This window comes from Chenopodium quinoa, unplaced genomic scaffold (assembly GCF_001683475.1).
Source record: "Chenopodium quinoa cultivar QQ74 unplaced genomic scaffold, ASM168347v1, whole genome shotgun sequence".
Taxonomy (NCBI): domain Eukaryota; kingdom Viridiplantae; phylum Streptophyta; class Magnoliopsida; order Caryophyllales; family Amaranthaceae; genus Chenopodium; species Chenopodium quinoa.
In genome coordinates, this window is record NW_018745684.1 from 7,699,979 (window position 1) to 7,768,119 (window position 68,141).

The 68,141-nt window shown below is 34.7% G+C and overlaps 4 protein-coding genes and 1 pseudogene across 12 annotated transcripts; 1 reads left to right on the forward strand and 4 right to left on the reverse strand.

Moving 5' to 3' along the window:
• The first annotated feature begins 3,998 nt into the window (after positions 1 to 3,998).
• LOC110717331 (guanosine nucleotide diphosphate dissociation inhibitor 2) lies at positions 3,999 to 11,583 on the forward strand. The gene is made up of 13 exons (XM_021895989.1): positions 3,999 to 4,289; positions 6,020 to 6,082; positions 6,204 to 6,287; positions 6,381 to 6,488; positions 6,594 to 6,766; positions 7,315 to 7,426; positions 7,533 to 7,613; positions 7,824 to 7,886; positions 7,992 to 8,093; positions 8,440 to 8,564; positions 9,652 to 9,862; positions 9,959 to 10,033; positions 11,170 to 11,583. The coding sequence occupies exons 1-13, from the start codon at positions 4,203 to 4,205 to the stop codon at positions 11,218 to 11,220; spliced, it is 1,335 nt and encodes a 444-aa protein (XP_021751681.1). The 5' UTR covers positions 3,999 to 4,202; the 3' UTR covers positions 11,221 to 11,583.
• A 2,880-nt stretch (positions 11,584 to 14,463) lies between these two features.
• On the reverse strand, positions 14,464 to 21,384 carry LOC110718127 (MLO-like protein 1). Its single transcript, XM_021896926.1, has 14 exons — positions 21,219 to 21,384; positions 20,854 to 20,911; positions 20,396 to 20,589; positions 19,276 to 19,392; positions 18,545 to 18,608; positions 18,208 to 18,296; positions 18,025 to 18,099; positions 17,728 to 17,816; positions 17,106 to 17,155; positions 16,947 to 16,987; positions 16,217 to 16,432; positions 15,850 to 15,917; positions 15,646 to 15,706; positions 14,464 to 15,499 (listed from the first exon to the last, which is right to left on the reverse strand). The coding sequence occupies exons 1-14, from the start codon at positions 21,342 to 21,344 to the stop codon at positions 15,260 to 15,262; spliced, it is 1,488 nt and encodes a 495-aa protein (XP_021752618.1). The 5' UTR covers positions 21,345 to 21,384; the 3' UTR covers positions 14,464 to 15,259.
• Positions 21,385 to 23,386: 2,002 nt separating this feature from the next.
• Positions 23,387 to 26,864, reverse strand: LOC110718155 (annotated as a pseudogene).
• Positions 26,865 to 29,912: 3,048 nt separating this feature from the next.
• Positions 29,913 to 31,932, reverse strand: LOC110717658 (40S ribosomal protein S30). Its single transcript, XM_021896412.1, has 3 exons — positions 31,793 to 31,932; positions 31,535 to 31,672; positions 29,913 to 30,231 (listed from the first exon to the last, which is right to left on the reverse strand). The coding sequence occupies exons 1-3, from the start codon at positions 31,794 to 31,796 to the stop codon at positions 30,185 to 30,187; spliced, it is 189 nt and encodes a 62-aa protein (XP_021752104.1). The 5' UTR covers positions 31,797 to 31,932; the 3' UTR covers positions 29,913 to 30,184.
• A 1,560-nt stretch (positions 31,933 to 33,492) lies between these two features.
• On the reverse strand, positions 33,493 to 44,950 carry LOC110717467. 9 transcript variants are annotated; one of them, XM_021896179.1, is made up of 11 exons: positions 44,258 to 44,935; positions 44,021 to 44,104; positions 43,778 to 43,904; positions 42,435 to 42,557; positions 41,449 to 42,253; positions 41,004 to 41,131; positions 40,504 to 40,887; positions 39,818 to 40,323; positions 39,314 to 39,436; positions 39,065 to 39,196; positions 33,493 to 34,209 (listed from the first exon to the last, which is right to left on the reverse strand). In XM_021896179.1, the coding sequence occupies exons 8-11, from the start codon at positions 40,309 to 40,311 to the stop codon at positions 33,897 to 33,899; spliced, it is 1,062 nt and encodes a 353-aa protein (XP_021751871.1). In that variant the 5' UTR covers positions 40,312 to 40,323; positions 40,504 to 40,887; positions 41,004 to 41,131; positions 41,449 to 42,253; positions 42,435 to 42,557; positions 43,778 to 43,904; positions 44,021 to 44,104; positions 44,258 to 44,935; the 3' UTR covers positions 33,493 to 33,896. The 9 variants fall into 9 exon arrangements, 6 of the variants coding, with proteins under 6 accessions (XP_021751871.1, XP_021751873.1, XP_021751869.1 ...); XM_021896181.1 differs by having other exon boundaries at positions 41,449 to 41,740; positions 41,827 to 42,253; positions 43,778 to 44,104; XM_021896177.1 differs by having other exon boundaries at positions 43,778 to 44,104.
• Positions 44,951 to 68,141: the final 23,191 nt, after the last annotated feature.

Below are 68,141 nucleotides of genomic sequence, written 5' to 3' on the forward strand. Positions count from 1 at the left end.
GGATCTTAATCAATTTTCCACCCGCCCCCGCATCCAAGTTAGCTCTAGACATAGGTTCCAACCCATCTTAGAAGAATCGCATGAGCAAGCTTTGATTGTATTCATGGTGAGGACATGCTTGTACCAACTCCTTGAACCTTTCCCAAGCTTCACTAAGACTCTCATTCGCTTCTTGTTCAAATGATGCAATCTTCCTTCTCATTTCGGCGGTCTTTTCTTTGGAAATGAACCTCTTCAAGAATGCCTTGACTATCTCTCTCCATGTTGTAAGAGAATTTAGCTTAACTTCTTTGAGCCACTTCTTTCCTCTACCCGAAAGAGATACTCGAAATAAGTGCATACGGATGTATTCTTGAGAAACTTGATTGGTTTGAATCATGGCACAAATCTCAAGGAATCTATCAAGGTGCTCAATAGGATCTTCACTTAGAGAACCCGAAAATTGTTCCGCTTGTACCATTCTAGTGTATTGAGGATGAATGGTAAAATTGGTTTCCATGATGGGTAGCAAAATCCCTCCCGTGAGCTCATAATCCTCCGGATTCCAAAACTCACGAAACAAAACATCATCTTCTTGTCCCGCCATTGCCTCACTTTGAGAATTCGAAGACCAAGAATCACTCTCACTCTCAACAATAGCACCAAGACCTCGCCCCTCTTCTTGATAAAGCCTACGGACTTGTCTCAAAGTGTGGTCGATCTCATGGTCAATGTAATGAGTAGGTGGTCCTTGAGATCTCCTTAGCATCCACCAAAGCTAAGCAAACGATTAGCAATGACTAGCAAGAGAGTAAAGGAACAAAATGAAAAGCAACAAATCCAATAACAACACAATAAGAGTGCAAAACTAGCCGTTTCCCCGGCAACGACGCCAAAAATTTAATCGGCGGACAATAGGTCGTGTTTACTATCCTAAATCAAATCAACAATTTCTATTCCTAACCTAACTCTATCAAGTTTACACTAGATAGTGGCAAGCTAGGGTCGAACCACAAGGAAACGGGGTATTGCACAATCAAAGTGGAATTAAGAATCTATTGCAAGTAACAAGGGGTATTTTGGTTTGTTTTTGTGAATATCTAAGATTAAACTATCTACCAAAAAAGGATTAAAATAAGCAAAATAAGGAGTTGAACTAGAATCACTAAAATAAAGATGAAAAAACAAGATTTTTAAGGGAAATATGATAAAAAAAAAAACACTAGGGAGAGGGGGCTCCAATCATGATCAACTAAGACAACTATGATAATCATTATGGATATATGCCAAGGAGTACAAACTCTACTCAAAATAATTCATTCTCATGCAATCACTCAAAGCAAGTCGATGAAATCAATCAAACCTAAACTAGATCATTCTCATGCATCTAATGTAGAACTCAAATATTGGGGCTAGAGGTGCACAACAATAGCTCCAAGCATTTTAAGCACAAACTCATCAACTCAAGGCAAAACCCAATCAATCATCAATATAAACTCAATCAATCATGATTTTCACCCCTTCCCTAGCTAGAAATCTAAGCTAGAGAAAAGAAGATAGTCATACCAACTATTCTAAACATGGATTCAATCCTAACAAAACTAAACATGATTCAAAACCAAAGCAAAAGTAATGAAATAAGTGAAAGCAAAGAACTTTACGGAAATAAACACTATTAAGAGCAATAAAACCAAACAAAAGATAAGGGGTAAAGAGATTACTACTATTAAGCTTGAAGGATTAAGCAAACATGGACTAGTTGCATTGAAAAGATGAAAACTTGAAGGTCTTGATTATAATATTGGAAACTTGAAGATTAAGCTATTTTCTCTCTCTAAAAGGTTGATATTCTCTCTCTACAAAATGTTCTAGATGGCAATAGAATAGTGAATGTCATGAAATTTCAATCCAAGGACTATTTATAGTCTCTTGATACAACAAGGGAACCGAGTGGAGGAGAGGCCTTTCCAGGAAGCTGTCGCGCCCTCTCCGTTGTGGGTACGTAGTTGGGAAAACCCAGCTCGCCGCACCCACGACCTTGACTGTCGCGCCCGCGGCCACTTGGGCCGCGCCCTCTCCTTAGGCATCTCCTCTTCTTTGTCCAAGCCACAATAGCAATTTCAACTCCATTGAGCAACTTAAATTCCGCCTACAAGTGCCTAGAGCTATCAAAACAAACAAACAAGAGATAAAAAGCAAAAGAAAAGATAAAAGAAAAGGAAAAACACGAGAAAGAACAAAAGTAACTAAAACAGAAGTAAAAATGGTAAGAGAAGGCACAAACAAGTGACAAATGAGGGAAATTCATTACTGAAAAAGGGTGAAATAGTGGCATAAACGCCACTCATCACCGGCCTTCAACACGCCACCAACACAACCCAATGTTGCCTCGCTCCTTCCTCACACCCACTCTTTTTCCGACCAGAACCCACCCAAAAACCACAACCCTGAACCCGACACCCCCCACTCCGAAACCTAACACCCTCCAAAACCTCCACCCTTGAAGCCAGTACACCCCGAAACCCCCACCCCTGACACCGACACTGCCCAAAACCCCCTCCCCTAACATCGACATCGCTTGAAGCCCTGACATTGGCACACACACCTTGAAACCCCCCTAACATCGGTATACCTCGAAACCCCCACCCCTAACACTGGCTGCGGCTGGGTTGACAGGGTTAAGTTTTAGGTTTGCGGGGTTCGGTGGTTGCGGCTGTGGGTAAAGGAAGGGAAGGGAGGGGTGGGCATAGTGGTAGAGGGGAAGGAGAGGGTAGAGGTGGGCAAAAAATCTGATCTGTAATCCGGTTGATCCGATCCGGAAAATTGGATATCCGATCTGGTTTTTTCGATTTCGGATATTTTGGATCGGATGACTGAAAATTTTCGAATCGGATTCGGATCACAAATCTAGAAAAATCGAATATTCGATCCGATTTTTCAATATAAAATAAAATAAAAAAAAAAATTAACTAATTTGCAACAAACTCCCACTTAGAATGTTAGCTCAAATTATAATTTAATACTGTATTTGTAATCTTGGATATTTATGAAGTATTTTTTTTTATTACAAGAAGTATTTTTTCGTTGCCTTAATGATCAAGTGAACCTTATTGCATCACTGTGCTTGAATTTGTTGCATTTATTTAATTTTTTTTATAATTATTATGAAAGTTCATAAAATATAAGACTTTAATTTAAACAACTCAAATCAGGGGCATTTTACCAAAAGAAAAACCAAAATTTCAATATTAGTATGCGGATCGGATATCCGGTTTTTTGGGATCGAATTTGGATCGTAATTTTCCTGATCTGAAATTTTAGGATATCAGAATTTTCGAATCGGATCGGATCAGATATCCAAAATGGCCAGCCCTAGGAGAGGCTGGCTAGGAGAAGGAGGAGAGAAAAAGGAGGTTTTTTAAAAAAATTATTATGGTTTTTTTTTAAAAATAATTGCCATTATTTTTTTAAAATTGAATAGAAAAAAAAAAATTACCTGGCCTAATAAAAAAGAATGAGGTATAAAACTTGGATTATTCATGAATAATCAAAAGGTTGGATTATTAAAAATAAATCGAGCACAGGTTGGATTATTTAAATCAAACTCCTACCTTTTATTATATATTTGTATTAATTTGAATAACCTATCTTTTATTATATTAAAGTTAATAAAATTGCATGAAACTATATAAGATCAAAATGTACACCGGAACACTTATTTTAGTTTTTAAAAAAGGGACTACTCCTATGCTAAAATAAAATATGTAACATTCGGTAACATAATGCGCATCATACTCGTAAAAGCATATTGAGGTGTTAAAAACCAACCTACCAGACCCAAATAGAATAAATTCATATTTCAACTTGTATAGACTCAATAATTAAACATGAGTCAAATTTAAAACAGACTCAACTTAACCAAATCCAACCCAGACTCAACCCAACTTTACCAAATCCAATCTAGACACTCGAATGGACAACACAAGCATATTAGCATAATCCAAGTCGTGTGTTATGACACTTTAATCTTTCTCAAACCTCAAACAAGGCATCTTCCCCTCTCTCTCTCCATCTGTCGTGCTCCTTTTAATCTCATTTATATATTGACTTCAGAATTCAGGAGCCCTAATTCTTCTAATCTCTCTTTTCTCCATTTCTCAGTCTTTCTTCCTCAACTTTCCACCGATCTGAGTTTTCTTCGATTTGATCTGAGTTGAATCGCCATGGATGAAGAATACGATGTCATAGTCCTTGGAACTGGTCTCAAGGAATGCATTCTCAGTGGTCTACTCTCTGTTGATGGTCTCAAGGTTTTCAGTTCCCCTTTTTTCTCTCAATTTTGGTTTGATTTCGTTCAAGTTGAACCATCGATTGAATTATTGAGATTTATGTTGATAATTGGATGATTTAGATGTTTAATTGAATTGGGTTTTTCTGTAATGGTGTGTTTGATTATGGGATCCCTTGATTTTTTTTTGAATTAATTTCTTGTTTAGGGCTTTCTAAAATTGTTGTTGTTTTGATGCGTTGGCTAGGGTAATCTGTTGAATCGGATTTTATGATTGTTATCTTTGTTGATTGAGTGATAGCTTTGAAATAATGTAGGGTGTTCTGAGAGCTCAGTATCCTATGATTATTGTTTGACTGGGTTGTGTTTTTAATTGCAGTTATGCTTAGTGGTTTAATTGGTTCACTGATAGAATATGTAATGTGTTAGACCCTATATATTGTTGTCATTATCAAGAGAATTTCGCTGATTAGTATGATAAAGGGTTTTGATCACCTCTGAGCATCGACGATTCTTGGTGAGAAGATAGAACACCGTATGTCGTATTGACCATTTTTCATTATAGATGTAGCTCAGCCTTTGTGCAAAAGATCAGATTTTTATGGTGAGCAAAGACTTAAAAGTAAATTGCCATTGATAAATGATTAAATGCAATATGCGACATTCTATAGGTTACCCTCCAGCCCCTGCTATGGTTATAGGGGGAGAGTTCGGATGGGTGGCAAGGTTTGGTATATAACTATATATGGTGTTGTACTTGAATTCACGGAATGTGCATATTGATGAAGAAATCGTTCCATTTAATATTTGCGTGAACCTCTTGATCTCTCGTCTCTTTCTTTCTGATCAACCTTTTGAAGGTTGCCATTGCAATTGGAATGTGGATGTAGATTGCATTGTAAAAAAAAATTACACATTGTTGAGTTTACTGATATGCCTACTTCATTTTCTTTTCCTCTGCTGTATCCTACTTTGACTTGCCTTTCTAAATGTCAATGACTTGATTTGGCTAATTCTTTCATTCAAGTCAAGGCTCTCATAGCTTCATGACTGAATTGGGAGTGTATGGTGCATTTCACTAGCTCTGCAACCTACTTATATCAGCATAGTAAAACAGTATCGATTGTGATTAGTCACCTCTTATGAAGGGCATAAGAGAGCAACCTGATTAGGTGATATGTGAGTGATAAACTGCAAGTATGGGAGCCTTCCATGACCAATGCATGGACAGTTGTAGGAAAAAGAAATATTCTGGCACAATACCCATGTCAACTGTAAAAGACATAACTTCATCTTAAAAGACATAACTTCATCTATACTATCTTGCGTATCTGAATTTTTCCTAGTAAAATTGTTGCCTGAAATTTTTAAATGCTTTCCTGTACAAGTGGAAGGATTGGGGAGTGTCTAGGTGCTCCTCAAATAGTGTTTAGGCGGAATGTGGGTTTAGCCACTGATTGAAAAGAAATTCAATACATGCTAGGCTAGGGGTGTTGCTCTATAAATGTGAAGTCAGACACTGTCAGTGAAGTTTTTACATTAAGACTCACTCTGCATATATCCCTTGCGCATTAAGAGAGTGTATCTTCATATTTTCGTTGCTCAGAATCCGCAATCAGCTAAGTTGATGTACAAAAGCACTCGATATTTTATGTAATCAGCTGGAATGTTCTTGCCATTTAGTCTTGCACTTTATTCCCTGTGTTAATTCTGCTTATTTAGGATTTTGATAAGCAATAATTCATGATTCAGGTCCTACACATGGATAGAAATGACTATTATGGAGGAGAATCAACTTCACTTAATCTCATTCAGGTTGGTATTATACTGTTCTGTGGAGTTTTTGGCTAAATTTATATAAATATTTTATACTAACTTAATTTTTTATTATTATTAAATTTTTTTTTTATATATATATATATATATATAAATGTAGCTTTGGAAGAAGTTTAGGGGAGATGACAAGCCTCCAGCAGAGTTAGGTCCCAGCAGAGACTATAATGTGGATATGATGCCAAAGGTGTTTAATGCTTATTATATTTCTCAATACATCTACCTGTGCTAGTCTCTTTGTAACTTCTATATTTAATTAATTTCTTTTTTTAACCTTTAGTTCATAATGGCAAATGGTGCTCTTGTCCGGGTTTTGATACACACAGATGTCACAAAATATCTCTACTTTAAAGCAGTTGATGGTAGTTTTGTGTTCAACAAAGGAAAGGTATGACTTCTCAATCAAATGCAGCAGCTGGTTTTAAGATTGGCCTGATGCAGGATTAGAAGAATGACCTTGATTTCATCATTCTATGACTCATCCATGTGATAGGTTCACAAAGTACCTGCTACTGACATGGAGGCCCTGAAATCTCCATTGATGGGATTGTTTGAGAAACGTCGTGCTCGTAAGTTTTTCATTTTTGTGCAAGATTATGTGGAGAATGATCCCAAGACACACGATGGACTGGACCTGACCAGAGTGACTACAAGAGAGCTTATAGCGTATGCTCTTTATCTATTCACTTTGAGATTATTTTTGTTTCTTTTAAACTCAATGCACACCTAATTAATACTCATGCTGATCTGAAAAACATTGCTGTTTTTTTTTTTTATCGATTCAATCATCATTTTTCTTACGATTCATGAAGAGCGTACTACTTATCTTACTTTAAAATCCTTTTCCCAGTTTTTCTACCTGTACTTCCATAGTTATTTTTCCATGGTTCCACCTGTCTTTTCATCTGTGTGCACGAACTTGCTAATTCCTTCTTAGTTTGCGTCACCATTTTTTTTATTATTATTTGTATTGCAATTTTTTTTTTTTTTTTTTTTTTTTTTTTGCGTTTGTGTATTGGTCAATGCTTAGACATCACACTTCCTTTTGCTGTAAGAATTTTAATCTAGCTTAGCTGGTTAAAGTCTTAGGGGGTGGTACCCAAGATTTTGGATCAAATTCCGTCTACATCATTTTCCTTTTTGTTCTCTATGCACCAAAAAAGAATTTATAAGTATTGTTAATGTGCTTTTGTGTCAATTTTTTTCTTTGGCAGAAAATATGGCCTTGATGACAACACCATAGATTTCATTGGTCATGCATTGGCCCTTCAAAGAGATGATCGCTACCTGAATGAACCTGCAATAGATACTGTGAAAAGAATGAAGGTGAGAATCCTGCTTGTCCATAATTCCATATCCTTCCTAGTATCTCCTTGATATTATATTTAGTGTTCATAAGCATTATGTTTTACCTTTATCTCTTTGGCTTCAGCTATATGCCGAATCTCTGGCACGCTTCCAAGGAGGATCACCGTATATCTATCCCTTGTACGGATTAGGAGAACTACCTCAGGTCAATTGACTATCTTATTATATTTTTGAAATCTGTCTACCTTTTTATCTGTATATATATGTGTGTGTGTGTGTGTTGGAAGAGGGGAGGGGGAGGGGTTTAGAACCTGATTGTGTTCTTGTTAAACTATTTTGACATGTGTGATATGTTGACTTTCTCACTCTTTATGAATTTCTTTCTTGTTTTAAATAATATGCATCTTTCCTTCAGGCATTTGCACGGCTGAGTGCTGTTTATGGTGGAACATACATGTTGAATAAGCCAGAATGCAAGGTATTTTTCCTCATTTTATGAATATTCTTTATGTGATATCATAACTAACATTGCTGCAAATTATATTTTCTAGTTGGGACATTGATGATTTTCCTTGGTTGTTAGGTTGAATTTGATGCCGAGGGAAAAGTTGTAGGTGTAACATCTGAGGGAGAAACTGCTAAGTGCAAAAAAGTTGTCTGTGATCCATCTTATCTTCCTAACAAGGTAATTACTGTGGATCATGAATTAGATTTTAAAACTTGCAAAAAAGTTGGTATTTCCTTGAAATTCGTTTCTTTTGGAGTTTTGGTAAAATAAGTATGTATTCCATTTTGTTTTCTAGTTACTTATGTAAAACTTATGAGTCAGAAAGCCTGCAGCCTGCTACCTGCATGATAATTGCAGTGAGAAATTATCGTAAACTCTTGCAATAGGAGGTGTTATTATTCTTTAAATGGATGGAAATTTTTTTGTTGTCTGAACACTACTGCTCCATTCTTTACTTTGTTTCTGGATTTTCTGTTATTCACATATATTTATTATATTTTTTTCCGTTTTTGTTTGTGTTCAGACAAGGAAGGTGGGAAAGGTTGCGAGGGCTATTGCCATTATGAGCCATCCGATTCCTAACACAAATGATTCACACTCGGTGCAAATTATTCTGCCCCAGAAGCAATTAGGTCGTAGATCTGACATGTAAGTTTCATATCTTGACAAAAAAAGGTTCGATGACTAGACACTTATATAAATGTGTTTTTGACTGTGAGAGATATAATTATGGAAAGGAATCAATAGAATAATATTGTGCAGTGAGATGTCAAATAATGGTGTTTGATGGTCAAGAAAAAAGGTTCAATGGTTCTACCTGTTTTATTAAATGTATACACATTTTGGTTTTATCTAGCCAATAAAAAGTTTGTAGTAATTGCAATTAATATAGCTCAATGTCTTCAAATTATACATAACCAAGAACTATGTACCTTGCCCACTGATATAATACGTAACACAGCCAGGCTGCTATAATTTCTTCAATTTTGCCATTACTCAATAACTGTTTAACATATTTACGAATTTGCTGTTACAATTTACCTGTAAGATCACTAATCTATCAGTTTAGTTGCTTTATTAGCCACTTCTAGCCAAGTTAATAATTTGTTTACGATGTACCAGAATTTTCTTTTATAATTGTCGGGTTCCTCATCTACTATTTATACTATCAATGTTTGATTTGGTCAACGACAAGGAGAAAAAGGTTACTACTTGACACGCATGGGATGATAAGCTGTGCAATTCATCCAATGATAGTCTGCTTGATTTAGCTGCTAGATGGGCAGACATTGGATTTGAGGCCTTCTATGGTGATTGATTCACCAATATTAATAAACTCCATTTGCAATTTTGCATATTATTTTAACACATTTAACTCAACCTCTTAAAACTTTGTGTTGGTTAGTGTTGCACTTCAGGAAAAAAAATAAAATAAAAAATGGAGTATTTGTTTGTTTGGATATTGCAGCTAAGGGTTTGAATATCCTGGTTTGACTGCTATATCAAAATTTATTTTGATAATCTTGTATTGTGCGCAACTCTGCTGTAATCACTGTTATAAACGTATATGTAGCTAGATAGATGAGTGGTGATGGATTATTTGCTATGTAGATTTTATAACTTGTATGGGAAAATATGTTTGTGAATATCTGCTGCATTACTTAATACTCTTGCTGAGGTTTTAAAGACTTTTAACATTAGGTTGCTTGCTTCTGTGCTGTTGTGTTTTTTACAGGTATGTCTTCTGCTGTTCCTATACTCATAATGTTGCGCCAAAGGGAAAGTTCATTGCTTTTGTATCAACAGAAGCTGAAACCGACAATCCTCAAACTGAATTGAAGCCTGGAATCGATCTTCTAGGCCCAGTTGATGAGATGTTTTTTGATATCTATGATAGATATGAGCCTGTCAATGAACCTTCTTTGGACAATTGTTTTATATCTACGGTAGAACTTTTCCCCTTTTTTGTGACTTCTTTCATGATGCTCATGTAGAATTTTTGGAATCATTAAAAGTTTAATTACTTGCTTTATGTGATACAGAGTTATGATGGTACAACACACTTTGAATCCACTGTCACAGATGTGCTCAACATGTATACAATGATAACTGGAAAGGTAAAATGTTGAACTGTTTGGTATTACTTTGCTTCTCCTGCTGCCCTGCAATATTTGTTACTTTTTCCGTTTCATAAAAAAATAAACACTTTGCCCAAAAAGCTCTCACATTTTTAGTAAAGTGTTGCAATTTTTTTGAAACGGTGGAAATATTTGTTTATCGGAAGCTAGATTGTTTTGCAGTAATTTAATTTTTATTTTTTTGTTTTTTTGGTTCCATAAACTTGAATGCCTTCATATTCATGGTATCAATCAAAGATTTTACTTACAGGAATGATGGAACAAAATTACAAAGAGTAGAAATCATTGTTTAATAAAGATGTTGAGTGGTGCAACAATTTTAAAACATAGTAGTAAATAGCCCTATATTATTAGAGGAAGCCCCAATTTATCTTAACGATAAACAAAAATTGTTTATCTAGTGGCATTTCTGGTTGTTGATTTATTTACGAAAATACCTCTAGATAATTTTTTTTTTTTTTTTTGTTTATCATGAAGATAAACTTGTATTCTCGTATTATTACCCACCCCTCGCCCCCTCCCCTCCAGAATAAAAATAAAAAGGACAAAGATATAGTAAAAGCCATGACTGTAGTAGGTTATTTACTGTAAAGAAAACTTCTTCCTCCGTTTCCTTAATTATGCGTTGATATTAATTCAACAACATTAACTGAAGTATTTTGAATGCTGTAAAAGTCGTGCAATCATGAGTAAACAGATGAAGTATATACTTAACTATATTCTGTAGTATTTATTGGTTTTCTAAAATTAAAAATAATAATAAAATTGGGACAAACAGAAATGGATGTAATTTGACTGCATGTGTGGGATGGTTGTTAAAATCATGACTGGATCATTTATTCAGGACTCGCTAATTTGAGTCAAGGGATTTAGGCACTATTCCATATAAATTAAACTCTTGTAAGAATTTTATCTGATTAGGAGTTGTGTATCTAGAGACTTCCTGATGAGATTTGTTTAGTGTAACATAATGCTATTTTAAATTCTAGAAACTTCTGTGTATACTTATTCCATTCATATCTGTTGTGCCTAATATATACCTTTTGCTCTCTGAAAGCTGTATTTATTTGCCTCAGTTTGAATGATTACTGATATTTAATTATTTTGAACTACAGGTTTTAGACCTTAATGTGGATCTTAATGCTGCCAGTGCAGCTGAAGAGTGAAACTCAGTTTAGCTGTGTGAACGATGTATTGCTCCTTCTGTTCCTAAACATACCAATCTATCTTCTGGGGTTTGTGGCTTGTGCCATGAAACTCGTTGGATCAACATGTAATAAGTTTGTTGCTGTGTTATGAATTTTAATGCGCAGGGAGAACTAATGTTGCTGTGCTTCTCTGTTGGGCTGTTGGTGTTGGATGACTGAAAATGTCCTGTTCAGTTTTTTTTTTTTTTTTTTTGGGTCCTTGTACAAACATGCTTTCCTGATAATTTAAATTTAGAGCACGATTCACATATTTGGTTTGGAATTCTTTTGGTAAACTTTTGTGGCAAGTAATTATCATAATCGCGATTAGGTATTTTATTAGTAGTGTGTGATCAAGGATCTTTAATTCGTATCTGAAATGTGTACTGGAAATTAGTTAGTTTTTGTTATAAAATTGTAAGGGTCAAAGTGGAAATGAATTTAAACAAAGTAGAGATATATACTCCCTCTGCCCACGGTTATCTGCACCAAACGTCCTTTTTGCGGACTCCTAGGCAAAATTTTTAGTGGAGTTTAATTAAGTTTGGGTGGGTTTAATTAAGTGGGAAAAAGGAGGGAAAGTAATGGTCTCTTATTTTTTTTTGTTTTTGGGTGGGTTAAAGTGAGTGGGAAAAAAGTAAAAAATTGAGGGCCTCCTTTTATAAGTGGGGAAAAGGTGGAAAATTGAGTGTAATTAAAAGATGTTAAATAAAGGATGTTAATAAAGTTAAAAAATAAAAGTAAGGGTAAGGTGGTATTTTTACTCTTTAAAATTTACTAAAAGAGGAAAGAAAAAAATTTGTTACACATAATAGAGAGCACTCATTTATAGCAAATGTTGCAGATAATTGTGGACAGAGGGAGTAGATAAAATGTAATGGTTATAAACTTATAATATAAGTAGGATAGTTGGAGGGTTTATATGTTGACGAGGACTTGCTCCTGGTGGTGCATATGGCATCTAAAGGGACCATCGAGGAATGTAGGTGTACGCCTTCGCTAACCAAGGGAGCTTCAAATTGTAAATATCTCCCTCCGAAATTTTACTCTAATTTACTGAAAGAAATATTACTTACGATTTTGAATTTTATATAGGTGCAATGAAGGAATTTCATTGTAAATCAAAATTAAAATCAAACATACAAGAATCAAGACGTCATCACTCATTTATTGGGCTATGGTACTACTACTAAAACCTCAATTGATGAGAAAGAACAAAATTACAGTTGAGAGAGGAACTTTGCAACTAACCATTGCAAAACAAAACATATAACTAATCAGCTCACTTGGACTATGATGATATAGCTGAACATCCTCTCATTTTTAGCCTTTTTGGCTATGGTTTGAACGAACCAAGTTCGGAAAGCAAGTCACTCCCTGCTTTAGCCTGTTCCGAAGGTAAAACTTTGGTATATAATTGGGCCTGTACAAAACTATCCGAAAATCCAATAATCTGATCCACAATCGATCCGAATTTTTGGATATTCGATCCGAGTTTTCATTTCGGATCAGATATCCAATCCGAAAAAGCGGATATCGGATACGGATTTGGATATTGATTTTTAAAATTTCGGGTATCTGATATACGAAATATAAAGGCTGAAATAGTGAAATATATATATAAATTTTTTAAATTGTTCATATAAAACTGATCTTTTATCATTAACTTATTATAAATTTATAATATTCTTAATATATTTGATGATAATTTTTAGGAAAAATTGACAGGAATAATCTCAACTTTGCTCAATTCGCTCAAAATAATCCCAACTTTGGATTATTTTTTAATAATCCGAACTTTAATGTGAATTTTCTTCTAATGGTCCCAGGTGACCTATAACCGGTTAAAGAGGTAATTCTTTTTTAAAAGAAAATTAACTTACACGTGTCACCACGTGATTGGTCAAAAATACTAATTAACACTTAAAATAAATTATTAGTTATTAAACAACACTTAAATATAACTAATTATTTAAATATAATTAAGAAAAACCACCACCACCAATCAACCTCCCTGCCCTCTGCCCCCATCCCCTTCGCGCCCAGAACCACCAATTCCCCTCGCCGGCGCTGCCCCTCCCCTAACCCCTGCGTCGCCACTTAACCAACACGAAATCCCTTTTCCCTCCCACGAAATCCATTAAATCATCATCAATGAATTTGAATACGTACTCAAAATCATCACCATAACCATCAACATTAAGAAGCCCATTAACAAATTCTTCTTCCTGCACATCTTCCTCCTCTAAATCAGAACCAAACCCTTGAAAAATATCTTCTGGAACTTCACCAAAATCAATGGCTATTTGAGCAAGGGTTTGTGCTATGGTGGTTTAGGGCCGACGCAGGTTTAAGGGAAGTGGAAGCACCGGTGAGGAGAATCGGTGGGTCTGGGCGCGACCGGGGAGTGGGTACCGGAGCGCGAGAGTTACGTTGGGCGGGGGACCGGGGGTGGGGGCAAGGACGGTGGTTGGGTTGGTGGGTTTTTTTTAGTTAATTATTTTTTTTAATTTAATTTATGTATTATTTTGGCCAATTACACGTTGACACGTGTCAATTAACTTATTATTACAAGTTAAAAAACCGGTTGGGACCATTAGAGAAAAATTCACATTAAAGTTCGGATTATTAAAAAATAATCCAAAGTTGGGATTATTTTGAGCGAATCGAGCAAAGTTGAGATTATTCTTGTCAATTTTTCCTAATTTTTATTGCAAAAGACTATTATTTTGTTAAAATATGTTGTACAACTTAGCGATAAAGTGGTAAAATTAGTGAAATTTAGAAAGTAATCATAATAAATTTTACTTAATATTGGATAATGGATATTCGAAGCATCCGATCCGAAATTTTCGGATCAAATTTGGATATCAATTTCTGATATCCGAACATTCGGATATCCGATCTGAAATCGCATTTCGTTTCGGATCGGATATTCGATCCGTGTACGGGCCTATATATAATACCTCTCTTTTGTGGAGGCAATCGACATTCGGCTGGTGTGTATTACCAATCTCATCTCCTTTAACAAAATGTGCGAATCTCGTCTAATAATTTGGTTTGAAGTACTTTCTCCGTTTTTTTTTATTTGCATCACTTTCTTTTTATGGGTGTTTTTTTTAAATGCATCACTTCTAATTTTGGTAACTTTATACTATATTTTATCAATCTCTCTTACTTTAAACCTCACCCAAATTATTTTATCATTTCTCTTTCTTTCATGGTCCCCACTTAAATAATAAATATATCTATCCTCTCTCACATTCTTTCTCTTTCATTGTCCCCATCTTACTTTTACTATAATAATTTATTCACTCACTCACAATATTATATTACTCTCCTAAAACTCCGTGCAATCTCAAATAATGCAAATAACAAGAAACGGAGGGAGTAATAAGGATATCCAATTATCCATGTATTTTATAACATTTGTGAATTGCACGATTTTTCGTCCATGAATTAACATATACATTAATATTAATATATGGGTGTGTGGACTCACGGTATATATGGGTGGGTGGACTCACGGTGAAACAGACTCACCCAATACTTTGTTTAATCATATTGTCATACCTTTTCTAAATTTGTCAATATTTTTCTCGTATAACATAGAAAAAAAATTTAAAGCAATTAGGTACCTTAGAGACTTCTAAGTGTTGAAATTGTAACACTAAATCTAATACATAAAAATAATGAGACATAGGAAGGCATATAACACAAACATCCAAGCCCAAACCAGCAACTCAAACTCGCAAGGCTCGCTCCTTGCATAAAAAAGACAACTACCAAACCCTAACTCGACTAACAACCGGCAAGCAACCTAGCAAGGCGGCGACACCTGAAAAGGCCAAGAAGTCATAGTAAATCATCTAGCAAACCTCATTGATCCACGACTCCACCACGAGCACACACAGGATGTCACACCACGTAAAAGGCTATTTTGTGAAGACATCAACCATACCATAACAAAGAACAAACCCTCTAAACGTCCAAAAATTACTACATTGTCGGTCCATTGTTACTTAACATGATCATTTTCTAGTTGTATCTCTTTTATTGTCGAATCTTGATCGTGTTGCTTGTCAGTCATAGTAGATAGTCTTACAGCAGGCATAGACATAGTTCTTTTGGGTGTTACTTTTTTAGTTGTATCAGGAGCATGCAAAGATGTCGTCGTTTTTCTGGCCTTCTGTGCCCAATGTATTAGGCCTTCTTGTATGTAATCCTCGAATATCGCCTTGTTGAAGGAGCTTCCCATCTACACGTATATGTACATTGTATGAGTCAGCTAGGTAAAGAGCAATATTGAAGTATGAAAAACATTCATATTAAAATTGAGAAAAAAAGAAAGTCTACATAAATTAATTTGAGGTAGGAAGTTAAGTATAAAAATGAGAAATTTACCTGGGTAACAATTGCATAGAGTGGTAATGTGCTATAACTGCAGACAAATTGCACAAATGCCCTGCAAAAGCGTTAAAGAAGAGCATGTGAATAGTGTAAAAGTCAACATGGTGCAATGTTTTTAGAACAGAAGAAATATAACAATATAAAAAAAATATGATGTATTTAGAATGAAGCTAGAAATTCAAGTTAATTGATCATTACGCAATCACGAGTCTTGGTATGGTATAGCCAATTGAACCCATAATGCACGAGTCAAAACCATATTGTACCTGTAAAAAAGAGCATACTTTTTAATCATTTCTCTTTAATTTGAAATCTTCAGTTTTTTAAAAAGGTAAACAAGTCTTATATAAGATGGATTTATAATAAACTATTCATTGAGCCGTTAGAAGCTAATTCTAAATATAGAATAGTCACCCTACTCTCACAATAATTTGAAACGAAGGTACTATAGTCAACACGCCTCAGATAAGTTCAATTTTGTCTCTCACTCACTTGAAAGTGTAATCTTTGTGTGTTCTTGTCAAATGTGTGCAAAATAAACATGTTAGAGATGAACTTAACGAACCCAAATCCAGAAGAAAAACGCAACTTCGAAGGAGTTCTGAAACAAGATGATATGAATCAAGAGAAGGAGAAGCCGAGGTTTGTGAAACCAAAAGTGAGTGTCTGATGGATGGATTTCAACATTTCCATCAATTACAGAATGCCTTCGACTTTGAGCAACCTGCTTTGCAAGTTGGATGATTATGTGCTCCAATTTTGTACCCACGCAAAATAACAGCTGCATGTATAATATACCAAAGAAAAGTTAATTTAGTTGACATGGAATACTATTAGACTATATAACAACAAAATAAAACAATTGGTATGACTCCAACTATCGACGAGAAACTCCAAGCTTATAACGATCTCACAAATTCTTGAATAAGGCAGACTTTTATTAATTTATTGTAAGACGGATTAAAGTTACATACTCTAAAAAATTTTAAAGTTACCATATTTTAACATAAATTTTACCCTTTTAAAAACACTCATAATGTATTAGATAATCATATTAGCCTTTATAACATGCGTGTATCCATTAGAAAATACACAATAAATTATAATCAAAATCATTACAAATTAAGAGATAGCCTTAAATGGGTTAAAATTATTATGAAAATTGTTAAAGTTACCCTCAAATTGATCATCTTTCAATAAAATTAATAAGAGTCCGCCATATACAACTATACAATGCAAGTCTTATTGTGTAACTATATATATAGAATTTTTTTTTCCCTCATACAATCACTTACTATGAGTGGAATGAAAGCAATCCAGAAATAAACATGGTAACCTGCACATTGATGAAAACCAAAAAAATCATGTTAAATTGTGGAATTTTTAGCCTTTAATTAGTGTACGTAAACATTATATAATTGATAGAGTACGTAAAAATATAGAATGGAGCTTACCATTAACATTTAGAAACAAAAAGACCACCACAAATAACCAAAGAAACCAGCTGCAACCAATCAAATTAATGATTTGTTAAATAGATTGCTAGAAGCTATGAGAAATGTACTCCCTCTGTCCCTATTTTATTGCCCCATTTGACTATACACGGTCTCCAAGACGCGTCTTAAAACGTCTATATTTTTATGTCCATACACGTGAAAATTTTAAAAACGTGATATTAATAAAATATATAATGAGACGAATCTAACAAGATCACTCATGACTATATTATCGTTTATATATTAACGGTAATTTATGGTCAAAGTTTTCCAAGTTTGACCCAAAAAATGACAATGGAGCAAAAATAAAGGGATAAAGGGAGTAAATAAGAAGGGAGTTAAAAGAAAAAAACTTGGCAAAACATTATAAGAAAATGTATTTAACGCTTATATATTAGATCTATATATGTTGATTTTATCTAACATTTTAAAGTGAATAAAGTTAATTATACCAATCAACATATGTTGATTTTATCTTATATTTTAAAGTTAAAACGTAGTATTTGTATTAGTTTAGAAAATGTACCTAACACTTATATGCTAAATCTACGTATACTTGCACATCAATCTATTAACTTACCTAATTCCAACAACTCTCTTGAAGTCAGCTTCATAGGCACGAACCATGTACTTGTGAAAATTAAATTTGGGATTGCCCTTGCAATGTGTCTGCCAAACAAAATTAGCTAATTAAAAAAATAAAATTACTACTCTGAAATTTTAGGAACAAGTAATTTTTCCTATTATAAATAGGTAACTTGTGTATAAATAAGTAATAATTATTACAGTATTGGGGATTGGATGACATCCATTGAGATTTTGTGATCAAATTTTGGGAAAAAAAAAAAAAAGTTAACTGAAGAGTGAAGATAGTTACCATGATGAAGCCCATTCGCATAGTGATATAATCTGATTCTGTTACTGACCCATAATATTGTTTGAAAAATGCTTGCTGAAAAACAATGAAATTGTGACTAATTTAATAATATGAGATGGAGGAAGTATATATTGTAGCGATGTAGGCTAAGACAGCAAAGGGTTATCAATATTCGGTACGTACCACCCACCCTAGCAAAGTGTAATGGACTGCCCAAGAACGACCTTTGATAAAATCATGTTGCTCTACGACTGTAATTTCATCTTTTCTACCTGCATAGAGTGCATACATTTAAAAGTAGATTTACTTTAAGTAATAAAGTACTTGTAATATAAAGCATTTAACCCATAATAATATACTTCTATGAATTATTGCATTAGTTTTTAATACTTAATTATTATTGGCATGTAACTTGTCAAAAAAATTACAACTAAGAATATTGATGATGAAAAATTGGTAAAAGCCATAAAAAGATAAAGAATAATGTTAATTAGCAAGAGGAAGTAAATTAAGAATGTACCATGTTCAGGATCAAGCTCCTTTTTGTGGATTAACTCTTCCCACGTTTGCCATTGACTCTTTATCTACAATATCAAAATTGGATAAATGATTAAGAATATGAATACTGTTTTTTTACTGCCAAGATTTTTTAAGAAAAAAATTAATATAAAGGACATTAACTTTTTGTTATAAATTTTAAATTTATAAATTAATAAAAATAAGTGATGCTAAATCCATAGTATATCATCAATTAAGACTCCTATAGTAGCATATATTAAATTGTTAATTCCATTAATATTTGTCTCTACATCTACTAGATTTCTTCTATTACACATGTTACTAATATTGTTTTAGTCAAACTCTTACTTTTGGCGTACGTGTTTTTATTACGCTGGAGAACACTGTGTTAGTATATAGTTATAGACTGATACGATACATAAGAAGATCTCCTACAAAGCATTACATACAATGAAAAACATTTGTTCAACTATTATTCCACAAGATTAATTAATCTAATAAGGATCTTGCTAACGAACACCCCTGAGGCGTTAGATAAGCATTTAAAATATTTCCTAAAGTGGTATTAATTTAGAAACGCATGCTAAAATCACGCGTCAATCGGTGTAATTAATGTTCATTTTAATTCAATATTTCTACTTTTAGTTATCTTATTCAACACCCGGAGTCGTTTGTTAGCTTTTGCCATCTAATAAACCCTTGAAGAATGTAAAGAGATCGAGGAGGAATAACCTTAAAGCCGCCAAAGAGAACAGTGAGGGCGCACATAATCACATGGACAACAGCTAATACAAATATGAATATGTGCAAATGATGCAGCGCTGTTACTGATAACAATGGAACTTTTCCCTGCCAAAAAATTTATTGTAAGGAAATCATTAAAGGAAAAGAAATTGCATGTATGCATATTTTGCAATTATATTAATGTGCATTTGTGTTAGACTGTTAGTTGATGATACATACGGAGTATTAATTAAACTAATTGAAGGAATTGGATTCTGATTTAGTGATCTTTACTTTTCAAAGGATATGATTGTTTATGCTTTCTTTAATAGCTTTACACATTCATCGTTAAATATATTCATATATACTTGTACATGATTAATTACTATATCAAAGCTTTCTTGCTTGTTAAGTCATAAACTTGGGTCAAATACTACCTCTATTATTTGCTCTTAAATGTGCTTTACACTTTGAAATATAATGTCCAAAGTTTAAAAAAAATTAAGTGTGATATTACATATACATTTCAAAATGTGGTCAAGTAATAACTTGTTAGATTTGTTTCGATATATATCTTACACTTAATTAACAGTATTAATAGTCAAAGTTGTAAATTGAGTATTAATAAAAGTCAAAAAGAACTTAGCATTACTTTGTATTTTATACTCATATTACTTTAGTTACATAATTTGCGAGTTGTGGACTATATAATCTATAGTATATTTTATATTTTGTATTTAACAAAATCAACTAATTGGTTAATTGGCTTTGACCCTAAAATATGTAATGCGGACACAAAGAACTTATATATTCTTAAATTATTTCAAAATTTATTCTTGTCAAAATCAGAGCATTCACATCATTCAATTTTTGTTTAATCATTAATAGATATCTTTATTTGCATATTAATCAAAAGTATAAAAATTACATACTCCATAATATAAAAAGTACACATTGAGCCGATTCTAACAAATTAGATTTTATAATGTTTTATATTATATAAAAGTGTAAAAATATGATTAAACCGGGCTAAAAAGAGTCAACTAGGCTATACTTGACCTTAATAAAATTAGGCTAATAAACACCGTATTTCAAGTGAAGAGAACAACAAGTAGAGTCAGTAACGTACCTGTTGTTGACAATAAGTAGAGTCAGTAGACTCGGAGAGAAGATGACGCCAAGCTGCGTGAGTGTGAGGGACAGCTTGAGGTTCCTTCTTACAAGGAAGCCATTTATTTGCCAAATTATGGGAAATGCATAGTCTACCAATTCTTCCTTGGAATACCGTCAGCAGCAATGATATAAACCCCACCAACATCAATTCTGCATAATAATAGTCATAAATTTTGTAGTAATCCGTACAATTAAATAAATTTATGTAGTCAAAACTTGTCGTTTACAAACATGTATATACAAGCTAGATATGTAAGTTGAACATATAGTGTACAAAATAAGTGTTTTTGGAAAGTGATCGATGAATGAATGGTGATACGAAGTTTATAATGTGTAGTGTTACGGAGTAATATGAAGTTTAACATTTGTTAGCTTAGCTATGAACAAAATGGCAAGAGACATGATTATTAGTACCTTCTTTGATTTTTTGGAGGGCTTGATAAAGGGGTTTCTTGTTCGACTTCTTCAAGTACTGAATTAAGAACACCAAACAAGAAGTATAAATGCAAGAAAAATTAAAGAAGTATTAGACAAATAAGCACAATTAATATTTATTATTATACATTGATAGGCAACAATTTTGTACATTCATTATGAGCACCTTACAAAGTTACAAATATAAGATCTTTAAACAGTCATGTAATTATTCCTTAGGAAAAAAAAATGGAACATTTTGTTGTTTCGAAAGAAAAATAAGACATCTTACTTCGATTTGATGATTATCAAAATTCGATAGTACAAGTTAAAGTGTAAACAAGGAAGATATCGAATGTGCATACCTTGCCGGTGAAGTGAATTAACCTCTCGGCGGCCAAAGAAATGAGGACGAAAACCATGCATACGATTGCCACCACCCATGATGGTGTCGATTGCAAATTAGTTTCTCCTACTCCACCCCCACTCATCTCTCTAGAGTTCTTTCTTTAAAGATGACAGAAAAAATGATCAAGGAATTTGAGTGAGGAAAAAAATGTATGTATATATGAGTAATAAAGTGTTATTTCTTTATAATAATGTACGTATCATTATGAAATTATCAATCATACAAAAAAAAAATTGGAATATTGATGAGTCTTTTGACTTTTACTTTTGCAAAGTAACATTTTTGGTTTTTTAATTTACATGGAAGAATATGACATATAATTCATATGGACATTTCATTAAACAATATAATCTTGAGGTAGTGTAGCTTTTATAGTTCTTTCTTTTAAACTTCGTTGTTGATCAAGGTGTAATTTGATCCCCCTAAGTTTTATTGCCCCTTAATTAAGAAATATTGAAAAAGTTGTAGTACCATCAGTGTCTATTAATTGGGATTACTAGATTATAAATGATTACATATCAATTATTTTTACTATCAAGGCCTTAAGATTATGGTCAGTTTTTTTAAGCAGATACTCGTATATGCTTATTTCAGAAATATTTGCAGTCTAATTAACACAGCACCAGTTACTATGCAGTACCTCTTCGTGACTGCCACATTACCTGTGGAAATTTACGACAAACTAGTTGAGGCCTTCCGAGATAGTGAGGTGATCATGGGTCCTGGAATGCACCGGACAAGCTCCGGCCTTGAAGAGGTGCGTATTATACTACATTCATTTTGAAACAACCTCTTTGAATCTGTTACCTGACATTACTTAAATTGTGCACAAGATGTATGAACTGATAAAACCTTAAACAAATGACAATGTGGTAGACTAAACCAGTTACTGTTGCTGAGCAGGTTCTTGTAGATTGTAGTGGGAATAAAGGTTCAGAAAAAAACCCCGGAAACAGCATTTTCCAATAAGAAATCTGCCCTTTTGAGGCTTGCAGAGGAGATTCTAGTTTCTAGGACTATTATATTCTGTAATAAGGTAATTTGGACTATATTCCATTCTGTGCACACTTGTGAATGATTTGATTGCTCTTACTTTCAGTCTTTGATATATGTAGATTGAGACATGTCGAAAGGTTGAGAATGCCCTGAGACTTCCTGATAGAAAGGAAAATCAGATACGAGTTTTACCATTTCATGCTGCTTTAGAACAAGAAACAAGGCTCATGAATATGAAGGAGTATGTACGTCGTGTTGGCAGAACAGCAAGAGGTGCAGGAGGTATAGGCAAGGCTTTTGTGTTTGTTGTTGGTAAGCAAGTTTCTCTGGCAAAGAGGATCATCGAAAAAAATGAAAAGGGTCATCCTTTACATGAAGTGCCTTCTGCTTATGAACTAGTACGGTGATAAGGCTCAGACAGAACTGCAGTTGTGACTAATTGTAAGGGTGTCAGGTTACTTCTGTAATTTTCAACCTGACTCGGACATTTTTGAGTTGTAAAATAAATTATAGTTATCATGGCTAATCATTTTATATTTAACAGAGTTATAGTTGTTATTAGCAGGAAATTTGATCTGGTAAAATGTATGAAGTTTTATTTATTTATGCATGTTGACAGAAGTAAGATATGCTAAAATATACAGTCTGTTAGTATGATGTTTTATTGATTCGTGAAGGTATACCATGGAGAGGCTAGGAGTGAGATTTTTCTCAAAAACACAAGGTGCCAATGTGCTAATGTAAAATGAGTCGCCAATGTGCTGGGTAAGTTGATAACGGTGGTGCATGGACGCATGGCAGTGATTTAGGAGATGCAAAACAGAGGGAAATAGGAGGTATAAGGACTCGATTCCATTAGCTAACCGTGTTAATCAAGGTGTGATTTTCCCCTAAGTTTATTTCCCCCTAATTAAGAAATTTTGAAAAGATTCAAATCTATTTGTTCATTTTTGTGGTTGATTTGTGCTTTATGCCTTTCAAGACTAAATGAAAATACAACCAGAATTTATTATACCATGTTGTGAACAGAATAGTTGGAAAGATAAAGTATATTGATTTGTGCTTTATGCGTTTCAAGACTAAGTGAAAATACAACCAGAATTTTTTATACCATGTTGTGAACAGAATAGTTGGAAAGCTCAAGTATATTGCAATGTATCAGTTATATATATATATATATTTAAAAAAAACCTACAATGGTAACAACTAACCTAAGCTTAATCCTAGAAATTAGGTATATACATGGACTAACTATAATAACAAACTAAGAATGTATATCCAGTAATTACAAAAGATATAGACATAAACATTTAGATAAATGATAATCCCCTGTATCAACGGATGCGACTTACATGAGCGAATGGCTCACGCGTCGCTTCTTTCTTAGGCGTCGCTTGGTCTGGATTGCCAAATACATTCCAGATTTGCAAGGTCTCGCCCCCTGCAGAAGCCACTGCCAAGCCATCAGGACTCTGTAACATAAATCCAGAAAATCAGTAAAATACAAAAAATGAGGTAACTTGAGAAATAGAAGCTGCAGTTCTCAATAAACCAAAAAAATTACCTGAGACATGAAAAGTATTCTGGACGTATGCCCAGAAAGCTCTGCCATCTGCAACATTGATGGATAATTCCACAACACTAAACTGTTATCGGGAAGCCCGTGTGAGCTCAGCAGCTCGTGCTCATTATTGCTCCATATTAAAGCTGAAACCTGGGATCCAGTGTTTACTGAGTTCAAGCATGCACCAGTATTAATGTTCCAGAATTTTATGCATTGATCGTTCATGCCTCCTCCAGAAGCCAGCATACTACTCTGAAAGGGACACCAAGCAAGGGCTTTGACTGTAGCAGTGTGGTTTTGAATCCTGTGCAGCCACTGAGTAGATGAATTTATTCTAGCCATTGATCGATCCCAGATATGCAGAAGGTTGTCGTTGCCTCCACTGGCTAGATATCGACCTGATGGTGACCATTTTAACCCACAAACTTCACGCCGGTGTCCTCTGTAAGTTTCAACTATATGACTCCTAACTCTCAGGTCATTGTTGATGATTCTACTGTCTGCTGATCCAGTAGTGAGAATTTTACTATTCCAAGCCAGTGAACAGATACAAGCTTGGTGGCCTTCCCTTAATGTTCTCAGCTGCAAGAATGAAGCAATAACAGTAAGAAATCAAGCCAAACATAAGACATATAAAGCAGATGAGAAACAAAATATAGCCATACAAGTTGGTTTTATTTACCTTTTTACTGGAAACGGAATCCCAGACTTAAACTTCAGAATTGTCCAAGCCAATGGCAATCAGACAGCCAACAGGTGCCCAACTCACACTCGTTATTGGGCCTTCATCATCAGATACAGTCACAAGATCGCGCACAGTATTTGTGGATGCATCCCACAGGTATACTGTGTTTTCAAGAGCAATGGCAAGAAAATTATTCTTACCCCAGTCCAATAAATTCAAGTAGTAGTCATCTATCAAGCCAGGGCAGTCTAATGTACGCTCCGAAGTCTGTAGAATTACAATTGCAAAGAAGCAATGATCAAAAAGGTGCAGGACACACTAACAATACAGTCATGTCATGTTGGCTCCTGTCATGTGATGTGACAAATTTTACACTGGCACTAATCAAAATCAATAGGCAAGTGCACTTGTGTAGTCTATGCAAGAGTTGGCGATTCCAAAGTTAAAGATGATATCTCATACCAAACATATACTGCATACAATCACATAGTCATAATACTTCGTATAAGAGATAGTATTTAGTGAATTCCTCAAAATATTGCCTCATATTTCCACAAGTCGAAAAACACACTCCTTAGATAAATTCATAATTTTATACTATGTAACGTTTTTGCTTAAGAATATTGGAATAATCACATCATACATACAAAAACTGATATTAATTCATAGTCGTTCATGATTAATTTTCATCCTTGAAACAATAGAAATAAGTACCAATTTTTAACTATAGATTGAAACAAATTGATAAGCAATTCCTAATTATCAACAGCACCAAAACAGAGCATACAAAATAAACATATCTTTTCATGACATACATGTCTACATATTATTTCAGACTCATTTCCACAACAACAGAATATAACACATAATTAAAAACATAAACAGAATTAAAGAGTACTTGTGTAGGCTAAGCAAGAGTTGGTGGTTCCAAAGTTAAATATGATATCTCATACCAAACATACTGCATACAATCACATAGTCCTAAAATAAAATATAGTATTCAGTGAATTCATCAAATTAATGCTGTCATATATTCATAAATCGAAAAACATACTCAGTAGATTGGATCATAATTTTATACTATGTAACGTTTTTTGCTTAAGAATATTGGAAAATTGTTGCCAATACGTGCAAATTTATCATACATTAAAAGCAAAAACTTGCACGTCATGATACAAAAGCAAAAACTTGCAAAATAAACTAACTTATTATAATTCACATCATACTTAAAACAATAGAATTAAGTACCAATTTAAACTATAGATTAAAACAGATTGATAATCAACAGCACCAAAACAAAGCATACAAAATAAACATATCTTTTCATGACATACATGTCTTATATTATTTCATACTCATTTCCACAACAACAAATTATAACACATAATTGAAAACATAAGCAGAATTAAAGAGAAAAGTCTATATACCTGAGGAACACGGCGTATTCGCCTTCGAAGAGACACAGCCTCCAAGGCAGAGGTGTCAAGGGGAAGTGGGGCAGGTGGTTTGTTACTGAAAGCAAGAATTCTAGGCCTGTTCATCCCAAACGCCTCCTTCAATCGCTTCCGGTACGCTTCCTTCAACGGCGAATACTGAAATTTCTCCTTCTCTCTCTTCTTCTCCTTCCACCCTTCTGTCAGCATGTAGTGCGCATAATCGAAATCCATACCTGATCTGTTTGGAATGAATCTATCCAACTCCAACTGATTTTTTTCAAACCATTCACAAAAACCCCAAAAAAAAACACAAATTATCAGTAGCTGTTAACCTAATTTCCAAACATAATTCATCCGACAATAATTCAAATTAAAAAAAGAGAGAATTTTGATTCTTACATTTTCTTTACTTCGATTACGAGCCAAATTGTAGCGAACGTGAATTGACATGGTGTAAAATCGATTGAATTGCAAAAATTACCAAGTTCCGACGAATTCAACAAAACCCTGAAATTCAAATCAAAACAAAACAACACAACAAACAGCAATAGCAGCAACAACAACAACAACAACAATAACAACAAAAAATAATACAAAAAGAAGGAAAATACAGAGCAAAATTAAACAGAGTTAGTATCAAAGAAGAAAGAAATTGAAAGAAATAAAAAGAGCGATTACGAAATGACGACAACGAAAGGTTGGCGCTTGCAGAGGAGAGAGAGAAATTGAGAGCGATTCAAGCGTCGATTATTTGACGAAGATGATGAATGAAACGGAGGGAAATAATTTGGCGAACAAATTGAATGTTTTGATAACGGTAAAATGATGTTGAAGGGCGCGCTTCTGTTGTAATTGAACCGCCTTATTCCGTAGCTTACTATGAGCTGTTATTTGGTTGGCGCCACATTACCAATTAGGGTTTCATTAATGGGTTAATCACTTAGTCCTGTGTTTGCTAAAGATTTTTTAAAATTGTTTTTCAAAAAAAAAAAAAATCTAGTCAATAAAATGTAGGTTGCAGATTTTAATTCTAAAATCAGCAGTTCAAAATAGCAATAGAAATGAGTTACTCCGTACTTAGACTCTATTTGTTTTAACGGAAAATAACTTTTTTGAAAAAATGATCTCTCATGGAAAATTATTTTTAAGGGAAAATACAATTGTAATAATAATTTCCTTTGTTTGTTTTCTTTCAAGAAAAATTAAATAAGAATGGAAACATAGGAGTGAAAGAGAGAATGTGGATGAGAGGAAAGGTATGACCGTATAAGAGATGTGAAGAGTAAGGAGGAAAATGTGACATGTCTTCCTTTTGAAAAAAAAAAATAAAAAATTCTACTCTTATGAGAATTATTTTCCACTTTTGAAAAAATTGCTTTTCATAAAATTACTTCCCCAAACATTGGAACATGAGAAAATCATTTTCTATGAAAATATTTTCCGTCAAAACAAACAAAACCTTAGTTACTCTCTACTCTCTCTCTCCTTTACCTCTTTCAATGTAATATATATTTCAATATTAGTACTTCGCAATTTTTACCTCTTTCAATGTAGTATATGTTTCAATGTTAGTACTTTGCAACAATTAGGTACTTGACTAAATGCATCCAATTCTATTGATTTCTTAGTTTTTGGATATCAAATTCTCTTAAAGACTTGTGAGGTGAAGATAATGAAAATTTGACAAGAATAATCTCAATTACATCTTGTTGCTTTTAAATAATTGAAACTTCCTAGCATTAGAAAATAATTCTTATTATAAAATGAGTCTTCCATGTAATCAATTAATAAGTATGTCATACAAGTATTATTTTAATTTCCTTCCTCTTAAGTATTATTTTAATTTCCTTCCTCTTTTTTTTTCGTTCCCTTTATTAACCACCTTCTCCTTGCAAAGCCATTCATTACCTCCCCTTGCATAGGCGCACATCCATCACAACTCTTCCTTGCCGTTATAGTCATCCACACCTCGTTTTTCCCCATACAATCACCGCCTTCAACACCTACCACTCCCCACCCTCATTTCCATTGCACCCCAAGTTCCCAACCACACCGTGAAGAACCACCACCTGTTCTCATATCCTATTCCCTTGTCCTTACCCAGTTCCAGCCATACGTTCACAGCCCCTTCATCATACCACATCTACACAGCCTCTTCTCTTTCATTACCAACCTATTCTCCCCTTTCATTACCAACCTTAACAGCTGAGTTGAGGAAAAGGGCAACGAATGGAAAACTATTGGCAATGGGAGAGAGCATCAAGAAAAGTAGGGAGGAGTGTTGATTTTTTTTTTTTTTTTTTTTTTTGGTTAGTAAGGAGGGCCCTACCGAGCATAAACCTCTCACAGGTCCATCGGAGTTGAGGTTGCAGGTGAAAGCACACAATGACCATCCGTGGTTAGGACAATTACCCAGCATGACTAGACACATGGGATTCAGTTATTATACGGAGTATACCTTTAATCAGGGATCAAGAATATTTTGCCATCGTTAAAAAAAGAACTGTGTTTAAATGTAGTGTAAATAAAGGGGAACAATATTTCTCTTACTTTGAATTAGTATTATTTAGTAGGTTATTTTGATTTTTACCACCTTCAAATAACGACTTTATTGAATTTACCACCTCCTAAAAAAAAGATTTACTTTACCACCTTATAAAAAAATTAAACATCAGTTTTCCCACCTAAGCCTAACTCTGGTGACGGAAACCACCAGTGGGGCCCGCCATAACAGCTAGTTTTTGAAATTATCCCCAAATTCTCTCGATTTTCCTCCTATTTAAACAACCTTCTTCATCTCCACATCAAATTGTTGAAGATTGAAGTTTTTTTTTTTTGCAATTTTCTTTACAAATCCTTAATTTGGGTAGTAAATGAGCCAAAGTTCATCTTATAATTTGCTTATAGCTTGGTTTTTGGTCTGATTTGTATCCTTAATGGCTTAAGGATTGCAAACAAAAACGTGTTTGATCTTATAAATACCGAATCCGTGGATGAGCAACAACAATTACTCGTACCTGAGCTGCTTCAATTTCTGTTTCCTGAACCTGATTGTTATATGACAGAGGTTTCAGAAAACAAACGGCGACGAAGAATAGATTCGACTTCTGGAAAAAAATTGTTCTCGTAATTCGGAGGTAGTGTGACCATTTCTACTGCCAAATTTTCATTGAAGTTAATTGTATTTGAACACAATTACCATAATCTAACCCTAATTTTACTGCCTAATTGAAATATCAAAAACCCCCACATTAATTTACACTTACATGAACCCTAATTATTTACAATATGAAATTGGGGTTGAATTAATAACAGAAAACATGCAATTTCAATTATACTTAGCAGTTGTAACATAATCACGCAAACAATTGCAAAAAATTACAACAGAATTCATGAAAATTGCTTACCTTTTCGCTGTTTGTCGTCGAACAGTTCAATTGATTCAGGGCCGAGTACAATCTTCAATAATTTGATAATTTGAGGATGTGGGATTGTTAAGGATCACCCAAAATCCGAATTTGTGAAGAAAATGGCAAAAAAAAAACTTCAATCTTCACGAAATAGATGTAGAAATGAAGAAGTTAGGTTTAAATCAGTGGGAAATCGGGAGAATTTGGGGATAATTTCAAAAACTAGCTGTTATGGCGGGCCCCTCTGGCGGTTTCCGTCATCGGAGTTAGGCTTAGGTGGGAAAACTGATGTTTAATTTTTTTATGAGGTGGTAAAGTAAATCTTTTTTTTTTGGAGGTGGTAAATTCAATAAAGTCGTTATTTGAAGGTGGTAAAAATCAAAATAACCTATTTAGTAAGCACAAAAAATTTTAGCACCGCCATAGGCACAATAGGAAATGCAAAATAGAAAACTAAGGACTGGGAAACGAGAACAGGAGGCTATATATGCAGGATACAGGTTGAAAAGTCATGACAAGAACGTCTCCTTGTCATTACGAAGTATTTCACACCATATGCTAGTAATAAAATACACCCATTGCCAGTAAGATAAATCCAAGCCTTGTGCAAGTATGCAATGAGACCAAAATTATAACTATCATAGAAAAGGAAGGTGCCAACTACATAGAAAGCTCAATAGCTCACAAAACAATAGTGATTTATGAATTCGCAAATTACATTACTTGAGAAGCCATTAATATCAGAAGGCAAAAGGAACTAAAGCGATACTAGAATATCCTAAGCATTGTGATATTGTTGATGCACGACTTCACATTTTGCTATCCATTCGCTTACTTCTCTGAGGAATTAGGTCCCCTCTTCTTGCCAAATCCAACAACTGAAATCAAAAGTATCATAATGAAAACCAGAACAAGATAATCAAGCACAAAAGCAACAAAAAAAGGAATTAGAAAATTTGACACAAGGAACTAGCACAAGGTATGATGCTCCTCTTATACTACAGGCAAATCCCAGAAGATGTAATGAAAGAATGGCGTTCAAGATTATATAATTAAGGCAAGACAGGGAACAGAAACTGAGACAATCTTAGAGCACAAAGGTAACAAAATTCTATTTTAAGCTAGGATTAACAAAGAAAACCAATCAAACAATCAAAGAACTACATTATTTGCATTCTTTAAATGATATATTAAAAATGATAAGTTGGTGCAGAAGATGTAACTTTTAGACTGTAGAAAACAAATTGAAAGACACCTATAATAATGTTCAGCCGAGTACTACCCAAATATCAGATTATCCCAATAGCTAAAATTCTCAAGCTCAACAGCAGCTTTTTTTATGCTTAGTACGATATATGCTCCACACTCAACTCAAAAGGCACAGAGAATCACCCTATGTTTCATATTGCCAACAATCAATGCAAGATTCTAAATAATAACGACCCTGCTCTCTTAATTGGCAATTTCCTATCACAAGTAAAGAACACATCCATGCCTAAAAATATCCTAAAATCTTAGATTAAAAAAAAAAATATATATATATATATATACAAAATATAATGATTGTTCGAGGCCACGGTAGTATGTAGACAAGGGCAGAATCGCAAAGGCAGGAAAAACCATTCTATGTTTCAATTTGCGAACTTTCAATGCAAATTTGCATCATTCTGAATCTTATATCTTGCTCTATCAATCTCTAACCATAAGCAATGAACAAAATACCCATGGGTTATTGATCCAATAAACCTAAACAACCATATTCCCGGCTAGTAAAAATCCTTCCCAAGGCTTTTCGAATGCCACAAAACACTGCTAAATAAGAAATGTACAAAACATATCAAATTGTTCAAGGCCCTATTCGACACAAGCACATAGATCAAAATGCACGAAGAATACCCTAGGTTTCATAACGCCAACCATCAATGCAAGATTCTAAATTCAATACCTTATTCTTCAAATTGGCAGCAATTCACAACCCACAATTAACAAACATATCCACTCCAAACCCCACCTCCCAACAATCATATTCAGCTACAACTACAAACTTTGATAAAATGATTCACTCCACTAATCAACATTTTCACAAACAAATCAATCTCAATTTTCTAACAATAATCAGTTTAATCACAAATTACAGTAAAATTCAACCAAAAAAAAAATGGAGGAGAGAGAAAAGAGTACCAGCAGTAACGAAACGGCGATTGTACTGCAAGCGCTTGTGAGCGCGGCCACGGGGCTTCTTCTTCTTATCTTGAGAAGCAACTTTCGGGGTTTGCCCTCTCACCTTACCGGCACGTGCCAATGATCCGTGAACCTTACCTGTAAAATCCAGTTATCATCATCAAATTATCCACCATTTTAAAGCTCAAATTACTCGAGATTTTCAATCAAAATCCGGAAAATAGGTTTGAAGGAGAAGAAGAGAGGTTTGAGGATTACCCATTGTTGTTGATTTTGTTGTTGTTCTGCTGCTGCTGCTGCGATTTTTCTCTCTCCTCGAGTTTGCCGGCTAGGGTTTCTAGGGTTTGAGATTTTGCTGAAATGTGAGGTTTTAAAGGAATGATAGAAAAATACTTCGTATTAATTAAAAAGTGAAAAAATGGAGCTAGGTTATTGGAGATTTAGGCCCATCAGCGGATCAGCCCATTCTCGTTTCACTTGAAACTTGAAAGGTCCAATAAGAAAACACGACTTGAGAAATGCTTCATATAGGTCAGGTTTGAGTTCATGTCGATTAAATAAATTCGAGTTAGAAAAGGTCTTAATAGTTTATGGACATGTTAAAATAGTTGATAAATAAATTCATTATCAGAAACTCAATTGCTCGTGCAATGCCTGGATCCCGAAAACTAATGTGTCATAGAAATAGTGTAGATCGCTCGTATAACGCGTGAATCCCAAAAACTCAATCTAGGTAGCCTTTTCCATAAATGAAACATGTTAACAGTAGAAACAACACGCACTGACACTAACTTATATCGTCATACCACGTATCAATAAGGAACACAAGCATATGAAGGTTGCTTCATATCAGACTTTTTGTGCCGGGGCATCTGGGGAGACTATGCGCACGTGACACATGCCTTTAGAATGATTTACATTATGTTCTACCCTTATTTTAATAAGTATGGAGTAATAATTTAAATCAATTTTCTCTATCATTTTTAGTTACTAATTCCAGTTTACAATTGTGTTAGTAATCAAAAAGTGAGACAATGTGTTAAGAAGAGAGAAAAAAACTTGAAGATAGATAATTTGATAGAGAAGAGTGAAAAAAATTAAAAAAATTAAAAAAAAAAAAAAAAAAAAAAAAAAAAAAAGGTTAAAGAAGAGAGAATTTGATCAAGAGGATAGTTAATATGATTGAGATTAGTGAAAAAACTTAAAGAAGAAACAGAATTTGATTGAGGGAATTTTATTGATTTAGATCAAACGTGTGGAAAAAGTGAACGCCAATAATTACTCTTGTCATGAATGACAATAACAAGTGTTCATTGGTACTTTTATGTGTGGAGGAAGTGCACGCCAATAATTACTCTTGTCATGAATGACAATAACAAGTGTTCGTTTGTACATTTATACCTCAAATTGGTGTAGTAGCTGTACCAATATAAAGTCTAAAAATATCAACAAACTTGTTGAAAATTGCATAGTACACCAGGGGTAAAATTAATCCTTTTATTAAATAAAAAAATAATAATTTCAAATCAACCCATTCCTTAATTCATGGGATTTATCTTGACAATTACATTTTTTTTAACTTTCAAAATTAAAAGTTTAACGTTCTTCAATTATTTCAAAATATTTTAGAGTGAGAAATTAAGAGAGAGAGATTAACGTCGATCGGAATTAATCAGAGAATTTATGGATTACTTTTTACAATATTAATGACATATCAATTAGAATTTCGACATGATTCTGATGCTAGATTTGTTGATAATGCTCATGATGATGATGATAATGATGATGGAGGTGATTTAGAGAATATCGTAAACAGAGACGAAGGTATGTAATTTTCTGTTTATTGATTCAATTATTTATTAATTGATGGATATATAGGTTATATTTGATAGATGATAATATATTTAAATGATTGTTTGTAATTTTCTTGTTGATTATAGTTTTACATTTTCTTGAAGATGAAGTTCTTTCTATATTTGGTTATGTTCTTTTTTTCATTTACTAAGGCACTGAAATAATTATTGATTCTATTGATTAATAATTTTATTGATTAAGCATATATGTTCATTTTATTAAAATGAACATTTTATATTATTAAAATGTACATGGCAGTATAAATGTTATGTAATATTTAATTATTCATTATGTTCTTGTTTTAATAACTGAATGTTCTTTTTTGAATTTTGTAGTGTGGGTTAGTATGTTCTTTTATGTATTTATTATGTTCATTACATTATTTCTTATTGTTCCTTTAATTATATAAAGTACATTGTGCCTAGTCAGAATGTACATATATAGTTTTTCTAATGATTATATTATATTATTATTTATTTTAGGCTTTACTAAGGCTAAGGAATCAGAACTATTCGACAAAAAAGTCAAGTCTGATAAAGAGGCATGTGAGTTGTACAATAATTATGCCTTTAAACATGGTTTTGGTACACGAAAGGGGAAGTTGAATCATAGTAATGATAAGTTTACTATTCGACAACGATTTTGTGTGTGTTCTTATGCTGGTCTTAATAAAGAAAAGAAGCTTGGTGATGAACCAAAAGTCTATTAGAAGAGAAACTTTCGTACAGGATGCAAAGCATCTATTCAATTTGATGTTGATAAAGAATCTGGTTTGTTTGTTGTGACCAATCACATCATGGAGCATAAGCACAGCAGGGTTCCTGTATCAAAAAGAATTTGATTAGGTCTCATAGGAAGGTAAGATCATATCTCTACACACTAGTGTTGTTTCAAATACTGAATATTCTTTAATAAAATAGTAAATGTTTTGTATAATATATTATTGTGTTCTTTAGCTATGCCATCATATGTTCTTTTTATAATTAATGATGTTCATTATGCTATAACATGTTTTCCAAGTAAATGTTTGATATGCTTTTTTTTTTTTTTTTTTTTTTTAATTGTTTATAGGTCACTAAGGAACATATTGGTATGCTTAGTAGTTTAACTGAGAATGGTATACCTGTTGCTGATGTTGTTCGAGTTTTAAGGAATCAAGCTGGCGGTTGGGGTTTCTTTGTAGCGATGCTTATGGTGCTTTAGCTTCGGAGAAGAGAAAGAAATTTGATGGGTGTGATACTAAGCAGTTGCTTAACTATTTTAAAGAACGCAAATCACATGAGTATGACTTTTATTATGATTTCGATGTTGATGAGAAAGGTCACTTACAGTCTTTCTTCTTTCGAGATAATAGGATGAAGGTTGATTATGATGCTTTTGGGGATTTACTGGTTCATGATACAACATATTGTACAAACAAGTATGCCATGATTTGTGGTCCATTTGTTGGCATGACCTGTAATACCCCGTATTTTTATACGTATTTTAATTTAAATAAGTATTTCTTAAAGTATTTAAATAATTCAAAATGAATTATTTATGGTTTTTATTAATTTAAAAAGAATTATTTTAATTAAAAAGTTTATTTTTAATTATTTAATAATCTTGAAAATATTTTATATTATGATTAAAAAATATTGGGGCATATTATTTTATAAAAAGATAATTTTTAAAGTCAATGGTATTTAAGGATAGTCAAAATACTAGTTTGACTAGGAAAGGGATCATTAAGGGTAGTAAAGGAATTTTAAGTAGGAGGGCTATTGAGAGGGGGTATAAATATTCATCATATGCCTAAGGTGGAGTGCACCCAAAGGTAAACTCTCTCTCTCCTCTTATTTTCTTTTCCCCTTCCCCTTTAATTTATTTTATTTTAATCACCACCCACACACACACCACACACGTCGGCCGACCACCACATGTCACCACTGGCCGGCAGCCACCACCACCACCAGCACTCGCCAGCAGCAGCAGCCACCAGGCGGCGGCGGCAGCCAGCCTAGGTGGTTGTGTGTGCCGATGGTTTACAAAAAAAAAAAAAAAAAAAAACTTTCTTTTTGATTTTTAACTTAAATCTACCTTAATCTAATTATTGTTTTTGGGTTTTGTGATGATTTTAGGATTTTAATAATAAGTATTTTGTATATTAATTTTCAGATTTGATTTTGAATTAAAAAGCCCCAAATTGAAAATCCTAGGTTTCTAAATTTATGTATAATTGATGGAATTTGATTGTGGGTGATTTAAATTATTGAAATAGGTGTTTTAAAACATAATTACAGCAATTTTATGAGTTTTTATTAAGCTGAATTTTTTATATATAAGCTATAATTATGTTTCTTGAAAGGATTTTTAATTACCCATTAATTGAGAATAAAAGTAAGGGTTTTAAATAAAATTTCAGATTATTTTAGGGGGTTTATGAGTGATTTAAAGAGAGTATATATTGTTGGAAATTTGTGTGGAAGAGGTATTACACTACAAGAAATAAGCTAATCAATGACGAAAATAATCCCTCGAAATATCATGAAATTTCGTCGGAACTGACTATTTCTGACGGAATTCCGTTGGAATAGGTCATCGTAAATCTATGTGTAGGAAAAACGACATTTTCCGACGGAAATTCCGTCGTAACAGTATTTTCCGACGGATTCTTGACGGAATATTTTCGTAGAAAGAGCTATTCCGGCCACCAGAAAGTCTGTCGGAACTTTCCGACGGAATACAAATCCGCCGGAAAATTCAGACGGAAATTCCGTCGGAAAATCAAACCAAGAAAATAAAAAAAAAAAAAAAAGCCCCCCACCACTCACCATCACCACCCCACCACCTAACCTCCCCCTTAACCACCACCAGCCCCCACCACTCACCGCTCCTCCAGCCCCAACCTCAAACGAACCCTATCCCCACCACCTAACCTCCCCCTTAACCACCACCACTCACCACCACTCTCCGTCAGCCCCCACCACTCCCCGCCAGCCACACCACCGTTCGACCAAAAAAAAAAAAAAAAAACCTCGAAAACAAAAGTAACCACTAAATTCGTAACAAAAACCGAAACAAATTACGAAAATTAAGCCAAACAAGTCGAAAAATACAACACAAACAAATCAAAACCAGTAGATTTACATATTTAATTAGAATTTCATAAAAAAAATTAAACAAAAGCCGATAATTATACATTAAAAATTAAAGGACATACAATTATCTAATCAATTTATTATCAAAATTACAATTACATAAAAAACTAAGTAAATCTACAATCTAACTTAAATTAAAACTAGATATACAAAAATACGAGACTTTCGCGCAAAAACCGAGAACGAAAACGCTTACGCCGTTGTTGTTGTTGATGTTGGTTGGTCGTAGTTGTTTATGAATGCGTCGTTGTTGTTGTTGATGTTGGTTGACCGAGATCGAAACTCTGATTTTATGAATGTCGCGCAAAAATCGAGAACAAAAATTCTGATTTTATGAATTTCGAACAAAAACTCTGATTTTATGATTTTATGAACAAAAACTCTGGTTCGTTGATGGAAAGAGAGAGAAAGAGAAAAGGAAGAGAAGAGAGAGAAAGAGAAGAGGAAAGAGGAGAGGAGAGAGAAAGAGAAATGAGGGAGGAGAGGAGAGGAGAGAGAAAGAGAAAGATGAGGAAAAGAGGCGCACAGAAGGAAGGGAGAAAGAGGGGGAACGTGTTTTAGGGTTTTTTTTTTTTTAATTATTCCGGAAAAATCCGTCGGAAATGGGGAAAAATCCGTCGGAAATTTCCGACGGATTTGATTTTCATAGGAAAATTACTGTTCCAACGGATAAAATCCGTCGGAAATTTTCAACGGATGTCGGATATTATTTCCGTTGGTAATTTACTGTTCCGACGGAATATTCTGTTGGAACAACCTAAATTTTCCTACGGAATTTTATTCCGTCGTAAACTTTCGACGGATTTCCTATGGAATACAAATTCCGTCGGAATTTCTGATATTTCCGACGGAAACAGTTCCGTCGGAATTTGGCCTATTTCTAGTAGTGTTAATATTTCTTTGTAATTGTGGTCTGTAGGAGACTTTCAAGTGAGTGATTTTATTTAGTCGTGGCGATTTTGAGATCATATTCAAGGTACGTTCGCGTATTTAGTAATTATTTGAATATGTAGAAGCATGCTAGGCTTTGATTAGTTAATTCCAAGTAGTATCATGATAGGTATTGGTGGAATTTGTTGATTGGATTGATTTGGTGATTAATTTGTGAAATATGAATTATTTGAAGTGAATTGTTGATTGGAAATAATTATGTTGGCATGTTGATTGTGAACCATACTTTTATTATTGGCATAATAGAGGGCATGTTCAATTAAACTAAGTTTTAATTTGGTTTGGAATATTGAAAAGGAATTTCATTATGGTTCATATAATTTTTATTGATGCTATAAGCATGAGGAATGAGCTATTTAAGTGTCTATGTACACGAGGATTAAATTATATTTTTGGTGCCTAAGTGCACTTAAGATGTTTCTAACACCGAGAGATAGGATTTGCGGCGCATTATGCGTTTAAGGTGTCTTTTACACCGAGGTAGATTAAAAAGGGTTCAACTATTAAATTTATGTAGTCGCTAATTATTCAAGAATTAAATTGGTATGTTTGATTGCTTGAATGAGTTATAATGTTTTATTGTGTTATGGTTTGAGAGTCATCATCGAGTCTAATAATATGTAAGTGAAAGAGATTACGCACCAAAACTCTTGGAACGTATATACCTTGAGTATGAACATATGGGGGGGGTTATGCGACTTTATATTTGACCATAACTTCTACTGGGAATACAAGACGCTATATTTTCCTTTTTATTATGCGCAAGAATTCCGCCACTTATGAGTGGTTTATTGTATACTGGCATGGTTAGCTCCCGTGTTAGTACCCCTTTATTGGGGCAGGTTAGGGGGAAACCCATTCGATGCGTAATAAAAAATAAATGAACATTGGTATTGGTCTAGTTAGGTGTTGAATGTTTTGTGTGCTTGTAAACAGCGGTAACACGGTAAGCTGTGTGTTGTTAGGATGAAAGCATGTTAGTGTGTTTTATTACGCTTATGTACTCAACTTTGCTGATTGTGTGGTTGTATGTTTGTTTTGCCTTGTCTTTACCTTGGCCCTATAACGACTCATTTCTAATGGCGAGTAGTGGAGACAAGTAGAGAGAAGCTTTTCAGGTGATGAAGCATATTTATGAAGGGGCATGAGTGAAGAGTGAATCATGCTTAGTTCTCATAGGAATATGATGTGTTTTATTTGCTTTGAATATTATTTATTTTATTATGATCATGAGACTAACACAAAGGTTTTAAATATTGATTGGGTTTTAAAGGCCTACAATAGTTCCAAGTTGTAGGTTGACTTAGTTTGACTTTTGTTTTCGTTTGGTTTGACTTTTTCAAGTTGATTTGTTTTTAAATGGTTTTAAAGATAGTCTTCTGTTGTGTGTGAGTCTTTGATATTTGCCTTAGCTGTTTTCACGGTGGCGGTAATGTCTTAGATTTTCCTTTTTCGTATTTTAAAAGGGCAAAATGGGTATTTTAAAGGAAAGGAATTTACAAATAGAAAAAACCACACCAAATAATGGTAACGTACATAAACTTTACAAATAAAGAATATACACTTAATATAACAAAACATGTACCTTTCTTTTTCATCACTTTCTCTTCTTTTTCCATAATTCTTCTCATTTTTTTCTTTTCCTTTTTCACCAATTTCCTTTTCTCCTTTTTCTGATTTCTTTTCCTCACGATCATCATCCGTTTTTCCTTGGACACTAAAAGTACGCAAATACAATGTAATTAACATCAAATGTCTTAAAAGAACATAAAGCCAAAGTAAAAGAGAGCATAATCATTATATCAAAAACATATGCATCTTAATTTTAAATTACCTTAGATTTTTTCCCTTTCCTCTGTCTCTTTTTTCTTTTTCTGTCTTTTGATTCTTCACAGTATCAACATTACTCTTTTCTGATTTCTCAACTTCAATATCTTCAGTTTTTTTTCCATGGATCCTAAAAGTAATCAAATACAATACAAAGAACATGAACTGTTATAGGAAGTACATAAAGTTCAAGTAAAGAGAACATAATAAAAAGTACATCAAGCATAAACAACATTTAATTTAATATAAAGAATATCAAGCTTGAAATAAAGAACATCAAACATGATATAAAAGAACATTATTAATATTGGAAAGGAACATAAGTTTTTTTATTTTTTAACCAAACCATAAGATTAATATTAGTACATTACATAATCAACTAAAAACAGAAATGCTCTAATGTAATAATAACCATCTAAGGCATACATAGATATCACATACCACTAAATAATAGAGTCCAAAATATACAAACCAACATATTAAACAATAAGTATGTGAAATAATTACTTACCCGGTCTTCTCAATATCGCTCTTTGGATCGCTGAACACGGTCTTCTCAATATCACTCATTGGATCGCTGAACACCTTATCCACATCATCAACTTGAAGACGTAACTCAAATGAGGGTTCATCCACTTGAGCAGTTGGTGGTGTCTTCCATATGCCCTCATATTCTTGTTGCCTTCCATTCACATCTTCGGGTTGTACACCATCATTCATCACCACATTCTTGACGACATCGTCAATTATGTTCCCAAACCAATCTGAAGCAAAGAAGTCAGTGTCCTGACTCAGTATTGAAGCTCCTTCCACACGTTGATTTTGTGTGGGTTGCTGTATTTCAGAAGGTAATTTGGCGCCGGCACATTTAGACCACATGGCTTTAACATTGTAGATGGTGGTCTCCTCGACCAAGGGAGTTGTATGGAACCTCTCACCTAGTCTCAATAGATTGGATAGGTTGACAAAATCATTGGCTATCCTCTCTGTTGCCTCTCGGAGCATTTGATTATACTCCTAAAATGTAGATAAACATTCAAAGATGTATTGAAATACATACACTATCTACAACAACATGCCATATTAAAAAAATTATAGATGAAATACACTATATATACAAAAAGCATGACATTATGAAAGAAAGAACATTCACAATCTTAAAAAAGAACAAAGATTTAAATTAAAAAGAACATATACCTGAAGATTTGTTGGGACATGTTGCTATTTTGATTGATTATGTTGATCTTATTGTTGTTGTTGTTTATCTTGTTGTTGTTGTTGTTGTTGTTGTTGGGTTTGTTGTTGTGCTTGTTCTTTCTCTTCTCCAGGTGGTTGTTGTTGTTGTAGCTCTTCAAGCAAAACACCTCCCTTGATGGCTTGAACTCCAATAAGATATTGTGGTATTGGGATGTCCACAACATCTGGTCTAGGAATTTTGTCCAAGACTTTGCCAAGACCAAAGCCAAACCCCAATTCCTCACCAATGCGTTTCTTGACGACATCTTGTCTCCACTCTTTCAATATTGAGAATTCTCTAGGCATATACAAAGTATGCTTTTGGAGTCGATCGAAGTAACATATCTGCATTTCATTTTTAAAATTATATACGAAATCAACAACAAAAATTAATTACTTAAACAATGTGTGTTTTACACAAATAAAATTTAAACTAAGTGAAAACACATTTCATGCATTACCATTAGAAATGGCAATGGCCCAGCAAAGTATTTATTCGATTTTTTCCTCCAAAACACCGTCCACTCAATCAAACTCTCTATTGCATAAGAAGACCAATCATATTCAGGGATCTTCTTGGTGTCAGTTGCTGTGCACAAAAATCTGCTCAAAAAGAACATCGTTAATAAAATAAAAGAACATACTATGAAAACAAAACGAACAAACTGTATAAATACAAAGAACATACCATATAAACGTAAAGATCATTCTACATAAGCAAAAAGAGCATACTATATCAATGAAAAGAACATACTATATAAACCAGATAAGCCTTTTTATACACTACAGTTAAGAATATAAAATATAAACAAAAAAAAAAAAAAACAACACAATTAATACAATGAACAATAACTCGCTAAATGAAGAACATCAAATTAAATATTTTTGTTTTTCTAAATTTTTTACCTTAGATAAAGTTGTGTGCTTGTCACAGACTTAATGCACGAGTTGACAACTAAAACAAGGAAGCTCCTTCACCAGTCATCATCAAGTGGAGTAGTTTCCAAGCATAGTTTTACTGCCAACTTCGTCAAAGTAGGTACTTGACCTCCATGATACCTCTTGAATTGCCTCACCAATTCATCATACTCCTCTTCACCAGGCTTAGCTTCTACAATTTCTATTCCTCCAAATGGTACTCCATTTAACAGATGAACATCAATTGCCTGGATACTTAAAACCTGATTTCTACCACAAACTATGCACATCTCATTAATCTCCATTCTACCAACATAATAGCAAACTCAGGTGAATTTCTAGGTAGATCAAGGTGTAAAAACTCACCAAACCCCATGTTCTTTATTGCTTGCAGCTTATGACCTTGATTTTCTAAAGCAATCACCAAGTTCATTAAGGGTTGTACTGTATGCCTAGGTTTCACAACACCTCTACCAGGAAGAATAGAAATGTCCTCCTCATCCTCTTCATCATCCTTATCTATTTTTGCTTTCTTTTTTTTCTGAGTAGGTTTCACCTTTGAAACCTCCTTTGGTATAGTTACCATTGATAATGTAGTTCCTGATTGGGAAGCTGATTGTGCAACACCAACTTCGGGTTTCTCAACAACCTCAAAATAAGGCTCTCCAATTGGTGCCCTCCTCTTCTTTAGCACCACTTTCTTTTCTTTTGGAGCAACATCCTTAAGTGCCTCTCTAGTAGCTGGTTTTTTTGAATCTGCATCACCTCCTTTACTTTGTTTAGGATCAAATTTCTTACTGTAAAAAAAAAAACATTGTACAATAATTTAAAGAACATGCTTGATATTAAGAAAGAACATCATATATAATGCATGCTTACATTGTGATTAGACTAATGTAAATCAAAAAAGAAATTCGTAATAAATAAAAGAACATGTAATCAATAAAATAAGTACATGTTCCTTTTTTTAATACCTTTTTTTTTTTTTTGTAGCTATTTGCTTAAACCGATAATCTATTTTCTTTTTTGGTAGACTCTGTTCTTGAGGTTATGATGCCTTTTCGGATTTGATTGCTTTGGGTTCATCTTCGCCAACCCTGTATGATAGACTTATGAAATGAAATCTCAAATGAAAAAGGGATATCTAGTGATCATATAAATCTTAGCTTACTAGGTGCTCTTTATTTTCTGTTTTAATTTAATAATGTGATCTTAATATCAAGTCCTATTAAAACTATCTATTTCTTAACACTAATTAAACCAAAAAGGGATCTTATCTACACATAGCTTATTCACTAATTAATTCCTACATACATCTTGTTCTTTTCAACTGAAAAAGCATAGTAAAGCATTGAGCACCAACCCATTAGAGTGATCATCCACTCTAGCCATGTTATTAAAAAATAGCAAGCAAATTAATATTAAATAATTAGTATATAATTTTATATATGAGGCTTGGTTGACTGAAGTTGACCGCATACTTTAGAAGATTAGTAGTTAATTACTGGGGTCCATAACAATGCTTTATTTCAAGCTTTGACACAATAAGATTAATATCTATACAATACCTCAATCATCATTATTCCTATCTTATGGATTGGGATATGGGCATCAAGATCACCACAAAAAAAAAAAAAAAAAAAATTAAGTATTGTAGGATCAACACACAAGGTGGGGACTATCTTGATAATGGATTCCATTATCCATATCAAGTATGATCATCGCAATAAAATTTCACTCATCTTAATCTATAACCCCATGTGTCACTCTGAAGTCCTCTTCTTTCCCAAATGTCACTTTTCATTTCATCTCAAGATCTTTATTTTTAAGTTTTTAATTTTTTTTACAACCATATCAAGCTTCTCAACAACTAAGCAGATCAACCATATCAAACTTATCCACCATATCAAGCTTAAATTTACTAAATCCTCAAAAATCATACAACAGAATATCATATCCTCCAAAAAGAACATGTACTCCTCCCAAAAAGAACATTATAAGAAAACATATACTTCTCTAAAAAGAACATTATAAAAGAACATGTACTCCTCTCAAACACAATAATATAAAAGACATACAAAATTAATAGATTTAAATAAAAGAACATATACTTCTTCCAAAAAGAACATTAATTATCACATTACAAATTAAATAATTAAAGAACATTACAGTCTCACACAACGAACATGCGAACAACCATAGGTCTATAGTTAATTATTATTTTAATGACCCTACCAACAACCAAATCCACCATTTTTAATGAATTCCTAGGAACAAAACAACATGCAAAATCTAGAAAGTGATAACTATATCATACTTGGAACTATCATCCATATTGTTTATGGATCTTAAGATTGTCGGGTCCACAATCGGACCTATACCATCTACAATGACTGCACTTTTGCTCCCTTTTTTGAGAATACTCAACATCTTCTTGTCATTTACTGATAAACAACCACAAATAACCAAAAATAAAAAGCATCAGATCCAAAAATAAATCAGAAACAAATGGATCAACTATCCACTAAAAACAAATAACTAAAATGTTTAAATAAAAAACCAAGTTTGTTGATCATCTTGTCGTTCTTCTCGGACCACAATTTGTTCTTCTTGACTTTGTTCTTCACGAATCACTGTAGGTTCTCTACTTTGATTCAAAAAAACCCAAAAAACAAACACAATATATATATATATATAAATAATAATAAAAAAAAAAACACAAAGAAAACAAAATTAAACGCTAAAATTACAAATTATGGATTAAAATATGATTTGTATTATAACAATTACTACTTACCTTTCATATAATTCGGCCATATACTCAAGCTTTCAAATTACACTAGGGTTCTTAGTTGAGCAAACAGAGAAAATAATTTGAATAGAGAGAGAAACGAGTTTTTGGGAAATGATATCAACCAAAAGATTTTTTTACAATTATTGTGGACCATGGGGGTAACTTTTCGAAATTCAGTAAAAAAACTAACTCCTAATTGCTCGCGTTCTTTTACTCAGGGTCTAATGTACTTTTTACACTCCATGTTCTTTACAAATTAATCTAATGTTCTCTCCGCCTTTTACATGGTTGATTGGGGTATGCATTTTGTATTGAAGGCTGTCGTTTTGGGCCTGGTGCACCATGCTCATGGTGCACCCTGGTACACAGATCATAAATTAATCAACAACTATCTTTTTATCTTAGATATCGAAATTAAAAACTAACGAACCCTTAGTTATTTGGCTACACTTGATGCGAAAAAGATGAACAAAGATCTATTCACTAGTAGAAAAAACTTAATAGGCACCCCCCCATAGCACCGGTTCTTGAAAATCGGTGCCAAAATAAATGGGCGGGACTTAAAAATTCATAGTTGGCACCAGTTCTGAATTAAACCGGTGCCAACTACACTATTTAGCACCGGTTCAAACCGGTGCCAACTGATTTTTTTTTTTTAAAAAAAAAATTTAAGAAGGTTAGAGTTGGCACCGATTTAAAGCGAACCGGTGCCAAATACGCTGATTAGCACCGGTTCAAACCGGTGCCAACTGTTTTTTAAAAAAAAAAAAAAAAGAAAAAGGTTAGAGTTGGCACCGGTTAACCGGTGCCATTTAAAAAAAAAAAAAAAAACCCGGGTTTTTTAGGGTCCTGTACAGTTCAATTCGTGGTTTCTTCGTTCTTCAATTCATATTATTGCTAAGGCGCGTTTCTCATTCATCCTCCTCTCTTCTCCTATTCCTTCTCCATTAAAGTGTACTCTTCGTTCTTCCATTGAAGTGCTGCAACATTCTCACCTCCATTGAAGCAGCTAGTTCGTCGCATTGCCCCCCCTCCACGTACAAGCAACTCCAGCCATATAACTCCCTCCATTGAAACGGCTTCAAGCTAAGGTAGGTTTTACTTATATGAATTCCTTCGAGTTTTTGGTGGATTTTTTTTACAATTTAGTAATTATATGGCCGTTGTAATCTAGGGTTTGTGAATATACACGCGCATTGCCGCCGCCCCCTCCACGTACAACAACCTTCTTGCTCGCTCTCATTGTGGGTCTAAGGCGCCATTTCAGGTAATTTAGAAGATTGTGTGATGTTTTGTGGTTTCTCAGGCAACATAGAATGGGCATGCATCCTTGTTTGGTTTGTTAGAAACTAAGGTGAAGGGGAAAATGTTTTTGTCAAAAATTATTTCATTGTTTTATAAAGATTGCTTGCAGAGACAATGTCAGGAATCTTTGCCTCAATAGGAACAACTAACAAAGCTTGTTAAATGTTTTTTTTAGCCAAAACAACGATTAATGTAGATTATATTTGATCTCATAATTTGAGTTCCATTCCTTAATGTTGAGATGATATGCCCTATTAACTACCTCTGTCTGCTAGTGCTGTTTTTAGAGGGTCTGCCTGGTTCTTATTGGCTTTTCTGGCTGATGTCTTGTCCCTGTATACTGGCTTCAAGTGCTGCTGTTGCTGCTGTGTTTTTTGTTTTGTCAGTTGAGGTCTGGCTGGCCTAAGTTTCAGTGCTGTTTTTTTTTGTTTCTGTTTTCAGCTAGTTGTCTGTTTTCTGTTTTTGGTTGTGTGGGTTGTTTTCCCTGTTTGCTTCTTGTTCTAGTCCTTGCTCGGAGTACCCTTCCTAGAAGGTGCCTCCTTGCTTGAGTCTAGGTCCCCCTCCTTGTCTTCTTGCACCCTTCCTAGAAGGTGGCTTGGAGTTTGGAAGGTGGGTTGGGGTTGGTATTCTTGTGCCCTTTGGGTTTGTGTTGTTTTTTTTTTTTTTTTGATGGTTGTTTCAAGCTTTTTAGCTTGTAAGTTGTAATTCTTTTATTCTTTTATTGTTAATCATGTATTTATCTCCTAGTTTGTAGTTATCATGTATTTATCTGTCATGATTCTAGCCAATTTAGTTCCTACTTTGTAGCCTTAGAATACGAGATGTACTATGTATATATTCTGGGACTTTGAATGATAAAGCAACACATTACATTCTTTCAAGTACGATGCACTATTTAAGAACGGGGTTAAGATTTCAATGTTCTCAACTCAAGTTTCAACTAAACTACCAAGAATTATAAAAAAATCCCAATTTACATATTTATGTCAATAAATATTCTTATTGGTTAGAATGGACCATTTAGGGGGGCATAGTTTCACATTTGATTGCTAACTTTAGAGAATCTCTCGTTCTCTTTAATCATATGCCCCTATTTGTATTTATTATCCATTTCTCATACATACTTACTAATAACTTTTAGTTTGTTTTTTCTTTTTATAGGTTCATATGTGAATTGAAGTTCAAGTGTAGTTTGAAGACTACACATTAATTTAGCTCAACTGGGAAGTTAGAAAGAATACATCTATTGTGTTGGTATGAATTATAAACTTTTCTAAGCTATAAATATTTGTTTCTCTCTATTATTATTTTAATAAACGTTTTTTCATGCTAGCTATTAGATTCGTGTATTATATAATGACAAACTAAATACAACAATAAATATATGAAATGTTTGCATCATCATATGCCTAGATACCCGTTCAAGGCTTTCTCATTAGGAGAAAGTCTTGAATAGTCCCCGGTTGGGACTGTTCTTGAACGTTTACTCTCACTTAGGTGGTGAATGTATGTCTATTTTTTTCGATTTTAAGGAACATCTTGGCTTACCATTTCCTCGAACACCATGTTCTCTGGGTACATATGTGGGTAACTTATTACCTACATCGTGTACTTGGAGAACTGGGGGGAAATGCTGCCGGATTTTCCTTAAAATTGGAAATTCGACATACATTCACTAGTGAGAGTAAACATTCAAGGATGGGTTAGGTTGGAGTGATAAGGACCCTTTGGAAGCATATATGCATTTTTGTATCTATATGAATGTTATATGCATGTTGTGTGTTTGAATTTGATTTACATATATAATAGATGGTAGCAATTATACATGATTCGTAATATGTTTCCATGTTTAGAGACAATTTACTTAATGGAGAAGGATCGTGGCTGGATGTATGGTGGACGTGATACATTGGAATTCTTTAATGGGGTTTAAGAGTTTTGCGAGAGGGCTTCATCTTACAAGCGCAGAATGGGTTTCGATTGCCTCTATTGTCCTTGTGTTGATTGTAATAATGTGAAGGTGGTCAATAGTGTTGCTATCATTAGAGATCATCTAGTTTGTCGTGGGTTTAGGCTTAAATACCATGTGTGGATTTGGCACGGTGAAGAAGGAGAATACAATGGGGATGTTATTGGGAATGATGTGCATGATGATAGAAGCAATGACATTTGTGTGGATGAGGAGTACAAGAATAATGATGAACATATTGTTGATCATGGTGCTGAGGATGGATTTGAGAATGATCATGTGGATGAGGTCGAGGATGAAGGGGTGGATGAGATGATGCGTGGTTTTGAAGGTGACGTGTTTGAGTCATTATCGGAGGCTTCTAAAAAGCCTTTGTATCCTGGGTGCAAAAAATACTCTAAACTATCCGCCGTGCTAACACTTTTTAACATTAAGTTGAAGCATGGGTGGACGGACATTAGTTTTACTTCTTTGTTGAGCGTGTTAAGTAAGATGTTGCCCGACGGGAATGAAATTCCTAAGTCTTACTATTACGCTAAGAAGCTCATGTGTCCATTTGGTTTGGAGTATAAGAAGATACATGCATGTCCTAATGATTGTATTCTTTATCGAAATGAATATGAAAAATTGGAGGAGTGTCCACGATGTAAGAAGTCGCGCTACAAGCGCATGAGTTGCAATGCTGGTAAGCAGGGACCGCCTGCTAAGGTGTTGTGGTATCTTCCCATTATTCCAAGGTTTAAGCATCTATTCTCAACACCAACAGACGCTAAAAACTTGAGGTGGCATGCAGAGGGAAGAAAGAAAAACAGAATGCTGAAGCACCCAGCCGACTCCCCGCAATGGAAGAACCTTGATATGAAGTTTGGGGAATTTAGTGATGAAGTCAGAAATTTAAGGCTTGGTTTGTGCACGGACGGGATGAATCCATTTGGCACTCTTAGTACCCAGCACAGCACATGGCCGGTACTTTTAGTGATCTACAATTTGCCTCCTTGGTTGTGCATGAAACGAAAATATGTAATGCTTTCACTTTTGATATCAGGGCCAAGGCAACCTGGAAACGACATAGATGTTTATCTTGCGCCCCTTGTTGATGATTTGAGAAAGATGTGGGACGAAGGGTTTCTGTTTTTGATGCTCATAAGAATGAGATGTTCACATTGCGTGCAGCTCTTATGTAGACCGTTAATGATTTTCCTGCGTATGGCAACTTGTCCGGGTATAAGAACAAAGGGAAAAAAGCATGCCCCATTTGTATTGATGATACGCCAAGCAGGCGCCTTGATCATTCTCACAAAGAGGTGTACTTGCGCACCCGAAGGTTGCTCAGGCGCGATCACCCGTACCGTAGGCAGAAAAGGCTTTCGATGGGACAGTGGAAGAGGGGACTGCTCCTAGGCCGTTGACTGGTGAGGAGGTTTACGCTCGAGTAAAGGGTGTACGAACAGTGTTTGGGAAATCAGAAAAAGCGGCGGAGTCAACTACTCTCTTTAAAAAAGAATCAATCTTTTGGTTGCTCCCGTACTGGAAAGAACATGACGTTAGGCACTGTCTTGATGTAATGCATATAGAGAAGAATGTGTGTGATGCTCTTGTGGGAACGCTGATGAATATTCAAAGCAAGACAAAGGACGGAAAGGGTGCACGGGACGATTTGAAAAAGATGGGGGTTCGTCCAGAATTGTGGGTTCAACAAAGGGTTAGTAAGGGAAAGGAACAGGAAAAGGAAAAGGAATTGAGTTCGAAAACAGGACAGGGGAAGAGCAAGGGAAAGGGAAAGGCCATGGATGTGTCGAAGAAGAAAAATGAGGGAAAATCCAAGTCAGGCAAGGCCTATTTACCTCCGGCTTGCTACACATTGTCAAGGGTAGAAAAACGGATGTTTTGTGCATGTCTGTATGGCATTAAGGTTCCATCAGGGTACGCATCTAACATGAAAAGATTTGTATCCTTAAATGGAGAATTGAAGCTGACAAGTATGAAATTCCATGATTGTCATGTTCTGATGCAAGTTTTCCTACCAATTGCAATACGTGGTATTTTACCAAAGCACGTGCGGGAAGCTATTACAAGCCTCTGTTTGTTTTTCAATACAATATGCAGCAAAGTGCTTGATGCTTTACAGGCGGATGTGGTTGTGACTTTGTGCAAATTTGAGATGTACTTCCCACCCTCGTTTTTCGACATAATGGTGCATTTGATTCTTCATTTGGTGCGTGAGATTAAGTTATGCGGTCCAGTGTTCATGCGGTGGTGCTATCCTTTTGAAAGACACATGGGTACATTGCAAGATAAAGTCAGGAATCGGGCTCACCCGGAAGGAAGTATGATTCAAGGGACCGTGGCTGAGGAGGTCGGTAAGTTTGTGGCCGACTATATAGCCGTTGCTAAACCTATTGGTATTCCTACTTCTCGACACGAAGGGAGACTTGATGGTCATGGCATAATCGGGTCGAAACGAATGTCACCTGATTGAGATAAGTTCTTCCAAGCGCACCTATATGTATTGCACCATGTTGCAGATATTCACCCATATTTAGACGAGCACATGGCTAGTTTGCGTGATGAATTTCCATCGAAAGGTGAACGGGCACTGATGCAGTTGCATAATAAGAAGTTTGTGAGTTGGTTTCGTGATCGAGTGATGGGTGGAAAGTACGAGAGTGTCACAGATACAGTAAGGTGGCTTGCTTATGGTCCTAGGGATGACGTTCGCTCATTTGAGGGATATGACATAAATGGGTACACATTTTGGACTGAGCGTCGGGATTTGAAATCATCCTCGACCCAAAACAGTGGTGTAACGCTTGTGGCATCGTCAAGGGAGTTTGCAAGTGCTAAGGATAAATCACCTGTTGATGCAGAGTTGTCATACTACGGTCGAATTCAAGAAATATGGAAGCTTGATTATTGTGACTTCACGATTGCTCTTTTCCGGTGTAAGTGGGTTGATAATATCAGGTGTAATGTCAAACACGATGACTTTACCCTTGTAGATCTTGGCCACCTGAATGAAAGTGCTGAACCATTCATCCTTGCATCTCAAGCCAAGCAAGTGTTTTACGTAAGTGACCCAGCCGACTCAAAATGGTGTATTGTGCTAGCCGGCAAAAGAAGAATCCTTGGCGTTGGAGATGTCAAGGATGAGGAAGAATATGATGCATTTGATGACTCGACACCTTTCGTTGTTCCTAGACCTGTTGTACCAAATGTGATAGACGACCAAGCCAATTACATGCGATCAAACCACGACGAAGGAATATTAGATTGAGATACTATTTTTTGTTAGTTTGAAATTGTAGGCGTCGAAAGTATTATTAAATCACATTTTTAGGTGAAAATGAATGAAATTGCTAACTTACTTGCCCATATTTCTTATTTTCTTTTAAATGAATGAAGTAACTTAGTTCCCCATTTTCTATATTAATTTTGTATTATAATTCAGCAATTTATATTTGATTATAAGTTTATAGTACCAATTTATTTATATTACAACTAATAACGTGTTATGTTTATAATGACAGGTTTTTACATCTCATGGCGGACGATCAGTACCGTGTTGTAGTCGAGGATGTACAGGATGACGGTGATGATTCATCTGAGGATGGGGACGAGATGTATGATGTGAACAAGGAGCCTGATTTGGGTGAGGCAGAAGATCAGGCTCAAGATGTTTTGGATCGTATGCTTGATGAGTTTGAAATTGCAGCTGAACAAGCGCCTCTTATCGAGAATGCAATGTCTGAGTCGTTCGGCGAGGATCAAAGTGGAGGGGGGTGAAGGGACCAGCACAGAAAAAGCTGAGGGGTCCGACTACAAGTTTCAAGAAACCTGTCGGTCCAATGGTCTTGGAGTATGACAGGGTAGGACAACCTACAGGCAAATGCCGTCGTCAGTATGCTGTTCAAGTTGGGATTTGTGCGCGCAAAATTCCCATTACTCTTCGTTTAAGCGAAGTACCTACAGGCTTGATTGACACGTTTTGGAATGATACTAGGGCAAGTGTTTTTTTTTGCACATTTACAAATTCCTTCATTTTATTGTTATTAAATGGGAAAACTAATAATGACTGTTATTTATACTTGCAGAGTCTATTTAACATTCCAAATGAGTATTCCAAGCAAAGGGTGTTTGAATCCTTACTTGTGGCAAGATTCAGAGGCTTCAAGACCACCTTAGTTCGTCGGTTTATCACAAAGAAGCTTGTGAGAAAACCAAAGAACAAGAAATAAGGTGGCATGGATGAAGAAGTCATCGATGAAGAGAAACTCGCATGGCAAATATGGCCTAGTGTATCAAAGGAAGATTGGGATGCTTTCGTTCTTCAAAAAAGCAAAAAAGAAGCAATTGTAAGTTCAAGTAACTCTGATGACAATTGTAAAATATATTTAATATATGTTGGTAGTTTTGAAACTAATATGTCTAATTATGTAGGAAATAAGAGAGCAGAATTCCAAGAATGCATTGCAAAAGCAATACTACCATCGTATGGGGTGTATGACGTATGATGAATGGAGGGAGACGTGGGTGAGTGAGGGAGTATACCCCACTTCGCTACTAGGGTCCTCCACTGTGCCCTCTGACTCCACGACCAGTACTTTGATGAGTCGTGCTGGAGATTTCTTCTGTTCTTTGCATTCTCGTGACAAGAAAACCGGAAAATGGTCCATCAAGGCTCCGGAAACAAAAGAAATGGCAGATGAACTTGTAAGCAACTATGAATTGTGAACAGCATGAATCTGTTGTACATATATCACTTTACATAAACACTAACTTGATGTTGCCTTTTTGCTTTTGCTACAGCTTGAGTACACTGGAGAGCTTGTTGAAGGCAAGCTCATCCCAACAGTGGAGAAGGACCCTTTCACCTTGGCTTGGGAAAGCCCTACCATCCAGGACGCGTATTGGGTGAGGGGGGGAGCTTGCTAGGATGGGAGAAGGTGATGGGTCCGGAATATACCAAATCAGGAAGATCTCGGGCAAGTGTGAACTCACCGGTCAACTTGGATGCTACGGTGGCATCAATTAAGGATCAAGTGCGCAACGAGATGCGAGAAGAGTTCAATGCATGGGCAAAGCAAATGAACTTGCCGAGCTTGCCTTTCTCCTCGACTACACTGGTCGACTCTTGTAGTTACCCACGAAAACAAGGAGAAGATGAGATACATGCAGACGAGGAGGTACATAATTAAGTGGTTTCTAATCTATAAGTATTTTGACTTGTTGAGTTACGTGGGTTCTAATTAGGTCCATACTATCAATACACTATTGCAGGTTGGTAATCCTGCACATGCGTACTTGAGGGAGCTTGAAAATCCAACACCTCATGACTTTCCGGTTCTACAGGTGAGTTGTGTACTTATTTCTTTGGATGGTGATATTGGTTCATTGATTCGGCTGTGAATTGTGAAGTTTGTTGTGTTGTGCGGTTTTTGCGTTGTTTTTTGTTGTATGTTGTTGCGGTTGAGTTGCTAATGATGTGTTGCTATTAATCTTCCTAATTGGTGTAGGAAGAAACCCGTAGTGAACTTCTTCACCCGGGCGATTCATACAGTGGAGCCTTGAACTTGGTTGCGTATGGAAGTGCTCAACCGGCCGAACAAGGTACGGTCCATTTGCTACCGCTTCGGCCAGAGCACTATTCGGTTGGGATCAATTCTGTGGTGGTCGGGTTCGAGGACATCCTAATACCTGTGCCCGTAGAGGAGGATGAGTTCACTACACTTTGGGCAGCAAAAGGTAGTTTTGTGCAATGGCCATGTGCTTGGATACGGTTTACGACCCAGGTAATTTACATTTAGAGTTCACGCTTTACTCTATACCCGATTTTAATCCCAAAAGTTGGTAGAAATTCTTTTTTAACCATTTGTGTGCTATAATTTGTCTTATTAGTCATCGAGGAAAAGCCAAACTTCAAAGAAGAGGGTGGAGGGGCAAAAGAGCATTCATCGACCGATGTCAAAGAAGAGGAGTGAACATGGGTCGATGAGTGGAAAAGCACCGAACAAGAGCTCTTCGCGAGGTTCAGCTATGCAAGCTACTCCACTAGTTGAAGACACGGTGCTTTAATCGCTCTCTAAGGAGTTAACTTATCTGCACAACCGTGTTTGTGTGTTGCCTAGTGATAGCCCCATTGAAGTTCCACTACCTAAGGAAATGTTCCACTACGATGATGATGCAACCGCATGGCTATTCAAAGAAGATGTGAAGGAATTTCTAAGTGGTGCAATGCTTAACATTTCCCTCATTCAAATATGCATGAGGTAATTCAACTAGTACTCTATTTATGTTATTCAATTTAGTGGTGATTGTCGTTTGGTTTTCGATTAACATTCTATTATCATGCATGCAGAGCACTCCAGGAGCAAATATGGGAGCTTGAATCTCCGTGTCAAATTGGGTGGTTATGCCCTGAGCAGATGTCCACTTCTAGAATCTTAGGCAACTCCGCTGACGTGTTGTACTATGCTGAACGGGCTATCAAGGAATCAGTGACTGCGAGAGACAAGTTTATATTCGTCCCATATTATGAGGAGTACGTCTGATTATGATTGTCAAATTCATTTGTTTTCCCGGTTTATATGCTGTACTAGTCTAAATATTGATTAATTTGTCTCGTGTGTAGTTCTCATTGGACCCTACTGGTGATTTGTGTTTCCAGGAACACAATCTTCTTCTTTGATTCTGCTCGTTTACCTCAACCAAGAAAGCACCTCGTGAGGTCCATACTGCAAAAGTAAATATCTTGTTTGTTTCAATTCTTGTTATTAATTATCATAACCTAACTCATATGTATTAATTATACTAATCAAATTTGAACTTACTTTTCTATGTAGTGTTATGAAGAAGATAAATCCTCGAGCTCCTCGAGGTCCTACATGGAAAGCACCCAAGGTAATGCCACATAATGTTGTGATATTCTTAATATATAATGCGTAAGATGTGGCTAATTTGCTATGCATTGTGATTCATGTGCCATTTTGTTCCTCATGCTAGTGCACACAACAAGAAAACGGAGTTGATTGTGGCCTATACGTGATGAGATTCATGTATGACATAGTGATGAGTCATTGTACAAACACACAACAACTTGAAGAGGTATGTCATCTTGGTTGAAATTGCGTTCCAAAACGCCTTAATTGCTCGTTTCTTGTAATTTCAAGCCTTAGTCACCAATAACTAAGTGATATTGACATGTTAGGACTATTTATGAGTTCACTACACAAGAATGTAGGAAATAGGCATCCTTGTAGTGAAAATGGCCTTACTCGGGCCATTTTGGTTGAAAATGCGTTCTACCACCCCTTAATTGCTATTTTCTTGTAATTTAAAGCCTTGGCCACCAATAACTAAGTGATATTGACATGTTATGACTATTTATGAGTTCACTTGACAAGAAATGTAGGAAATAGGCATCCTTGTAGTGAAAATGGCCTTACTCGGGCCATTTTGGTTGAAAATGCGTTCTACAACCCCTTAATTGCTACTTTCTTGTAATTTCAAGCCTTAGTCACCAATAACTAAGTGATATTGACATGTTATGACTATTTATGAGTTAACTAGACAAGAAATGTAGGAAATAGGCATCCTTGTAGTGAAAATGGCCTTACTCGGGCCATTTTGGTTGAAAATGCGTTCTACAACCCCTTAATTGCTATTTTCTTGTAATTTCAAGCCTTGGCAACCAATAACTAAGTGATATTGACATGTTATGACAATTTATGAGTTCACTTGACAAGAAATGTAGGAAATAGGCATCCTTGTAGTGAAAATGGCCTTACTCGGGCCATTTTGGTTGAAAATGCGTTCTAAAACCCCTTAATTGCTATTTTATTGTAATTTCAAGCCTTAGTCACCAATAACTAAGTGATATTGACATGTTATGACTATTTATGAGTTCACTTGACAAGAAATGTAGGAAATAGGCATCCTTGTAGTGAAAATGGGCTTACTCGGGCCATTTTGGTTGAAAATGCGTTCTACAACCCCTTAATTGCTATTTTCTTTTAATTTCAAGCCTTTGCCATCAATAACTAAGTGATATTGACATGTTATGACTATTTATGAGTTCACTTGACAAGAAATGTAGGAAATAGACATCCTTGTAGTGAAAATGGCCTTACTCGGGCCATTTTGGTTGAAAATGCGTTCTAAAACCCCTTAATTGTTATTTTCTTGTAATTTCAAGCCTTAGTCACCAATAACTAAGTGATATTGACATGTTATGACTATTTATGAGTTCACTAGACAAGAAATGTAGGAAATAGGCATCCTTGTTGTGAAAATGGCCTTACTCGGGCCATTTTGGTTGAAAATGCGTTCTAAAACCCCTTAATTGCTATTTTCTTGTAATTTCAAGCCTTGGCCACCAATAAATAAGTGATATTGACATTTTATGACTATTTATGAGTTCAATTGACAAGAAATGTAGGAAATAGGCATCCTTGTAGTGAAAATGGCCTTACTTGGGCCATTTTGGTTGAAAATGCGTCTTAAAACCCCTTAATTGTTATTTTCTTTTAATTTCAAGCCTTGGCCACCTATAAATATGTGATAAAGACATGTTATGACTATTTATGAGTTCACTTGACAAGAAATGTAGGAAATAGGCATCCTTGTAGTGAAAATGGCCTTACTCGGGCTATTTTGGTTGAAAATGCGTTCTAAAACCCCTTAATTGCTATTTTCTTGTAATTTCAAGCCTTGGCCACCAATAAATAAGTGATATTGACATTTTATGACTATTTATGACTTCAATTGACAAGAAATGTAGGAAATAGGCATCCTTGTAGTGAAAATGGCCTTACTTGGGCCATTTTGGTTGAAAATGCGTTCTAAAACCCCTTAATTGCTATTTTCTTGTAATTTCAAGCCTTGGCCACCAATAAATAAGTGATATTGACATGTTATGACTATTTATGTGTTCACTTGACAAGAAATGTAAGAAATAGGCATCCTTGTAGTGAAAATGGCCTTACTCGGGCCATTTTGGTTGAAAATGCGTTCTAAAATCCCTTAATTGCTATTTTCTTTTAATTTCAAGCCTTGGCCACCTATAAATAAGTGATAAAGACATGTTCTGACTATTTATGAGTTCACTTGACAAGAATTGTAGGATATAGGCATCCTTGTAGTGAAAATGGCCTTACTCGGGCCATTTTGGTTGAAAATGCGTTCTAAAACCCCTTAAATGCTATTTTCTTGTAATTTAAAGACTTAGTTACCAATAACTAAGTGATATTAACTATTTATGAGCTCACTAGACAAGAAATGTAGGAAATAGGCATCCTTGTAGTGAAAATGGCCTTACTCGGGCCATTTTGGTTGAAAATGCGTTCTACAACCCCTTAATTGCTATTTTCTTGTAATTTCAAGCCTTAGTCACCAATAACTAAGTGATATTGACATGTTATGACTATTTATGAGTTCATTAGACAAGATATGTAGGAAATAGGCATCCTTGTAGTGAAAATGGCCTTACTCGGGCCATTTTGGTTGAAAATGCGTTCTAAAACCCCTTAATTGCTATTTTCTTTTAATTTCAAGCCTTGTCCACCTATAAATAAGTGATAAAGACATGTTATGACTATTTATGAGTTCACTTGACAAGAAATGTAGGAAACAGGCATCCTTGTAGTGAAAATGGCCTTACTCGGGCCATTTTGGTTGAAAATGCGTTCCACAACCCCTTAATTGCTATTTTCTTGTAATTTCAAGCCTTGGTCACCAATAACTAAGTGATATTGACATTTTATGACTATTTATGGGTTCACTAGACAAGAAATGTAGGAAATAGGCATCCTTGTAGTGAAAATGGCCTTACTTAGGCCATTTTGGTTGAAAATGCGTTCTACAACCCCTTAATTGCTATTTTCTTGTAATTTCAAGCCTTGGCCACCAATAACTAAGTTATATTGACATGTTATGACTATTTATGAGTTCACTTGACAAGAAATGTAGGAAATAGGCATCCGTGTAGTGAAAATGGCCTTACTCGGGCCATTTTATTTGAAAATGCGTTCTACAACCCCTTAATTGCTATTTTCTTGTAATTTCAAGCCTTAGTCACCAATAACTAAGTGATATTGACATGTTATGACTATTTATGAGTTCTCTAGACAAGAAATGTAGGAAATAGGCATCCTTGTAGTGAAAATGGCCTTACTCGGGCCATTTTGGTTGAAAATGCGTTCTAAAACCCCTTAATTGCTATTTTCTTGTAATTTCAAGCCTTGGCCACCAATAAATAAGTGATATTGACATTTTATGACTATTTATGAGTTCAATTGACAAGAAATGTAGGAAATAGGCATCCTTGTAGTGAAAATGGCCTTACTTGGGCCATTTTGGTTGAAAATGCGTCTTAAAACCCCTTAATTGTTATTTTCTTTTAATTTCAAGCCTTGGCCACCTATAAATATGTGATAAAGACATGTTATGACTATTTATGAGTTCACTTGACAAGAAATGTAGGAAATAGGCATCCTTGTAGTGAAAATGGCCTTACTCGGGCTATTTTGGTTGAAAATGCGTTCTAAAACCCCTTAATTGCTATTTTCTTGTAATTTCAAGCCTTGGCCACCAATAAATAAGTGATATTGACATTTTATGACTATTTATGACTTCAATTGACAAGAAATGTAGGAAATAGGCATCCTTGTAGTGAAAATGGCCTTACTTGGGCCATTTTGGTTGAAAATGCGTTCTAAAACCCCTTAATTGCTATTTTCTTGTAATTTCAAGCCTTGGCCACCAATAAATAAGTGATATTGACATGTTATGACTATTTATGTGTTCACTTGACAAGAAATGTAAGAAATAGGCATCCTTGTAGTGAAAATGGCCTTACTCGGGCCATTTTGGTTGAAAATGCGTTCTAAAATCCCTTAATTGCTATTTTCTTTTAATTTCAAGCCTTGGCCACCTATAAATAAGTGATAAAGACATGTTCTGACTATTTATGAGTTCACTTGACAAGAATTGTAGGATATAGGCATCCTTGTAGTGAAAATGGCCTTACTCGGGCCATTTTGGTTGAAAATGCGTTCTACAACCCCTTAATTGCTATTTTCTTGTAATTTCAAGCCTTAGTCACCAATAACTAAGTGATATTGACATGTTATGACTATTTATGAGTTCACTAGACAAGAAATGTAGGAAATAGGCATCCTTGTAGTGAAAATGGGCTTACTCGGGCCATTTTGGTTGAAAATGCGTTCTACAACCCCTTAATTGCTATTTTCTTGTAATTTCAAGCCTTGGCCACCAATAACTAAGTGATATTGACATGTTATGACTATTTATGAGTTCACTTGACAAGAAATGTAGGAAATAGTCATCCTTGTAGTGAAAATGGCCTTACTCGGGCCATTTTGGTTGAAAATGCGTTCTAAAACCCCTTAATTCTTATTTTCTTGTAATTTCAAGCCTTAGTCACCAATAACTAAGTGATATTGACATGTTATGACTATTTATGAGTTCACTAGACAAGATATGTAGGAAATAGGCATCCTTGTAGTGAAAATGGCTTTACTCGGGCCATTTTGGTTGAAAATGCGTTCTACAACCCCTTAATTGCTATTTTCTTTTAATTTCAAGCCTTGGTCATCAATAACTAAGTGATATTGACATGTTATGACTATTTATGAGTTCACTTGACAAGAAATGTAGGAAATAGGCATCCTTGTAGTGAAAATGGCCTTACTCGGGCCATTTTGGTTGAAAATGCGTTCTAAAACCCCTTAAATGCTATTTTCTTGTAATTTAAAGACTTAGTTACCAATAACTAAGTGATATTAACTATTTATGAGCTCACTAGACAAGAAATGTAGGAAATAGGCATCCTTGTAGTGAAAATGGCCTTACTCGGGCCATTTTGGTTGAAAATGCGTTCTACAACCCCTTAATTGCTATTTTCTTGTAATTTCAAGCCTTAGTCACCAATAACTAAGTGATATTGACATGTTATGACTATTTATGAGTTCATTAGACAAGATATGTAGGAAATAGGCATCCTTGTAGTGAAAATGGCCTTACTCGGGCCATTTTGGTTGAAAATGCGTTCTAAAACCCCTTAATTGCTATTTTCTTTTAATTTCAAGCCTTGTCCACCTATAAATAAGTGATAAAGACATGTTATGACTATTTATGAGTTCACTTGACAAGAAATGTAGGAAACAGGCATCCTTGTAGTGAAAATGGCCTTACTCGGGCCATTTTGGTTGAAAATGCGTTCCACAACCCCTTAATTGCTATTTTCTTGTAATTTCAAGCCTTGGTCACCAATAACTAAGTGATATTGACATTTTATGACTATTTATGGGTTCACTAGACAAGAAATGTAGGAAATAGGCATCCTTGTAGTGAAAATGGCCTTACTTAGGCCATTTTGGTTGAAAATGCGTTCTACAACCCCTTAATTGCTATTTTCTTGTAATTTCAAGCCTTGGCCACCAATAACTAAGTTATATTGACATGTTATGACTATTTATGAGTTCACTTGACAAGAAATGTAGGAAATAGGCATCCGTGTAGTGAAAATGGCCTTACTCGGGCCATTTTATTTGAAAATGCGTTCTACAACCCCTTAATTGCTATTTTCTTGTAATTTCAAGCCTTAGTCACCAATAACTAAGTGATATTGACATGTTATGACTATTTATGAGTTCACTAGACAAGAAATGTAGGAAATAGGCATCCTTGTTGTGAAAATGGCCTTACTCGGGCCATTTTGGTTGAAAATGCGTTCTAAAACCCCTTAATTGCTATTTTCTTGTAATTTCAAGCCTTGGCCACCAATAAATAAGTGATATTGACATTTTATGACTATTTATGAGTTCAATTGACAAGAAATGTAGGAAATAGGCATCCTTGTAGTGAAAATGGCCTTACTTGGGCCATTTTGGTTGAAAATGCGTCTTAAAACCCCTTAATTGTTATTTTCTTTTAATTTCAAGCCTTGGCCACCTATAAATATGTGATAAAGACATGTTATGACTATTTATGAGTTCACTTGACAAGAAATGTAGGAAATAGGCATCCTTGTAGTGAAAATGGCCTTACTCGGGCTATTTTGGTTGAAAATGCGTTCTAAAACCCCTTAATTGCTATTTTCTTGTAATTTCAAGCCTTGGCCACCAATAAATAAGTGATATTGACATTTTATGACTATTTATGACTTCAATTGACAAGAAATGTAGGAAATAGGCATCCTTGTAGTGAAAATGGCCTTACTTGGGCCATTTTGGTTGAAAATGCGTTCTAAAACCCCTTAATTGCTATTTTCTTGTAATTTCAAGCCTTGGCCACCAATAAATAAGTGATATTGACATGTTATGACTATTTATGTGTTCACTTGACAAGAAATGTAAGAAATAGGCATCCTTGTAGTGAAAATGGCCTTACTCGGGCCATTTTGGTTGAAAATGCGTTCTAAAATCCCTTAATTGCTATTTTCTTTTAATTTCAAGCCTTGGCCACCTATAAATAAGTGATAAAGACATGTTCTGACTATTTATGAGTTCACTTGACAAGAATTGTAGGATATAGGCATCCTTGTAGTGAAAATGGCCTTACTCGGGCCATTTTGGTTGAAAATGCGTTCTAAAACCCCTTAAATGTTATTTTCTTGTAATTTAAAGACTTAGTTACCAATAACTAAGTGATATTAACTATTTATGAGCTCACTAGACAAGAAATGTAGGAAATAGGCATCCTTGTAGTGAAAATGGCCTTACTCGGGCCATTTTGGTTGAAAATGCGTTCTACAACCCCTTAATTGCTATTTTCTTGTAATTTCAAGCCTTAGTCACCAATAACTAAGTGATATTGACATGTTATGACTATTTATGAGTTCATTAGACAAGATATGTAGGAAATAGGCATCCTTGTAGTGAAAATGGCCTTACTCGGGCCATTTTGGTTGAAAATGCGTTCTAAAACCCCTTAATTGCTATTTTCTTTTAATTTCAAGCCTTGTCCACCTATAAATAAGTGATAAAGACATGTTATGACTATTTATGAGTTCACTTGACAAGAAATGTAGGAAACAGGCATCCTTGTAGTGAAAATGGCCTTACTCGGGCCATTTTGGTTGAAAATGCGTTCCACAACCCCTTAATTGCTATTTTCTTGTAATTTCAAGCCTTGGTCACCAATAACTAAGTGATATTGACATTTTATGACTATTTATGGGTTCACTAGACAAGAAATGTAGGAAATAGGCATCCTTGTAGTGAAAATGGCTTTACTTAGGCCATTTTGGTTGAAAATGCGTTCTACAACCCCTTAATTGCTATTTTCTTGTAATTTCAAGCCTTGGCCACCAATAACTAAGTTATATTGACATGTTATGACTATTTATGAGTTCACTTGACAAGAAATGTAGGAAATAGGCATCCGTGTAGTGAAAATGGCCTTACTCGGGCCATTTTATTTGAAAATGCGTTCTACAACCCCTTAATTGCTATTTTCTTGTAATTTCAAGCCTTAGTCACCAATAACTAAGTGATATTGACATGTTATGACTATTTATGAGTTCTCTAGACAAGAAATGTAGGAAATAGGCATCCTTGTAGTGAAAATGGCCTTACTCGGGCCATTTTGGTTGAAAATGCGTTCTAAAACCCCTTAATTGCTATTTTCTTGTAATTTCAAGCCTTGGCCACCAATAAATAAGTGATATTGACATTTTATGACTATTTATGAGTTCAATTGACAAGAAATGTAGGAAATAGGCATCCTTGTAGTGAAAATGGCCTTACTTGGGCCATTTTGGTTGAAAATGCGTCTTAAGACCCCTTAATTGTTATTTTCTTTTAATTTCAAGCCTTGGCCACCTATAAATATGTGATAAAGACATGTTATGACTATTTATGAGTTCACTTGACAAGAAATGTAGGAAATAGGCATCCTTGTAGTGAAAATGGCCTTACTCGGGCTATTTTGGTTGAAAATGCGTTCTAAAACCCCTTAATTGCTATTTTCTTGTAATTTCAAGCCTTGGCCACCAATAAATAAGTGATATTGACATTTTATGACTATTTATGACTTCAATTGACAAGAAATGTAGGAAATAGGCATCCTTGTAGTGAAAATGGCCTTACTTGGGCCATTTTGGTTGAAAATGCGTTCTAAAACCCCTTAATTGCTATTTTCTTGTAATTTCAAGCCTTGGCCACCAATAAATAAGTGATATTGACATGTTATGACTATTTATGTGTTCACTTGACAAGAAATGTAAGAAATAGGCATCCTTGTAGTGAAAATGGCCTTACTCGGGCCATTTTGGTTGAAAATGCGTTCTAAAATCCCTTAATTGCTATTTTCTTTTAATTTCAAGCCTTGGACACCTATAAATAAGTGATAAAGACATGTTCTGACTATTTATGAGTTCACTTGACAAGAATTGTAGGATATAGGCATCCTTGTAGTGAAAATGGCCTTACTCGGGCCATTTTGGTTGAAAATGCGTTCTACAACCCCTTAATTGCTATTTTCTTGTAATTTCAAGCCTTAGTCACCAATAACTAAGTGATATTGACATGTTATGACTATTTATGAGTTCACTAGACAAGAAATGTAGGAAATAGGCATCCTTGTAGTGAAAATGGGCTTACTCGGGCCATTTTGGTTGAAAATGCGTTCTACAACCCCTTAATTGCTATTTTCTTTTAATTTCAAGCCTTGGCCATCAATAACTAAGTGATATTGACATGTTATGACTATTTATGAGTTCACTTGACAAGAAATGTAGGAAATAGGCATCCTTATAGTGAAAATGGCCTTACTCGGGACATTTTGGTTGAAAATGCGTTTTTAAAACCCTTTAATTGCTATTTTCTTTTAATTTCAAGCCTTGGCCACCTATAAATAAGTGATAAAGACATGTTATGACTATTTATGAGTTAACCTTTCAAGAATTGTAGGAAATAGGCATCCTTGTTGTGAAAATGGCCTTACTCGGGCCATTTTGGTTGAAAATGCGTTCTAAAACCCCTTAATTGCTATTTTCTTGTAATTTCAAGCCTTGGCCACCAATAAATAAGTGATATTGACATTTTATGACTATTTATGAGTTCAATTGACAAGAAATGTAGGAAATAGGCATCCTTGTAGTGAAAATGGCCTTACTTGGGCCATTTTGGTTGAAAATGCGTTCTAAAACCCCTTAATTGTTATTTTCTTTTAATTTCAAGCCTTGGCCACCTATAAATATGTGATAAAGACATGTTATGACTATTTATGAGTTCACTTGACAAAAAATGTAGGAAATAGGCATCGTTGTAGTGAAAATGGCCTTACTCGGGCCATTTTGGTTGAAAATGCGTTCTAAAATCCCTTAATTGCTATTTTCTTTTAATTTCAAGCCTTGACCACCTATAAATATGTGATAAAGACATGTTATGACTATTTATGAGTTCACTTGACAAGAAATGTAGGAAATAGACATCCTTGTAGTGAAAATGGCCTTACTCGGGCCATTTTGGTTGAAAATGCGTTCTAAAATCCCTTAATTGCTATTTTCTTTTAATTTCAAGCCTTGGCCACCAATAACTAAGTGATATTGACATGTTATGACTATTTATGAGTTCACTTGACAAGAAATGTAGAAAATAGGCATCCTTGTAGTGAAAATGGCCTTACTCGGGCCATTTTGGTTGAAAATACGTTCTAAAACCCCTTAGTTGCTATTTTCTTTTAATTTCAAGTCTTGGCCACCTATAAATAAGTGATAAAGACATGTTATGACTTTTTATGAGTTCACTTGACAAGAAATGTAGGAAATAGGCATCCTTGTATTGAAAATGGCCTTACTCGGGCCATTTTGGTTGAAAATGCGTTCTACAACCCCTTAATTGCTATTTTCTTGTAATTTCAAGCCTTGGCCACCAATAAATAAGTGATATTGACATGTTATGACTATTTATGTGTTCACTTGACAAGAAATGTAAGAAATAGGCATCCTTGTAGTGAAAATGGCCTTACTCGGGCCATTTTGGTTGAAAATGCGTTCTAAAATCCCTTAATTGCTATTTTCTTTTAATTTCAAGCCTTGGCCACCTATAAATAAGTGATAAAGACATGTTATGACTATTTATGAGTTCACTTGACAAGAATTGTAGGATATAGGCATCCTTGTAGTGAAAATGGCCTTACTCGGGCCATTTTGGTTGAAAATGCGTTCTACCACCCCTTAATTGCTATTTTCTTGTAATTTCAAGCCTTAGTCACCAATAACTAAGTGATATTGACATGTTATGACTAATTATGAGTTCACTTCTACTAACTTACGTTTTGTGTATGTATTCTAAGTTTTGCAAGGGACAAACGGGAAATCCGTTCATGAGCGAGGAACTCAATGTAATTCGAGACATGTTGGCGGCCTACATCACATTTAATTTGTAAATATCATTTATTTCTGTTTTAACAAGCTTAGTGTACTACATTATTACTAATTAATTTTGTTTGTTTGTAGTTATGACATAATTTTCTAATTAATATCATATTTTGGGATTGTTATCAATATTTATGTCCTTGTTATTATTTTCAATTATTGTTATTATTAATATATTAATAATACTAATTATTATTAATATTATATTAATAATAATAATTATTATTAATTATAATATTATAATAATAATAACTATTATTATTAAGAAAATTAATAATAATAATTATTATTATTATTAATTATCGGTATTATGTGCAGGATCTCATGCGTATTATGTGCAGGTATTAGTATTAATATTAATATATATTTTTTCCGGAAAAAAAAAAAAAAAAAAAAAACAAGTCAATGGCACTGGTTCATGCTTAAAACCGGTGCCAACTACATTGAAATTATTAAAAAAAAAAACTGGCGCCATTATAGTTGGCACCGGTTAACCGGTGCTAATTCAAGGTAGTTGGCACCGGTTAACCGGTGCCAACCTAATGGCGCCAGTTTTTTTAAAATCAAAATCAAGGTAGTTGGCACCGGTTAACCGGTGCCAAATGGCTTTAGTTGGCACCGGTTTTGAACCGGTGCCAAATTTTTGAGGATTTGGCATCCCTCAAATCCCCAACAGTTCAAAACCGGTGCCTTAGGGGGGGGGGTTTGAACCGGTGCCAAATTAGTATTTTCGTCTAATGATTTTTGTGAGTTTTTTAGAGCAACAAAAAAATAACGATACGATCTTGGATCAAGATCTAAGATCTAAGACCAAGTAAGATTATCTAGCAAAATAACTTGATTCACTAGTCATAAAGTCTAGAGAAACAAGGGTTTCAATATAATCAATCACAGAGTTTGATAAAGATTGAGGTTTTACCACAAAGGAGAGATCACAAAGAACTCAATAAGGAGAAAAACTCTCATATTTTCAATAATAAAAACAAGTCTAAGTTTTACATCGTAAAATATCTCCTTTTATAAGGAGGCACTAGTACCAGAGATAAAACCCTAAACCTCATTAAATCCACACCATGCAAAATAAAAGGCTGGAATTAATTCCAAGATAATAATAAAAGATAAAAACAAACTATGCCGCATCCCATGTAAGAGGAAAATCGTCAAAATAAGTCATATCGAGCTCAATTACTTTTTGACTTTGATCAAATCAACATTTGTCAATGTAGCACAAAGTAGTGTCTAACGTTTTCGCATCAACACTGCTTATGGAGTTATGGACCATCATATGCGACAGTTAGCTTTTGATGAATATGATAAGTTTTGCATATGCCTATCCTTGTGAACAACCAATCTCCCCATCCCTAAACCAACCACTATCGTCCACATCGCAACCCTTCCACACACAACACCACAAAGAAGTGTAGGGGTTAACTTTTAGATGGATTAATTAAGAAGGTGAATAAAAATTATAATTTAAACTAAAGATTAATCATAAATATACCAATGGTCCGTTTGGTAGCCGGTAATAAATAATGGTAATGAGAATGAATTTTAAGTGTAAATTAGAAAGAAAACACTATTGTAATCCTCAGGGTAATGCACTCTTATCCTCAAGCATGTCTTTTCTTTATATTTTTTCATTACCACTCATTATCACTTAAGAGTTAGGATGAGATATTGAATGCAAATGAAAAATTCTAAAGAACAATGGTCCATTTCTCGTAATCTTGCATTATCATGGGAATAAACCTTGATATTCCTAACAAATTTACATATGGAGTGGAGTGGAGTATAAATTCATTCTCATTAGTAGGGTCGTAGGGATGTCAATTCGGTTTGGCGTTTTGGTTTGCCCTCGGTTTGAACCGGTTTCGGTTTGAAGCGGTTCGGGTTGAAACGGTTTCATTTAGCCAGCGGGTCGGTTTGGTTAGGTTCTGATTAGTAACGTTCGGTTTGATTTCAATTTATTTTGGTACAATTTGAATTCAGTTCGGGTCAACGGCGGTTCAGTTTATAAACAGTTCGGTTCATTATCGGATCGGTTTGAAAAGGGTCGGTTCAGGGGCAGTTTTACACGGGTCAACGACGGTTCGGTTTATAAACGGTTCGGTTCATTATCGGATCGGTTTGAAACGGGTCGGTTCATGGGCGGTTTTACCCGGGTCAACGGCGGTTCGGTTTATAAACGGTTAAGTTCATTATCGGATCGGTTTGAAATGGGCCGGTTCATGGGCGGGTTTACCCGGGTCAATGCCGGTTCGATTCATATCGGATCGGGTCATTATCGGATCGGTTTGAAACAGGTCGGTTCAGGGGCGGGTTTACCCGGTTCACTGCCGGTTCGGGTCATATCGGATCGGTTTGAAAAAGGTCGGTTTAGAGGCGGGTTTACCCGATTCAATGTCAGTTCAGTTTATATCGGATTATATACAATTACACAAATCCTCAATTATTCAATTAATCTATATCATGCTAATATGTTATATTTCAAGTTTGGTTATATTGTTGTTGTTGTTTATTAGATATTAATATTATTATTATATTAGTATATTTGTCTAATACAAATTTATAAGTTATTAATGTATTATTGTTTCATTATCAATTATTATGAGGCTATCCGCTTCCTATTAGATTGTTTTAAAGATCGCATCATGACCATTATTTAATGAGTTGTTACTTTGAATACAATAAATCGATTCAGACATTGTATACAATTACACAAATCCTCATATATTCTATATCATGATAATATGTTATATTTCAATATTGGTTATACTCTTGTTGCTATTTATTAGATATTAATATATTATCACATTAGTATATTAGTTTATTACAAATTTATAAGGTATTAATGTGTAATTGTTTCATTATCAAATATTATCAGACTATCAACTTGTTGTTTGATTGTTTTAGAGATTGCGTCATGACCATAATTTGATGAGTTGCTACTTTGAATATGATAAATCGATTCACACATCGGATTATATATAATTACACAAATCCTCATTTATTTTATATCATGTTAATATGTTATGTTTTAAGTTTGGTTACACCGTTGTTGCTGTTTATTAGATATTAGTTTATTACAAATTTATAAGGTATTAACGTATTATTATTTCATTATCAAATATTATCAAGCTATCAGCTTCTTGTTTTGATTCTTTTAAATATCGCGTCATGACCATGATTTGATGAGTTGATAATTTGAATACGAT

What these genes read in the sequence shown, in the direction of transcription:
- LOC110717331 (XM_021895989.1), top strand. Translation starts at nt 4,203, where the DNA reads ATGGATGAAGAATACGATGTCATAGTCCTTGGAACTGGTCTCAAGGAA. An exon ending in TCTCTGTTGATGGTCTCAAG is followed by an intron (nt 4,290 to 6,019) that starts GTTTTCAGTTCC and finishes TTCATGATTCAG; the next exon opens with GTCCTACACATGGATAGAAA. An exon ending in ATGTGGATATGATGCCAAAG is followed by an intron (nt 6,288 to 6,380) that starts GTGTTTAATGCT and finishes TTTAACCTTTAG; the next exon opens with TTCATAATGGCAAATGGTGC.
- LOC110718127 (XM_021896926.1), bottom strand. Translation starts at nt 21,344, where the DNA reads ATGAGTGGGGGTGGAGTAGGAGAAACTAATTTGCAATCGACACCATCA. An exon ending in TTCTCTTTGGCGGCTTTAAG is followed by an intron (nt 18,609 to 19,275) that starts GTTATTCCTCCT and finishes TTGATATTGTAG; the next exon opens with ATAAAGAGTCAATGGCAAAC. An exon ending in TCTATGCAATTGTTACCCAG is followed by an intron (nt 15,500 to 15,645) that starts GTAAATTTCTCA and finishes ATATACGTGTAG; the next exon opens with ATGGGAAGCTCCTTCAACAA.
- LOC110717658 (XM_021896412.1), bottom strand. An exon ending in TCGCCGTTTCGTTACTGCTG is followed by an intron (nt 30,232 to 31,534) that starts GTACTCTTTTCT and finishes TTTTGATTTCAG; the next exon opens with TTGTTGGATTTGGCAAGAAG.
- LOC110717467 (XM_021896182.1), bottom strand. Translation starts at nt 40,311, where the DNA reads ATGCTCCGAGAGGCAACAGAGAGGATAGCCAATGATTTTGTCAACCTA. An exon ending in AGCGATATTGAGAAGACCGG is followed by an intron (nt 39,437 to 39,817) that starts GTAAGTAATTAT and finishes GATTACTTTTAG; the next exon opens with GATCCATGGAAAAAAAACTG. An exon ending in GGAAAGGGAAAAAATCTAAG is followed by an intron (nt 39,197 to 39,313) that starts GTAATTTAAAAT and finishes GCGTACTTTTAG; the next exon opens with TGTCCAAGGAAAAACGGATG.